General features: G+C 43.2%; 5 protein-coding genes and 1 long non-coding RNA gene across 9 annotated transcripts; 2 read left to right on the forward strand and 4 right to left on the reverse strand.

Moving 5' to 3' along the window:
* Nucleotides 1–6907: 6907 nt before the first annotated feature.
* Nucleotides 6908–16649, reverse strand: LOC127318374 (protein LNK2). Of its 3 annotated transcripts, none has more exons than XM_051348853.2 (9): nt 16392–16646; nt 14752–15079; nt 14498–14615; nt 14279–14384; nt 14086–14181; nt 12667–13338; nt 12400–12557; nt 7238–7380; nt 6908–7149 (listed from the first exon to the last, which is right to left on the reverse strand). In XM_051348853.2, the coding sequence occupies exons 1-9, from the start codon at nt 16422–16424 to the stop codon at nt 7133–7135; spliced, it is 1671 nt and encodes a 556-aa protein (XP_051204813.1). In that variant the 5' UTR covers nt 16425–16646; the 3' UTR covers nt 6908–7132. The 3 variants fall into 3 exon arrangements, with proteins under 3 accessions (XP_051204813.1, XP_051204815.1, XP_051204814.1); XM_051348854.2 differs by lacking the exon at nt 6908–7149 and adding an exon at nt 8070–8164 and having other exon boundaries at nt 7245–7380; nt 16392–16649; XM_051348855.2 differs by lacking the exon at nt 14086–14181.
* Nucleotides 16650–28803: 12154 nt separating this feature from the next.
* Nucleotides 28804–33055, reverse strand: LOC127318372 (uncharacterized). Its single transcript, XM_051348852.2, has 9 exons — nt 32763–33055; nt 32532–32612; nt 31650–31699; nt 30632–30709; nt 30492–30549; nt 30360–30409; nt 29771–29879; nt 29629–29690; nt 28804–29128 (listed from the first exon to the last, which is right to left on the reverse strand). Exons 1-9 carry the CDS (start codon nt 32844–32846, stop codon nt 29086–29088), a joined length of 615 nt encoding a protein of 204 aa, XP_051204812.1. The 5' UTR covers nt 32847–33055; the 3' UTR covers nt 28804–29085.
* A 305-nt stretch (nt 33056–33360) lies between these two features.
* LOC127318370 (zinc protease PQQL-like) lies at nt 33361–43156 on the reverse strand. The gene is made up of 21 exons (XM_051348850.2): nt 42851–43156; nt 42482–42728; nt 42262–42387; nt 41951–42088; nt 41725–41862; nt 41379–41636; nt 40927–41064; nt 40599–40668; nt 40204–40417; nt 39933–40038; nt 35916–36149; nt 35671–35835; nt 35430–35579; nt 35262–35353; nt 35042–35123; nt 34880–34963; nt 34674–34790; nt 34486–34596; nt 34310–34390; nt 33958–34152; nt 33361–33881 (listed from the first exon to the last, which is right to left on the reverse strand). Exons 1-21 carry the CDS (start codon nt 43090–43092, stop codon nt 33804–33806), a joined length of 3066 nt encoding a protein of 1021 aa, XP_051204810.1. The 5' UTR covers nt 43093–43156; the 3' UTR covers nt 33361–33803.
* Nucleotides 37169–38176, forward strand: LOC139838512 (uncharacterized). The gene is made up of 2 exons (XR_011755574.1): nt 37169–37611; nt 37707–38176. It is a non-coding gene; the product is annotated as an uncharacterized lncRNA (long non-coding RNA).
* A 179-nt stretch (nt 43157–43335) lies between the features above and the next one.
* Nucleotides 43336–47049, forward strand: LOC127318371 (uncharacterized). Of its 2 annotated transcripts, XM_071828238.1 has the most exons (8): nt 43336–43845; nt 43960–44045; nt 44174–44252; nt 44374–44433; nt 44648–44772; nt 45330–45401; nt 45999–46127; nt 46450–47049. In XM_071828238.1, exons 1-7 carry the CDS (start codon nt 43531–43533, stop codon nt 46087–46089), a joined length of 828 nt encoding a protein of 275 aa, XP_071684339.1. In that variant the 5' UTR covers nt 43336–43530; the 3' UTR covers nt 46090–46127; nt 46450–47049. The 2 variants fall into 2 exon arrangements, with proteins under 2 accessions (XP_071684339.1, XP_051204811.1); XM_051348851.2 differs by lacking the exon at nt 45999–46127 and having other exon boundaries at nt 43346–43845.
* Nucleotides 47050–48699: 1650 nt separating this feature from the next.
* Nucleotides 48700–49427, reverse strand: LOC127318369 (uncharacterized). Its single transcript, XM_051348848.2, has one exon. It carries the CDS (start codon nt 49313–49315, stop codon nt 48884–48886), a length of 432 nt encoding a protein of 143 aa, XP_051204808.1. The 5' UTR covers nt 49316–49427; the 3' UTR covers nt 48700–48883.
* Between the last annotated feature and the right edge of the window lie 21136 nt (nt 49428–70563).

Genomic DNA, 70563 nt, shown 5'->3' on the forward strand with positions numbered 1-70563 from the left:
AAAACCAGGAAGACAAAAACAGAACTGACCGCGAGTTTGCGGTCGGTGATATGGTATAGATGAATCTACAACCGTATGCACATAAATCAGTGGCAAGAAGGTCGAACCACAAGCTGGCATTCAAGTTCTTTGGCCCATATGAGGTCCTATCCCGTGTGGGTAAGGTTGCGTACAAACTAAAGCTACCAGCGAACAACCCGATTCACCCAGTACTTCATGTCTCGCAATTGAAGAAATCAGTACCTCCAGCTCAGGTTCACTCCCTAGACTTTTCTCTTCATTTCATTACTTATGAAAAAGTTAGAGTGCAACCAGCACATATACATGATCGACGGGAAATCAAGTACGGTCGTGGCTATGTTAAGCAGGCCCTGGTCGAGTGGTCCGGACTTCCATCCACTCTACGCACCTGGGAACTGGAGGTCGAGCTTCGGCGTCGCTTTCCCTTATAAACAGCTGCTTGGGGCAAGCAGTTCTTCAAGGGGAGGGGACTGCTATGGTACTAGGGACGCGCCATCACCGGCAACGTGACATCCGGCAGGCCTTGGGCCGCCAAGAGAAGGCTAAAGTCCAGTACACGGCTCAAGGAGGAAACGGGAGAACGACTTAGTCCACCAAGCGAGACAGTGTGCGGCACCGAAGAACAAAATATTGTATTCCCTTCCCTTACCTGTCTCTCTCTCCTTCTTCTCCTCCACGCAAACTGGGCATGTGAACCTTGTATCCTGAGATTGAGATCCAGCTACCTGTGCGTGACGCGAGGGCAGTGGTCAAGATCATAGCAAGGAACCCTAAGAGAGAGAGTGTTAGACATGTATAGTAGCCTAGCTTGTATACTTGTATTATACGTTGTAACCTGTATACACCTCTTGATATATATATATTGGCCGCTCCCTATTGGAGAAGTGCCGGTTCCCAAACCATCACATATTACGTGTCTTACATGGTACCAGACGACCTCGCGTGCGATCCTTGACCTAGCGTCGCCCTCGCCCTCGCTTCCGCCTCGCCGCCGCCGCCGCTATGACGACCTCGGCTTTCTCCGACCTCACCTCTGCGGGACTGCTTCCGCCGTCGCTCGCTGCCCTTCTCCAGGCACTGATCGACCGCGCGGCCCAGCCCACCCAACAGATCGGAATGACCATGATTGGGTCGCTCTTCTCTCCTCAGCCCTCTGCCACGCCGCCGCCGGACGCGTTTGGGTTGCAGATGCAGCCGTATGTTGCAGCTTCTGACGCCGCCAACTCTTCGACCCCCGCCGCCGCCGCTGCCACCACTCCATCGGCCCCTGAGCCGGTGTCTTCCGTGGCTGCTGCGACGCCCGCGCCGCCCGCACCGGTTCCTGCTGTGGACATCGCCATGGCGTTCCCGTCGCCCTATCACTTCGGGAATCATATTACCCTTAAGCTAACGCCGGACAACTATATTTTCTGGCGTGCGCAGGTCCTTCCGCTGCTTCGAAGCCATTACTTGCTCGGCTACGTCGACGGCACTCTTCCGTGTCTCCCCGCGCTTGTTGATGCTGTGCACGGTCCGGTCGTTAATCCGGCTCATTGCGTCTGGACGGCTCAGGACCAGGCTAACCTCTCCTCCATCCAGGGGTCTCTCTCACCAGGCGTCGCCGGCCTTGTGGTCTTCGCCAAGACCTCTCATGAGGCATGGACCATCCTTGAGACGACGTTCTCGGCTCAGTCCCAGGCTCGTGCCAATGTCCTCCGTCACCAACTTGGCGAGTCTGAGAAGCTCGACAAGACCGCCACGGACTACTACAACCAGGTCCGCGCTATTGCGGATACGCTGGCTTCTATTGGTCAGCCCATCACCGACGCCGAGTTCACCTCCTACATCGTCAACGGCCTTGATGAAGAATATGACGGCTTGGTGGAGGTGGTTAATGAACGTGCCAACACCTCCCCGATGCCGCCACATGAGCTCTACCAACGCCTTCTGCAAACTGAGCAACGTGTGGAGGCTCGTCCTGGGCGCCGGGAGGCTTCTGGCCGTCATGGTGACTCTGTGGCGCATGTCGCAAACAGAGGTGGCTCACGTCCCCCTCCATCAGCGTCGTACTCTCCCTCTGGGAAGACAGCACCCCCGCCTTCTGCACCTGATCACTCCAGAGGTGGCCGCCCCAAGCGCGTATGTCAGCTGTGTGGCCGGGAGGGTCACGTCGCTTCCAAGTGCCATCGGCGTTTTCAGCGCAGTTTTCTCGGTCTTGGCAATGACGGCAAGGGCACTCGTAACAATGCACGTCAAGCTGCCATGGCTGATCGTCTTGCGCCTCCACCATCACACGGGAAAACTTGGACTTATGTTGATCCCCACTGGTACATGGACACCGGGCTACTGATCATCTGACGAGCGAGTTGGGTAAGTTGCACAGCCGCGATGTCTACACCGGCTCCGACAAGGTTCACAACGCCAATGGGGCAGGTATGCGCATCTCTCATATTAGTCAAGCATCACTTCTTACTAGACATGCTGATAGGAATCTCCGTCTCCGTGATGTTCTTAGAGTTCCCTCTGTGACACGTAGTGTTCTTTCAGTTAAGAAACTCACTTATGATAATAATGTGTTTTGTGGATTTCACCCTTTTGAGCTTTTTGTTAAGGATCGAGCCACGAGGGAAATTGTTCTTAGTGGGCGCCTATCTCAAGGTCTTTATCAGTTGGAGTCACCCTGTGTCTCTCAGGTCTTCAGTGAAGTTCGCATTTCGCTGTCACATTGGCATGCTCGCCTTGGTCATCCAGCCACACCCATTGTTCGCCATATTCTCCATCGTCATGAGCTTCCTAGTCTGTCCAGCAATAAAGATATATCAGTGTGTGATGTCTGTCAGCAAGGCAAAAGTGATCAACTATCTTTTTCTTTATCTAGTCGAGTAGTCGATAGTCCTCTAGAACTTGTGTTTTCAGATGTGTGGGGTCCCGCTGAAACTTCTGTCAGTGGTCATAAATATTATGTCAGTTTCATTGATGCTTATAGTCGCTTTACTTGGTTATACCTTATTAAGCGCAAGTGTGATGTGTTTAACGTTTTCATTCAATTCCAAAAGCATGTTGAGCGTCTTCTCAAGCACAAGATCATTCATGTTCAATCTGATTGGGGTGGCGAGTATCGCAACCTTAACACTTTTTTCTAGCAGCTTGGGATTTCACATCGCCTCTCATGTCCTCATACACATCAGCAGAACGGTTCTGCCGAATGTAAGCATCGTCATATTGTTGAAACTGGTCTTACCCTTTTGGCACATGCATCTGTTCCTTTTCGTTTCTGGAGTGATGCTTTTTCGACTGCTTGTTTTCTCATCAATCGCACTCCCACTCGCGTTCTTAACATGAAGACACCTATTGAGTTGCTTTTGCATGAACTTCCGGACTATACCTTTTTCAAGGTGTTCGGCTGTGCATGTTGGCCACACTTACGTCCTTATAATACCTTCTTTCTTGGCTATAGTTCCCTTCACAAGGGCTACAAATGTCTTCATGTTCCCACAAATCGTGTCTACATATCTCGGGATGTCGTGTTTGATGAAAACATGTTTCCTTTTGCTGGCCTTCCATCCACCACTATCGAGTCACCACCATTGCATTCATATCCTATTTCTGGTGACCAATTTGGTGATGTTGCATATTCTCCTCTGTTGTTACCTAACCATGGTGCAGGAACTGGTCGTGGTGCCCGGTTGGAATTGTTGGATGATGCTACGCCTTCCTCACCCTCGCCGAACGTCGATCGCATCGCCTCGCATGGCCTCGACAAGCGTGTCCATGCACGCTCGGCCTCCGACATCGATCACGTCGCCTCGTCGCCTGGCCTCGATGCGCATGCGCATGCACATGCGCCTTCAGTCCACGTCGATCGCCCTTCCTCACCCGTGCATGGCCTCGATGCGAGTGCCCATGCACGGCTCGACCACGACGATCATGTGGCCGCCTCGCCCGGTTCAGTCTCGCCTGCACCGGCGTCTCCTAGGAGGGCACCCTCGACACCACCCGCACCCTCGCCTGCGCCGGTGTCGCCTTGTGTGCTGTCTCCTGTGCCCAGCCCTTCAACGGCTTCTTCGTCAACGACCACTGATACCGTTGCTCCTGTTGTGCTACGCCCACATACTCGAAGCCGCAGTGGTATTGCCTGTCCCAAGAAGCGAACGGATGGCACTGTTGCTTGGTACGCTGCTTGTTTGGCTGCCGCTGTTGCTGATCCGACTGCTGAGCCCCGCAATTATCAGGCTGCGATGAGTATTCCGCATTGGCGAGCAGCTATGAAGTTGGAGTATAATGCCCTGCTTCGCAATGAGACCTGGACTCTTGTTCCTCCGCCGTCTCGTGTGAACGTCATTGACTCCAAGTGGGTGTTCAAAGTAAAGAAGCATGATGATGGGTCTATTGAGCGCTATAAAGCACGTCTTGTTGCTCGAGGATTTCGGCAGCGATATGGTCTTGATTATGAGGACACCTTCAGCCTTGTGATCAAGCCTACTACCATCAGACTTCTTTTATCCCTTGCAGTTACTCGTGGCTGGTCTATGCATCAACTGGATGTGCAGAATGCTTTCCTGCACGGCTTATTGGAGGAGGAGGTTTATATGCGACAGCCTCTGGGTGTGTTGATTCTGATCACCCTGATTATCTATGTCGTCTTACTAAACCACTGTATGGCCTGAAGCAAGCTCCTCGTGCGTGGCATGCTCGTCTTGCCTTGGCTCTCCGTGCTCATGGTTTTGTGCCTTCGACAACAGACTCATCATTATTTCTTCTCCAGAAGCCTGCCGTGACTATGTATTTTTTGGTGTATGTTGACGACATCATACTGATCAGCTCGTCTCCTGCTGCTGCGGACAAGCTTATTCTCTCCTTGGGTACAGATTTTACGGTCAAAGATCTTGGACAGGTTCATTTTTTCCTCGGTTTGGAGGTTACTCATCGCGACCATGGTCTGATTCTGACGCAAAAGAAGTACTCTTTGGATTTGCTTCGTCGTGCCGGGATGCTCAAGTGTAAGCCCACTGCGACTCCTATGTCATCCACTGACAAGATCACTGTTGTTGATGGTGAGCTCTTGTCCTCTGCTGATGTTACTGAGTACCGAAGCATTGTTGGTGGTCTCCAGTACTTGACTATCACGCGCCCTGATATCTCCTATGCTATCAACAGAGTCTACCAGTACCTGCATGAGCCTCGTGACACACATTGTTCCGCTTTCAAACATATCTTGTGTTATGTCAGTCTTACTGTGTCTTATGGTCTTCATATTCGCCCCAACCCCTCTGGGGTGCTCTCAGCGTATTCTGATGCGGACTGGGCAGGTAGTCCTGATGACAGGCGATCTACGGGGGATATGTTGTGTTCTTTGGCTCTAGTCTGATCGCCTGGAATGCGCGCAAACAGGCTACAATATCTCGGAGCAGCACTGAAGCAGAGTACAAGGCTATCGCGTCAACTCATTTGGGTGCAGTCATTGCTTAAGGAGTTGGGCCTTCCCCAACCGAGGCCTCCTATACTTTGGTGTGATAACATTGGGGCTACATACCTTTCAGCAAATCCGGTATTTCATGTTCGGACAAAACACATCGAAGTTGACTATCATTTTGTGAGGGAACATGTTTCACAAAGGCTATTACAAATCAAGTTCATCTCCTCCTAAGGATCAACTTGCAGACATCTTCACGAAGCCGTTACCACTACCACAGTTTGAGGTGTGTCGGCGCAATCTTACCCTTCTTGATTCTCTACGAAGTGGCTAAGATTGAGGGAGGGTGTTAGACATGTATACTAGCCTAGCGTGTATACTTGTATTATACGTTGTAACCTGTATACACCTCTTGATATATATATATTGACTGCTCCCTATTGGAGAAGTGCCGGTTCCCAAACCATCACATATTACGTGTCTTACAGAGAGGAGCTTGAGACAGGGAGTGAGCCTACAGCTTGTTGGTTTATTTTGTCTTTCTTTTTCTTCTAGTAGCATCGCTAAGGTCGGTGGCGTTGGAGAGACGAGGGAAGGGCTTTGCAATGGTTGATACCACCTCTTCTTATCTTAACACGCCATGTAATCTAGATATGACAATAAAACATCGATACACACCTTTTTTCTATAGAGCTTTTGTCGAATCAAAACACCGTTATGTAGATCCAAGAAGGATTGAAATAAACTAGATTAGAGGCAACATTACCTGTACAAAGGGTCCACTTTTGCTCATGCGAGAGCCTGCATAAGTGGAATCGAACGTTCCTGGCAGGTTAACTTTTAGGTTGCTTAAGAAATGTGCTATGCAGGAAAGAATTATTTCGTGGGCAAGCAAACAGGCTAAATTGTTCGATCTATCTGTGAGAAATAGGATTGTTGGGAACTAAACACGCCCTATGCAACATGAAGTGGAGTCTGATGCTTTGGTGCTGATTCAAGCAGTTTCAGCAGATGAGTTTGACCGTGCTCCAAATGGTGTTTTATTTAGGGAGATTAAATCATTTTCTTTAGCAACTTTAATTCCTGTATTTTTAAGTACGGTCCCAGGGCTTGTAATTCGTATGGTTAGAAGTTGGTCCATATGCCCCAAGCCGTATGGCCGGATGATGCTCCAGGCTTCGTTCGTTTGTAGCCAGCGATCTTGCAGTGCTCTCTGGTTGAATGAAAGTTTTGTTCCAGATTAAAAAAAAACACCCTAAAGGAAATATGGGACGACTTTTCTAAGAGAGCATAAGTTGAACAAGAAAGATGTACTAGCCTCTCTCTCTCTCTCTCTCTCTCTCTCTCTCTCTCTCTCTCTCTCTCTCTCTCTCTCTCTCTTAGCGCTCTTCAGATACAAGCTTTCTAGAGTCCCATCTCGACATTAGTCCACTGCATACAGTTCTCGCTGGATGTGATGCGAGGATAAAAGGCCTAAAATGACGAAGTAGCACGGCAGAAGACCAGCAGGACACTGATCGTCATTTATAGAGCTACCAATCAGATTTTGAAAAGTGCGTTGATGTTACACCAAGGGCGTATAAAAAATGCAAATACAGAATACCTATTTACTGTCATTTCAGTGAACTCAAATCTTAACACATCTTACACTACCGCTGAAGGTTGCATTGCCATTGCCAGCGCATTCTATTGACCTGCTGATGGTACCAGAGGAGTGTTTCAAGGCATCTTCGGGTCTGCACAATATTGCAATAAACAAGCCATCATGCTTATTTGTTCTAGACGCAGATCTCGTAGTAGCACATACAGATTTAACATACTCACCAGCTTCAAGTGACACTGGAGTCAAAAGTAAGGTTTCTTCCTTTGCAGATGTTGCAAACGTTGAACATGGTCTATGAAACAGCAAATGGGCCACAATTCGATCGATTGGATTTGTGTCTGTTTCTGCTTCCTTCGACGGAGATCTGAGATCACAAATACAAGGATGAATCACTGAATAGCCGCACAAAAAAGGTACTATGAGCTACAAAATGCACAGAAGGGTATCTTGCTGCTTGGTGCTTAGATGCCACAACTGAAGGTAAATACGAAGAGCCTAGCCTTGCTCCTAGAAGCATGTGAAGTGCAGGCCTCAACTACTCGCTAGGGTTATATCAGAGCATCTCACATGTTTATCGTTGTGGCTGTCCCTTTTGCAAGTCTTTTCTTGTATGATCCTACAAGGATGCATGCTCCAGCTACACTAAATAACTAAAGTTTCCCAATATCAGGGGAATGCTTGCCTGTTGCCTCAAGCGCACCATAGTGCCCTATCGAGATGTCCATGCCAAAGGAATAGAGGTAACCAAAGATTTTCAAGAACTAATTAAGAATTAACTGTTAAGATTTGCAGCTAACTTGTACGTCAAGGATGTATCGTTAGAGGACGTTAAGATCCGTGACAATCTTTTCTGATCTTGTATATCACGATTATGCCATGTGTGCCCTAGTGCACAATATATAAAAGGGATCCTGAAGTCGCCCGACCGAGGTGTGTCAATCCAATCTGTTCTCTATCTATTTTTCATTAACGGAAAGTATTATCTTTACAAAATATAGTTTACTTCAGGAAATAAAGTAATATGATTATGTAGTTTCCTGATTTCTTATTTACCTGGTTTTTTCTTTTCCTTTCATACCCCAGCAAGATACTTTTGGTCATGTCGTAGTTTCCTGATTTCTCTTATTGTCCTTTCCTTTCGGCTTTCCCTTTGAATAACACATATTGTGTATGAACTATATGAAACTGTAACAGGACCGCAAATTTCATAAAGATAGCACAGGATGCCTGCCTAGCTATACAATCCTCAGAGCATATACTTCAGTATAGTAATTGAGTTGGATGTTAGAGCTAGAATCACACTGAACTCACCAATAACCATGGTTTTTATGGCGACCAATCCCCTTCATAACTTTATAACACTAGGCAGAATATCACTTTGTATGGCAAGACATAAATCACTAATTGAGTTGTACATGACTACATGCATAGAAAAGGATTAAAGGATGCACATATATAACAACAACATGAAAGAGTACACCGGCATTCTCAGGAATAAGGAAGGCGGGAACCTACAGGATATGTGCACCTTTAACAACTTCATTAACTCCCATGGGCTTGTAGAAATCCCTATCTTGGGTCGAGCTTTCACTTGGAGCAATATGCAGGAGAGCCCTTTATTGGAACAAGTTGAATGGATTTTCTCGTTGGCACTTTGGACTTTGACATTCCCCAACACTGAAATAAAACCTCTCTCCCGCAACACTTCAGATCATGTTCCTCTCCTAATCTCAGTGGGTACTGATATATATAAGGCTAAAATCTTTCGCTTCGAAATTTTATGGTTGGATTGCCATGGTTTCATGAACATGGTGGAGAATGCTTGGGCAATTCCTTCTCGTGCAAGGGACTGCGCATGGATTATTTCGTCGAAACTCAAAAATACCAGGAAAGCCCTGAAAAACTGGGGTAGAAATACCTCACGTCTCTCGATGTGGATGGATAGATGCAACCTGGTGCTTAATCTTCTCGATGGTTTGGAAGAACAGAGACCCCTCTCTATTCCAGAATTCAATTTTCGTAACATCCTTAAAAATTGCATGGCCAATCTTTTACACTACAAGCGCATCTACTGCAAGAATAGAATTATGCACCATAAGGTGGGTTAAACTTGGAGGGGAGAATACTAAATTCTTTCATGCTTCTGCCACCAAATCATTTAGAAGAAATAAAATTCCCTCGCTTATCTCCAACGACGGTGTTTCCCACAATGATCACGATTCCAAAGCTGCCATAATTTGGAACACTTTATCCAAACGTTTAGTCTCCTCCGACAAACCTTTTATGCACTTTTCCCTTGGAGATTTAATTATCAGGACGGATGGGCTGGATTCTCTTTCCACCCCTTTCACATCTGAGGAGATTGATGATATTGTTAAATCACTACCCAGTGATTGTGCTCCTGGTCCGGATGGCTTCAATGGCCTCTTCCTAAAGAGGTGTTGGCATATTATTAAAAATGAGTTTCATGCTCTTTGCCATGCTTTTTTAAATGGCACCGCCAACAATCTCCAATGCATCGACAACTCACATATAACGCTGATCCCTAAGGTGCTCAATCCTGAAAATCTTGGAGACTACAAGCCCATTTGCCTCTCAACTCTTGCCTTAATCTTCTCACTGAACTCCTAGCCGACCAATATCAGAAGGTGATCCTCAAGATCGTACATCAAAACCAATATGGCTTTATTAAAAATAGGAGCATCGAGGACTGCCTCGCTTAGAGTTTTGAATTTCTTCACCAATGCCATCAATCCAAGAGAGAAATCATCATTCTCAAACTTGACTTTACTAAAGCCTTCGGCGTGATCAAACATGACGTAATCTTGGTCATGCTGAAACACTATGGCTTTGATGATCGTTTCATCGGATGGATAAATTCCATTTTGTCTTCAGGCACATCATCGGTCCTTCTCAATGGGGTTCCAGGGAGATTTCCCCATCCCACCGGTCAATGGAGATTTCCCGATAATCCAATATTTGGACGACACACTCTTAATTATGCAAGCCTGCCCTCGGCAACTTCTCTGCCTTAAGGGTATCCTAGAAACTTTTGTCCAATCCACGGGTCTTAGGGTAAAATTTGACAAGTCCTGCTTACTCCCGATTAGTATCTCTAATGAAAAAGCGACTCTCCTGGCGGGGCTTTTTGGATGCAAACTAGAATCCTTCCCCTTTACTTATCTTGGCCTTGCACTTGGTCTTAGCGGACCTCGCATTCACGTTCTCGCTCCACTATACTCCAGAATCAACCACCGTCTCGCTGTCACTGCCTCCTTCCTTTCCCTTGATGGAAGAATCATGGTGACAAAGGCCATCCTCAGCTCTCTTCCAACTTTCTACCTTTGCACTTTGAAACTTGCGGATGGAGCCATCGAAATCGTGGATAAAGGTACAAGAATTGTCCTGTGGGGTAAATTGGAAAATTCAGGCAGACCAAAATCCTTAGTGGCCTAGTATTTAGTTTGCAGGCCAAAGTACAAAGGCGGTCTGGGCATCACTAATCTAGCTGCCCACAATGAGGCTCTTCTCATCAAGTTCTTGCATAATTTTTTTAATAAAGAGAAAATCCCTTGGGTCCATCCCTAATTTGGAGTAGTTACAACAATTCCACTCCACAAGCCACTAATATCTCTAGCTCTTTTTGGTGGAGAGATCTTATCAAGCTTTGCTCAAAGTTCAAAAGAATTGCCTCCTGCTCATTGCTTCTGGTGACACCGCCCTTATTTGGAGTGAAAAATGGACTTCAGATTTATTCATGACAAAGTTCCCCAGGCTTCACTCTTTCTCTATTGACAAGTTAGCCTCGGTCAAGAATATCCTCGACCTGGATGACCCCATTGATGCTTTTCATCTTCCTTTGTCCACCCAAGCTTTCGAGGAATTTCAGAACTTCAATCTCCTTATGAGCAAAACTAGAGCTAATATCAATGCCGAAGAGGAAGTCGTTTGGTCCTACAGTTGGGGCGCCCGTTTCTCTACCAGCAAAGTCTACAAGTTGAATTTTGAACATATTCAGGCTCCCATTTTCTCCTTGGATCTGGAGATCAAAATGCACACCTAAGATCAAATCTTTTTTCTGGCTTCTCGCTAATGACTGCCTAAATACGAAGGATATGTTACTAAGGAAAAAACTTAACTCTCAACGATAATGGCCTCTGCAGCCTATGCGATGCCGGTTCTGTAGAAACCAGGGATCATCTTTTCTGGAGCTGCACTTTCAGTAGACAATGTTGGCAAGCTATCAATATGACAATTAATGATAGCCTGGATCTCCCTCAGTTGATCACCACTGCAAGATGCAACTTTGGAAGACCTTTCTTCTTCGAAGCGTTTGCCACTGCTTGTTGGCAGATTTGGAAGCATAGGAACTCTCTCATTTTTGATAATGTAACACCTTCCATTAGCGCTTGGCCTTTTTCTTTTAAAAGGGACCTCTTCCTTCTTTCTTACAGAATGAAAGACGGCCTGAAATCTCCCCTTTTGGCCTGGCTAGACGCTCTGTAGTTTGTTTGGGCTATGCCCTGGGCTAACCCCTTCTTTTGTACATCCTTTTCTTCCTTCTTGTACATTTTATCTCTTTTAAAGAAATTTACTGTCGGGGCCTCCCCTACAGTTTTCAGCTCAAAAAAAATGTGAAGCTAATTAACAAATTAGTGGTTAACATTTGTTTTTTTTTTCGCGAAAACGCAAAAGCATTGCGTTTCGATGCATTGATAGAAAAGAAAGCAAGTGATTAATTTTGGTATAAGTCTTCTGTTTTAGAGTAACTTTTACATGCTTTTGTTCAAAAAATCTAGTGATTAATTCATTATTCAAAGTTGAACTTATTAATACAAGTGTATGAGAGCTGAGATCTTGGGTCAAAGTTCAACTTTTGCAATTTAATAAAAAAATCTGCGTGCCCACTTTCTGTCTACGTACATGCCTTATCGAATCATACGTGAGATGCTATTCACATGTTGGCCTCATGGAGTCACACATGAGTGGGTGTGTTACAATATATATGTATTGCCCACCTTGTTTCTATCAGTTCGGACTTTTGGTTAGACTAGTTGGTGCATGAAACTTAACATGTTGCTAGAGCAGAGATCTTTAGTTCATGTCTTGGCTTTTCACAATTTAATAAAAATTGCTCTTGCCCTCCTTCCATACACGTATAGGTCTGACATTATATTCACGTGCAGGCCTCATCAAGTGTCACATGTGAGATGGCGTGTTTTAGTATATGTGGATTGCCTACCTTCTTTCCATTAGTTCGGGCTTTTGGTTCTACTGGTTGGTGCATAGCGATGAGACAGCGAAGCCATAAACACCTTGCCGATAACCCAACATGTCAGTGCCCTAATACTTAATTAACCCACTTTGGCATGAAGCAATGTACCTTTTTCTCTTATTAGATGCGCCATTTTCTGTAATATCATCTTCTCCTCTCTTTGAGTTGTCACTGATAGTTCTGTAACCAGCAATTTGTCTCTGCGAGGAACTATTAGCCAAACGAAGCAAACTGTCTCGAATGCTCAGTCGAGTGTTGGTATCCAACTGTGCAAGGAATATAATTTTAGTCAGTTTCATTTTCACCGTACCAATCCTGCAACAGAAAACAACACAAAACACCAATAACATTTTGGCAAAAGAATAAATGAATGACCTTCCCAAGTGCATCTTTAAGCTCATAATATATTTTTTCCTCCAGAAAGGGATCATCAGGGATTCCAGATTCCCTCTGAATCTCTTCATGGCCAGCTGAAGTCTGCTGTGGTGCATTTTCATCTATGATACCTGAACTGTAATCTGGATTCTTTTTCCTTGGGGAGTATGCTTGAGCTACCAAGGTGCTGCTGCCAGAACCCTCTTGACCAAATTGTTGCTTCTGTTGTTGAATAGCTATCAGGGCTTGCCGTTGTTGCCGGCGCCTAAGCTTTTCAATCTTTTCTTGGGGTGTCATCATCAGTGGCTTTTCTGTTGAACTTGACTGCTTTGGGGAATCTACTGAAGTTCGGCAACTTGCAGCCACTGGATTTGCCTGATGGCCTTCAGCCTGAATATTTGACACCAACGGAATGCTAGGAAATGGCATTGCAGGATATCCATAGCCAGGAAATTTAAACTGATTAGCATGCTGAAATCTCTCCATGTACTTGCTATCGTGGAGCAGTGTATATTGAAGAGTTTGAACATGCTGTGCAGGAGGCCTGGACAATGAATGCAAACTGTCTATTGTGTGTTCTTGGGAAAAGCCACTGGTAGTGTTGGATGTTTTACTTTTGCTTCTTTCTTCTGGTTTTCTCCGTGATTTAGTTGGCCTTTTCTGCACATCTCCCTACAAAAGTAGCACATTTTTTACGGAGTCATAACGAGCCAGGCCGCTCCTTCAAACAAGATGTAATCAAGTATCTATTGAGTTGAGCTATTTTAAACTACACCTAGGTTCTTAGGCTATCAAGATGGCGATTACAGTAGTAAAAAAGGGGTGCGCAGAAAAGGCAACTTCAATAGGAAGGAAAAAAATCGTCATACATGATGAAAAGATCAATTGAATAGATATATAGAGAAGAGCAGCATACATTACGCCTAGGGCATATAACAATCTTGTTGTTGAGATTTAAGATTTCTTCGGTGTTTACTTTACTGGAAAATGTCAACTATTGAGGCCTTATCACCAGTTCCATTCAAAACAATTCAAAAATATCATTGTGCTGAACAATTGACGTTTCTATATGTTAACTTAATGGCTTACAAATGATGGCAACCGTGCAAAGAAATTAGTTTTCCAGCTACAGGTGGAAATGAACCCATTCATAGAAAGAACGTGCATGCATCACATGGCTAACTGCCCCCTTTGACATCTGATTTACTTTTCAATAATAATCACCACTCAGATAATTTTTATAATCAGCATACACTAACATTAGCATCTGCTACCTCCCAAAAATATTGTAGTCCCTCAGTCCATAAAAGGATGTCTTAGATTTGTCAAAATCTGGATGTATGGACGGAGGGAGTAGTAGATAACAAGAGTAGCCACGAGGTGATTGCTGAACATGTCAGAGCATGCATATGCATGTACCTCGTTTTCTTGTTTGGCTATCCCATTGAGAGTATCATTAATAAGAACTGAAGAAGATCCACTATCAGAAGATGGTTGCTTACTAAACGATGCACGCTGTAAAATAATCAAGTACATCATATTGATAAGAAACAACTCGGTGCTATAAAAGAAATGGAAGTTTGCAATGCAAATTAGCACTATATAAACATACCAGAGACGGGATTGATTGTGCAGTACCATCAACCACAGCTGAAGACGTGGAGAGAAAATTACTGCCATTGACAACCACCTCATCACGAAATAAGGCTTCGCTGTTGCTGCAGAAGCACAACATGTCATAAGTCATTAAATCAATAACGGTGTTCAACTGTATCCCAAGCTGATTGTTCCCTGAATTTTCAAGTAAACAGAGTTAGATTTCCAACCTTACCTAAATAAGCGGTCAAAATCATCAAAATCTCCAATATTACCCCAGTTACAATCAAGAAAGTTGTTACTCTTCTCGTCATGCTCACTGCCAAAAACTTCAGGCTCACCATTCAGCTGCACTGTATATGCGTTAACAAAAAAAATTATAACTTTCTTCTGACATATATTGCTTCTTCTTCACCTTTGTTCATGCATGCATGTGTAGAACTTTATTTTAAAAATGCAAAAAAAGCATCACACTAAGATGAAGAAAACCTGATGTGATTCCTGCGACTTTCTGCACAGCAGGTGCAGAACTGAAATCCAAATATGTGGATGCTATGTAATCGTTCCTATCAAGTGTAGAGGTCAAAGAAGGCAGGTCAGGCCAGGATTCCATGTCAAGTGGTGTAGGTTGCTTTTGTAAAGCCGGATGTCCAGTTGGACCATCTGAAGTAGGTTCAGCAAGGGCTGGAACTGTAGCTGCTTCGTTATCATTCTTCTTCTGGTATCCAGCATAAACTAATGTACCATCATTCTTAGTATCATTGGGGACCGCAGGGTCTTCATTCTCATTGAGTTCAGCCCATATTTTGTCTCCTGCCTGCACTTCAAAATCGAACACTTAAGTTTCTGAGCAAAGGGAAGAAAATTAATGAATCTAAGGCAGTGTTTGGTTGCACGGAATTGGGGCTCGGAATTGGAATTGAGGTCCAAAAAGGCCAATTCGGCTGTTTGGTTGCGCTTGGAATTGGGTCGTGGAATTCGGAGGCCAATTCCGAGGTCCAGCCCTGCTAGTGTAATTTTCTGCCCCGCCAATTCAGAGGTCCAGACCTCTGAATTGGCTCGGAATTGACTCGGGCCACCCGCCGCCGCCCGCCGCCGCTAGGCCACCCGCCGCCACCGTCCGCCGCCGCTGGGCCACCCGCCACCCGCTGCCACCCGCCGCCGCCACCGCCGCCGTCGCCCGCCGCCACCCACCACCGCTCGTCGCCGCCGCCCACCGCCATTGCCCGTCGCCACCCACCACCGCCCGCTGCCGCTGGGCCACCCGCTGCCCACCGCCGTCGCCCGCCGCCACCCACCACCGCTCGCCGCCGCCCGCCGCCGTTGGGCCACCCGCCGCCGCCCACCGCCCGCCGCCACCCACCGCCACCGGGCCACCCGCTGCTGCCTGCCGCCACCTGCCACCGCCCGCCGCCACCCGCCGCCGGGCCACCCGCCGACGCCCGGGTCTTTTGATATGTTATTATGTGAAAAATAAATATCATTCTAATATATATGTGTATATTTCATTCATATTACAAATGTTTATATTGTTCAAAGTTAAAAAACATTCAATTCTACACAATGTGCATCCAAACAGGTTTTAGAATTCCATTGGTCTTTTGATTCTGCAAACGAATATCATGCGCATCCAAACAGGTTTTATGGTATTCCATTGAAATCGTTCATTTGGTTTTCCATTGCCAATTGAATTCAGAGTTGAATTCTGTGCAACCAAACACTGCCTAATGGAATTTTCACGACCTGTGAGCAAACAGAGGAACCTTAAGGTTGGAATGGACTATGGTCTATGGGGTGGACCATGTATTTTGGACCTACCGTGATGGTTCTTTGAGCAAGGATAGTAATAAAGTCAACTGATGGGTATATCTTATTGCCATCCCATCTATAGCCATTGGCAGAGTGCGGACATTTGGGTCTCGGGTGACACAGAGCCCCTTCCTTGAACAATTAAAAAATGGTATTTTGGATTTTCAAAAAATTATAAGAAAAGAATTCTGGTAAGCTACAAGTATTTATGCATGCAAACCCTCTTGCTAAAAATCAAACAACTATGGCCAAATGACTAACAGTGTGAGGAAAGCGCAAAACTGAAGAGAACATGGAGGGCTGGTTTCTGGGCGGCGCACCTGCTGCTGGTCTTGGTCGTTCCAGTCAAGCATCCTTGTTCAGGTGGTGAAAGAGAGCAGGATTCGCGCTTCCTCTCGGATCCCAGCGGTCGCATATGCAGCCAGCCAGCCAGCCACGAACGAACAGGGGAGAGGAATTAAATCCTCAAATTCGCCGACGCCGCGCCTCTTCCCCTGTCCCTCTCGCGCTCTCTTTCCACCCACCGAGACGAGAGGAGTAGAGTCCAGAGAGTGGCGGACGCGTGGTCGGGGTGGGACTTGGAAGGGAACGCCACGTATGCAGGATCACATCTGAAGTGGTGGCGGAGAGAGCTCGATCAAATGCCGTGCTGTGATTGGCCAACTCAGGTTGGTGGGTTGCGTTAGCGGGCTGCCAGGCGGAATAATGGGCTGGGCCAATTTGGGAGTGGTATATCAGAGTAAATAAAGTGCACCGCAAGTGCTAAAAAAACAACAACCTAGGAAACTAGGTTTTTAGGCTACTACGGCGTCGATCGAGATCTTCATCACCATCTTCCACCGACAGCCTCCTGTCCCTCTCCCTCCTCCTACTCTGATGATACAAGGATTGGCTGGTCCAGCTGTAGCATAGAAAAAAAAATCCTACCAACACAAACAAAAATAACAATTCAACCTATGAGAGCTAAGATCCAATCAATAAGATGCAAAACAGACGAGAGGGAGAGCGCACATCTACATACCCTTGTAGATCGAAAGTGGAAACGTTTGTTAGAACATGACTGGTGTATTCATACTTTCTCCGCGATCTAATCCAACCAAACATTGCACAAACAACACCTTCGAGATGTGCACACATACGGCTTGATGTCGTCTCCTCATTAATCCGGAGGAAAGGTAGATGAGATAGAGTCCACGGTATGGTGGTGGTGGAGGAGAATTTCTGCAAGACTTCACCTAAGCCGAAGCAGTGGTGGAAAGGGAGGGAAAGAGATGTCCAAGGCCCATGCCCCTCCCCTCTTTATGTAGGGGCAAGGGGTGGGTTGTGGTTCGTGCCCCTCCTACAAGGTCCTAGGACAATGGCTAAAGGGGGGAGAAAACTCCCCCAAGTTTGGTGGCCCTTAGGGTTTCCCTTTCATGGGCTGGCTAGCTGGCCCACCCTTGCTTGTGGGAAGTGACATATGAATTTGCATGGAAAAGAAAAGGCACCGATTTCACTCCCTTCGGTCGGGGTACGCCCGAGCCAGTGAAAAACGAAGTGCACTTTTGGAAATGACGAAATTGCTCAGTCAACTACGGAATTGTGAGTGAAACAAGAGAGCGGCGCCTAAGGTGGATACCTAGGAAAGTCGCAGTCAGAGACAAGGCAAGCAAGAACCCCGGTATCTGCTGCTTCATCGTTCGTACTAACCAAAAGATGGGCACAACTTTAGAGGTACGCCAATACCATAGCTCCTAGGGGGCTGGTTCTCCTAGCGCCCTGGCCACACTCCCTTGGTTCATGTGGCCCTCCCCAGGATAGTGAGCCCACTAGGGATCTCTTCAGAACCATCTAGAAACCCTCCGAAACAATACTGGTGAACTTCCGAACTTTTCTAAAACCCTAAAAAATAACTTTTCTTATATGAATCTTCAAACCATTCCAAACCTCCTCGTGATGCCCCCGATCCCATCAAGAATCCGAACAAAACTCGGTCTTCACCATAATCTGTTTCTCATTACTACCATAATCCAGTGTAGGGAATACACGCATATTTTTAGTTTGTCCAGCCTACCTTCAACTTCAATGGCATATTCTGGGAGCCACGTAGGCTGTTAACCCCAACACACAGCATCTTCTATCTCTAAATAGAAGATGTAGGATAACGTTGCATAGAAAACAAAAATTTTCCTACGGCGAACACGCAATCCAAGCCAAGATGCAATCTAGAAGACGGTAGCAACGAGGGGGTATCGAGTCTCACCCTTGAAGAGATTCCAAAGCCTACAAGATGAGGCTCTTGTTGCTGCGGTAGACGATCACTTGCCGCTTGCAAAAGCGCGTAGAAGATCTTGATCACGATCGGTTCCGGCGCCACGAACGGGCAGCACCTCCGTACTCGGTCACACGTTCGGTTGTTGATGAAGACGACGTCCACCTCCCCGTTCCAGCGGGCAGCGGAAGTAGTAGCTCCTCTTGAATCCGACAGCACGACGGCGTGGTGTCGGTGGCGGTGTAGAAGTCCGGCGGAGCTTCGCTAAGCAATGCGGGCAATATGGAGTGGAGGAGCTTGGCTAGGGTTTGGGAGGGGGTGGCCGGCCACTCTATGGGGGGCGGCCAGCTTATGGTCTTGGGGTGGCCGGCCCCCTCCCTTGGCCCCTCATTATATAGGTGGATCCCAAGTGTTGGTGTCCAAGTCTTCGAATAAGACCCGAAACCAAAACCTTCCATAGGAGGGGGAAACCTAGCCCAACTAGGACTCCCACCCAAAGGTGGGATTCCCACCTCCCATGTGGGGGGTGGCCGGCCCCCTATGGTGGAGTCCACTTGGGACTCCACCCCATCTAGGGCTGGCCGGCCATGGAGGTGGAGTCCCTTGTGGACTCCACCTTCCTTGGTGGTTTCTTCCGGACTTTTCTAGAACCTTCCATAGAACCTTCCGCGACATTTTATTTCACATAAAATGACATCCTATATATGAATCTTATTCTCCGGACCATTAGGAACTCCTCGTGATGTCCGGGATCTCATTCGGGACTCCGAACAAATATTCGAACTCCATTCCATAATTCAAGTGCTACCATTTCAACATCCAACTTTAAGTGTGTCACCCTACGGTTCGAGAACTATGCGGACATGGTTGAGTACTCACTCCGACCAATAACCAATAGCGGGATCTGGAGATCCATAATGGCTCCCACATATTCAACGATGACTTTAGTGATCGAATGAACCATACACATATATTACCAATTCCCTTTGTCTCGCGATATTTTACTTGTCCGAGGTTTGATCTTCGGTATCACTCTATACCTTGTTCAACCTCGTCTTCTGACAAGTACTCTTTACTCGTACCGTGGTATGTGGTCTCTTATGAACTCATTCATATGCTTGCAAGACATTAGACGACATTCCACCGAGAGGGCCCAGTATATCTATCCGTCATCGGGATGGACAAATCCCACTTGTTGATCCATATGCCTCAACTCATACTTTAGGATACTTAATCCCACCTTTATAGCCACCCATTTACGCAGTGGTGTTTGGTGTAATCAAAGTACCTTTCCGGTATAAGTGATTTACATGATCTCATGGTCATAAGGACTAGGTAACTATGTATCGAAAGCTTATAGCAAATAACTTAATGACGAGATCTTATGCTACGCTTAATTGGGTGTGTCCATTATATCATTCACACAATGACATAACCTTGTTATTAATAACATCCAATGTTCATGATTATGAAACTAATCATCCATTAATCAACAAGCTAGTTTAAGAGGCATACTAGGGACTTCTTGTTTGTCTACATATCACACATGTACTAATGTTTCGGTTAATACAATTCTAGCATGATATATAAACATTTATCATAAACATAAAGATATAAATAATAACCACTTTATTATTGCCTCTAGGGCATATCTCCTTGAGTCTCCCACTTGCACTAGAGTCAATAATCTAGATTACATTGTAATATACCTAACACCCATGGCATTACGGTGTTGGTCATGCTTTGCCCTAGGGAGAGCTTTAGTCAACGGATCTGCTACATTCAGATCGGTGTGTACTTTGCAAATCTTTACTTCTCCATCTTCGATGTACTCGCGAATCGAGTGGTAACGCAGCTTGATATGCTTCACCTCTTGTGTGACCTTGGCTCTTGTGCATTGGCGATGGCACCCATGTTATCACGGTAAATGATTAATGGGTCCAATGCACTAGGAACCACACCGAGCTCTACAATGAACCTCTTCATCCATACCGCTTCGATGAAGCCTCTGAAGCCGCTATGTACTACGATTCTCGTTGAAGACTTCGCCACCGTGCACCGCTTCGAGCTTGCCCGACTTCTTTGCAGCACCATTCAATATAAACACGTACCCAGATTGTGACTTAGAGTCATCGGGATCAGTGTTCCAACTTGCATCGGTGTAACCGTTTACAACGAGCTCTTGGTCACCTCCATAACAAAGAAACATATCCTTAGTTCTTTTCAAGTACTTCAGGATATTCTTGACCGCTGTCCAGTGTTCCATTCCTGGATCACTTTGATATCTGCTAGTCAAACTAACAACATGTGCTATATCCGGTCTAGTACATAGCATGGCATACATGATAGATCCTATCGCGAGGCATAGGGGATGTTACACATCCTTTCTCTTTCTTCTGCCGTAGCCGGTCCTTGAGTTTTACTCAATACCTTGCCTGGTAACATAGGTAAGAACCCTTTCTTACTTTCGTCCATTCTAAACTTCTTTAGAATCTTGTCCAGATATGTACTCTGTGATAGCCCTATTAGGCGTCTTGATCTATCTCTATAAATCTTGATGCCTAATATATACGATGCTTCACCAAGGTCTTTCATTGAAAAACTATTATTCAAATAACCCATAACACTGCTTAATAGTTCTATATCATTCCCGATCAATAATATGTCATCTACATATAATATCGGGAATGCTCTGAGCTCCCACTCACTTTCTTGTAAATACAGGCCTCTCCATGACACTTTGTATAAACCCGAAGTCTTTGATCACCTTATCAAAGCGTCGGTTCCAACTTCTTGATGCTTGCTTCGGTCCATAGATTGAACTCTGAAGTTTGCATACTTTGTCAGCATTTTTAGGATCGACAAAACCTTTGGGTTGTACCATATACAACTCTTCCTCAATATCTCCATTAAGGAACGCCGTTTTGACATCCATCTGCCAAATCTCATAATCGAAAAATGCAGCTATTGCTAACAAAATCCTCACAGATTTTAGCTTCGCTACGTGTGAGAAAGTCTCATCGTAGTCAACTCCTTGAATTTGTCGGAAACCCTTTGCGACAAGTCGAGCTTTATAGACAGTAATATTACCATCAGCATCTGTTTTTCTCTTGAAGATCCATTTATTCTCGACAGCCTTTCGGCTATCAGGTAAGTCTACCAAAGTCCATACTTTGTTATCATATATGGATCCCATTTCGGATTTCATGGCTTCTTGCCATTTGTTGGAATCTGGGCTCATCATCGCTTCTTCATACGTCGCAGGGTCCTCATCATTGTTATCTACAATCATGACATTTAGACAAGGATCATACCAATCAGGAGTGGCACGTTCCCTTGTCGATCTGCGAGGTTCGATAGTTTCCTCGTTCGAAGTTTCATGATCATTATCATTAGCTTCCTCTCGTTGCGGTGTAGGCGGTGGGTACAACTTCCAGATCGCGCTACTCTGATCAACGAGTATAGATTCATCAATCTCATCGAGTTCTACTTTTCTTCCAGTCACTTCTTTAGTGAGAAATTCTTTCTCAACAAAGGTTCCGTTCTTAGCAACAAAGATTTTGCCTTCGGATTTGTGATAGAAAGTGTACCCTATAGTTTCCTTAGGGTATCCTATGAAGACGCATTTCTCCGCTTTGGGTTCTAGCTTGTCCGGTTGTAACTTCTTTACATAGGCTTCGCAACCCCAAACTTTCAGCAACGACAGCTTAGGTTTCTTATTAAACCATAATTCATACGGTGTCGTTTCTACGGATTTTGATGGTGCTCTATTTAAAGTGAATGCGGCTGTCTCTAATGCATAACTCCAAAATGATAACGGCAAATCAGTAAGAGACATCATACTACGAACCATATCTAAGAGAGTTCGATTACGACGTTCGGACACACCGTTTCGTTGAGGTGTTCCCGGCGGTGTCAATTGTGAAAGTATTCCGCATTTCTTTAAATGCATGCCAAACTCATAACTCAGATATTCACCTCCACGATCAGATCGTAGAAATTTGATCTTCTTGTTACGTTGATTTTCTACTTCACTTTGAAATTCCTTAAACTTCTCGAAAGTTTCGGATTTATGTTTCATGAAATAGATATACCCATATCTACTCAGATCATCTGTGAAGGTTAGAACATAACGATAACCACCGCGCGATGCTACGCTCATTGGTCCACATACATCTGTATGTATGATTTCCAATAAGTCGCAGCTCGCTCCATCATACCAGAAAATGGAGTCTTTGTCATTTTACCCATTAGACATGCTTCGCATCTATCAAGTGACTCAAAGTCAAGTGATTCAAGTAATCCATCAGTATGGAGTTTCTTCATGCGTTTCACTCCAATATGACCAAGACGACAGTGCCACATATAAGTAGAATTATCATTAAGTTTAATTCGCTTAGCATCAATGTTATGTATATGCGTATCACTACTATCGAGATCTAATAGAAATAAGCCATTCTTTTGTGGTGCTCGACCATAAAAGATATTATTCATAAAAATAGAACAACCATTATTCTCAGACTTGAATGAATAACCGTCTTGCATTAAACAAGATCCAGATATAATGTTCATGCTCAACGCAGGTACATAATAGCAATTATTTAGGCTTAAAACTAATCCCGAAGGTAGATGTAGAGGAAGTGTGCCGACTGCGATCACATTGACCTTGGATCCATTTCCAACGCGCATCGTCACTTCATCTTTCAAATAGCTTGTCGTTTATTCTTTAGTTCCTGTTTCGAGTTACAAATATGAGCAACCGAACCGGTATCAAATACCAGGTACTAGAACGAGAACCAGTGAAATGAACATCTATAACATGTATATCAAATATACCTTCTTTCTTCTTCTTGACAAGGCCGCTCTTCAGATCAGCCGGATACTTGGAGCAATTACGCTTCCAGGTGTCCCTTCTCCTTGCGATAATAGCACTCGGCATCGGGCTTAGGGCCGTTCTTAGGTTTCATAGGAGGCGTGGCAGCTTTCTTGCCACCCTTCTTGAATTTTCCTTAGACTTGCCTGTTTCTTGAAACCGGTGGTCTTGTTGACCATCAACACTTGGTGCTCTTTCTTGATCTCAATCTCAGCAGCTTTTAGCATGCCAAAAAGTTCAGGTAACTCCTTGTTCATGTTACGCATATTGTAGTTCATCACAAAGTTCTTGTAACTTGGTGGCGGTGATTGAAGGACACGATTAATCCCCGATCTGTTAGGAATCACTATTCCCAAGTCAACGAGTTTCTTCGCATGCCCGGTCATGGCGAGCATGTGCTCACTAACGGAGCTGCCTTCTTCCATCATACAGTGAAGAAATGTTTCGATGCTTCATAGCATTCCATCGCCGCATGAGTCTCGAATATAGCTTTCAGCTCATTCATCAACTCATGAGGATCATGGTGCTCAAAACGTTTTTGAAGATCGGATTCCATCGCACAGGATGGCACACCGAACTTGAGAGTACCGAGTTTTCCGAGTCGCGTAAACAGCTTTTACTTCATCGGATTCATCTTCTGCGGGAGGGTCACCTAGCGGTGCATCAAGCACAAATTGCAGATTTCCGCGAGAGAGGAAGATCCTCACATGACGGAACCAGTCGGTGAAGTTGCTACCGTTGCTCTTAAGTTTCTCTTTCTCTAGGAACCGATTAAAATTGATTGGGGACGCCATCTCTACAACATATATTTGCAATAGTTTAGACTAAGTTTATGACAAATTGAGTTCAAATTTTAATTCAACATAATTAAAAACCTAAGTGAACTCCCACTCAAAACAATATCCCTCGCATTGTCTTAGTGATCACACGAACCAAAACCACCGCACCTAAACCCGATCATCACGAGAAAAGGTGTGATTTCAATGGCGAACACTCAAAGTGTTCATCATATCAACCATATGATTCATGCTCTACCTTTCGGTATCACGTGTTCCGAGACCATGTACGTACATGCTAGGCTCGTCAAGGCCACCTTAGTATCCGCATGTGCAAAACTGTCTTGCACCCGTTATATGTACTTATTGAATCTATCACACCCGATCATCACGAGGTGCTTCAAACGACAAGACTTGGCAACGGTGCTACTAAGGATGAACACTTTATTATCTTGAGATTTTAGTGAGGGATCATCTTATAATGCTACCGTCGCGATCTAAGCAAAATAAGATGCATAAAAAGGATTAACATCACATGCAGTTCATATGTGATATGATATGGCCCTTTTGTTCTTGCGCCTTTGATCTTCATCTCCAAAGCACGGATATGATCTCCATCATCTTCGGGCATGATCTCCATCATCGTCGGCGTAGCGTCAAGGTCAATGGCGCCGTCTTCATGATTGTCCTCCATGTAGCAACTATTACAACTACTTTGAAATACTACTCAACATGAAATTTAAAGACAACCATAAGGCTCCTGCCGGTTGCCACAATACAATAATGATCATCTCATACATATTCATCATCACATTATGGCCATATCACATCACCAAACCCTGCAAAAACAAGTTAGACGTCTCTAATTTGGTTTGCATATTTTACGTGGTTTAGGGTTTTCGAGAGAGATCTAATCTACCTACGAACATGAACCACAACGTTGATACTAATGTTTTCAATAGAAGAGTAAATTGAATCTTTACTATAGTAGGAGAGACAGACACCCGCAAAGCCTCTTATGCAATACAAGTTGCATGTCGAACGAGGAACAAGTCTCATGAACGCGGTCATGTAAAGTTAGTCCGAGCCGCTTCATCCCACTATGCCATAAAGATGCAAAGTACTCAAACTAAAGATAACAAGAGCATCAACGCCCACAAACCATTGTGTTCTACTCGTGCAACCATCTATGCATAGACACGGCTCGATACCACTGTAGGATAACGTTGCATAGAAAACAAAAATTTTCCTACGGCGAACACGCAATCCAAGCCAAGATGCAATCTAGAAGACGGTAGCAACGAGGGGGGTATCGAGTCTTACCCTTGAAGAGATTCCAAAGCCTACAAGATGAGGCTCTTGTTGCTGCGGTAGACGATCACTTGCCGCTTGCAAAAGCGCGTAGAAGATCTTGATCACGATCGGTTCCGGCGCCACGAACGGGCAGCACCTCCGTACTCGGTCACACGTTCGGTTGTTGATGAAGACGACGTCCACCTCCCCGTGCCAGCGGGCAGCGGAAGTAGTAGCTCCTCGTGAATCCGCCCGCACGACGGCGTGGTGTCGGTGGCGGTGTAGAAGTCCGGCGGAGCTTCGCTAAGCAATGCGGGCAATATGGAGTGGAGGAGCTTGGCTAGGGTTTGGGAGGGTGGCCGGCCACTCTATGGGGGCGGCCAGCTTATGGTCTTGGGGTGGCCGGCCCCCTCCCTTGGCCCCTCATTATATAGGTGGATCCCAAGTGTTGGTGTCCAAGTCTTCGAATAAGACCCGAAACCAAAACCTTCCATAGGAGGGAAACCTAGCCCAACTAGGACTCCCACCCAAAGGTGGGATTCCCACCTCCCATGTGGGGGTGGCCGGCCCCTATGGTGGAGTCCACTTGGGACTCCACCCCATCTAGGGCTGGCCGGCCATGGAGGTGGAGTCCCTTGTGGACTCCACCTTCCTTGGTGGTTTCTTCGGACTTTTCTAGAACCTTCCATAGAACCTTCCGCGACATTTTATTTCACATAAAATGACATCCTATATATGAATCTTATTCTCCGGACCATTCCGGAACTCCTCGTGATGTCCGGGATCTCATCCGGGACTCCGAACAAATATTCGAACTCCATTCCATAATTCAAGTGCTACCATTTCAACATCCAACTTTAAGTGTGTCACCCTACGGTTCGAGAACTATGCGGACATGGTTGAGTACTCACTCCGACCAATAACCAATAGCGGGATCTGGAGATCCATAATGGCTCCCACATATTCAACGATGACTTTAGTGATCGAATGAACCATACACATATATTACCAATTCCCTTTGTCTCGCGATATTTTACTTGTCCGAGGTTTGATCTTCGGTATCACTCTATACCTTGTTCAACCTCGTCTCCTGACAAGTACTCTTTACTCGTACCGTGGTATGTGGTCTCTTATGAACTCATTCATATGCTTGCAAGACATTAGACGACATTCCACCGAGAGGGCCCAGAGTATATCTATCCGTCATCGGGATGGACAAATCCCACTGTTGATCCATATGCCTCAACTCATACTTTCCGGATACTTAATCCCACCTTTATAGCCACCCATTTACGCAGTGGTGTTTGGTGTAATCAAAGTACCTTTCCGGTATAAGTGATTTACATGATCTCATGGTCATAAGGACTAGGTAACTATGTATCGAAAGCTTATAGCAAATAACTTAATGACGAGATCTTATGCTACGCTTAATTGGGTGTGTCCATTATATCATTCACACAATGACATAACCTTGTTATTAATAACATCCAATGTTCATGATTATGAAACTAATCATCCATTAATCAACAAGCTAGTTTAAGAGGCATACTAGGGACTTCTTGTTTGTCTACATATCACACATGTACTAATGTTTCGGTTAATACAATTCTAGCATGATATATAAACATTTATCATAAACATAAAGATATAAATAATAACCACTTTATTATTGCCTCTAGGGCATATCTCCTTCAGAAGACCCCCACTACTATATTTTACTAGGCTCTCGTGAGGCCACGTCATCTCTTTTTCATTGACACAGTTGCGCGGCCGCGTCTCTCCCCGACTCCCCGTTCCCTATTTCATACGTGGGCTGACCATGGCTTCGTGGGCCTCCCTCCCGGTTGATTTCTTGCCGGTCTGTTCTGCTTCATCTTCTCCATGATCAATGAATTCCTCTTTTCCCTTTTCATCTTCCCCACTGAGAAAATGCAGGAAGTAACCGATGGAGCCACTCCTCTTTTTAAGCAATCCATTTCCGTCATCTGCAATTGGGTATCCAAGTTCCTGCTTCAGAGCCGCCATCGACGGCCCTTGCCTGCTGATACTGCCCACCACTACTTTACCACCAACGCGCCGGCCGCCGGAGAGTGAGAATTTGGTGGAGTCGGCACGAATCTCCCTGAGCACCGGGCAAGTGCTTGATGACATGATGCTTCCGGGTCATCGTGGATGTGCTCTGCGGCTGCCGTTAATATCGCAGCCCACGTGGTCTGTTTGTACCCGTACGCTGATGCCTCCCTGACGGTATTGGATGAAGTCTTTGATTCAGCACATGTTCCTGATTCCTCCATTAATGGATGTCCCTATTCTCATCCTCCCTCTACATGCTACTTTACGTTGAGATTATCTTGCAGGATTATTGGTTGTCTTCCATGCGTCCTGTAACTATTATCCCATAGATGAGTGAGTATTCATATTACTGTATTTACCACCTGATGGTGCATGTTTATTGGTTGGTCTTCTGAATTGTCGTCGATTTCTGCTATCTAATTTTCCATATTAGATGTTATTAGAGCAAAATGAACCACATGTAGTCTGATTTCTCAGGGTCGCAGCCTCGGCTTCTCCTGAAGATCTTGCAGCACCCTCCAACCCATCGGACATCTTGATGGAGAGGTTATGAACTGAAATATTGTGCATAACTATGAAGAGACCAACCTCCAAAGTTTGTTCTTATTTTATTTCCCAAATTTATGTCTCTAAACTACGAAGCACAACCAGGCAAGTAACAAATTATTATGTTTCATTTTCTATAACCTGAAAATACTAGCTGCCTGTTATCATGAAAATTGAGCATAATATATTATAGCTAGCTACACGGATCATCTAAAATTTACATCTCATTTTGTAAACAATTCAATACCACTTGCTGCTTCAATTTTGAATTGTTACTTTATTTGGAATTAAAAAGAGAATAAGTATGCACATTTTGTAAACAATGTATTCCTTTTAGAAGGAGTAAACCTCAACTCTCATGCCATAATAAATACTTCAGATTAATTTACTTCTGTTTCTTTTTGTTTATATATCAGCTTCGTTGTCAATTCCAAGATCCAAACATATGTTATTCATCGTGGTACCTTCTGTCTTTTTTAGGTAGCAGATGTTCACAATGTATATATCAATTGGCTGCACACCTCTTGCTTGGTGACTCGATAAAAGATGTTTGAATGCCCTTACAGAGTTACAAGCCACTACGTGAATATCTAGGACATGAATGCCAGGAGAGGGCCTATTCTTTGTAATAAAACGAACACAAATATCAGTATTCTATTGACATCTACTTTTCATATTTCATTTATATTTCTGTATTATTAACATTTTCCTTCAAGTTGCTCCATATTATGTTGTATCTTTGATTACAATATTTACTTTTTATGTGTACTTTTTGATGAAGCTATTTTTAGAAGTTAAAAATTTCCGCAGCAACGCGCGGGGTGTCATCTAGTTATACAAGAAGAAACAACCAACAACTGGAGATCGACAGGTGGAGATTACTCGAATCATACATATCAATAACTGATGACACCATCATCGAGCCACTGACCACAAGTACACTGGTATTATACTCAAGAGGCAACGCTACAAGTGACTCCAGAGACAAACCTACAAGTGTAACAGCAGGACTGTTTATTAATACAGAACTTAACAGACGTCACAGTTCCTCCAGTCGGGAGCAGCACCAGACTTGGATCTGCCTAGGCATGGCATTACAGAGAACGAGATAATTGATAGCCGCCCAAACAGAAACATTATGAGATTCTTTGTGCGCTTTTTGCTCCAGATGCTGTCCTATCGCACCTGACATGTCCACGTGACTACTCAACATGTGAGAACCCACCTCCAGTCTCAGATTTTGTTCTGCACGGGAAAGAACGAGGGTGTTAGGTTGCCCTCAGGTACAAGAAACAGAAGCTAAAACATTAACATGAAACGACAGCGATGTGTGGAACTAATCAACTGCATGGGGAAACTGGTATCTGCTGTACATTTCCTAAAACTCAACCAAGTTAACATGCTAAGTTAGAAGAGAGGAACCACCAAATGTGGCACAGGAAGATGCAACGGTTCATTTGTCACTCAAGCAACATATGACAAAATAGGTTACTCCTATGTCTTGAAACGGCGGGCACGTAAATTCTTATTATCATGATCTACCTATGATCAAAACCTTTTGCATTCAGTAAAAAATAAAAAAGGGGGCAAGTGAAAAGAACATCTTAAGCACTGCAGAGGAACTACTGAAGTGAAGCATACTGAAGCAATATAACATTTTCCTTATATAGTGTAACTGTTCAGCTCTAATTCAGAAATGATGCATAACAATAACAAGGAGTGGCTCAATAGTTAGGAAAGCTTACTTGTGATCAGAAGGATTGGGCATTACTTCATACACAATTGTGGCCACGACATCCCTTTTGTTCTGCAATAGGTGGCATGGCGTGGATCAGTCACATATCAGCATTCAATGTGATTCCAGACCACGCAAGCAAACATCCATACCTGAGTGGCTTCACCACGCAACCCGATGTAATATATCTTAGTTGTATCGCCACCAAAGTTATCAGGGAAATGCAGTGTTAGGTTGGCCACACCTTGGAACCTTGAATATCTGACAACCGAAAAATCATGAAATACGCAGAAAAACAAGGTAAGGAACGCTAACAAGGAAGAACACAAGTTACTCTGAGCAGAGTCAAAACATAACTTACAAACATAGCAATTACAAGGAATTTAGCGAACAACAAGAAAAAAAAACTATTGCTGAAATGAAATAACTAACTAGCAAACTAAGTACTGCTGATTTATACAGCACTGGCGCATGGATCTATTGGAGTTCAGCCTATTGAGCAGCAGAGACGTACAAAAGTAGGTCAAATTTCTCAGTACTATTGCAAAGATCGTCACATGAACGTTCTCAGGCCCAACACATCATCCTTGGATTGGATGATTGTATTCTCCAGCTTATACATGAGTTAAAAGGTAATTTATCTAGTGGAGCATGTCATCTAAATAAAGTTAAGATTTATAAAAGGCTTACTTTTGAGGCTAAAAGTCAGTATAACTGAACAGTGTAGGCACAAGCAAATACCTTGTTTGGTACTCAAGAACTCCCCGCAAATTCTCTGCCAGCTCCCATTCCTAGCACAAGCAATACATCTCAAGTTAGAGCCGGAGTTTATTGTCGTGGTATGACAAGAAACGAAACTAATTAAAATCACACCTGCATGGGCTGCATGTTTTGAGCATCAGAAAAGTCGATACCTTCTCTATTGATAAACCTGTAAGATATCAATGCGCTCTTATTAGGATGAGTCGAGAAAAAGAAAAGCAAAAACGAAAAGCGAAAATCCTAAAATTTACGCTCTCATTCTTGAAGGGCTTGTCCCGTCAGCACCACCGACAACAGCAATGCTCTTGATCTTAACATCTGATGTAAATCTACAAGTAAACATGTAAGTATTAGGATAAGAATTCAAGCAAAAACGAAAAGAAGAAAACATGTTCCTTAACATCTGATATATCACAGTATTTCAGTATAAGGCAGCATGAACACAATGTATGCATATTGATCATGAGTAGTGCACAATAGAATGCAGTCAAATTGCTGTTTGTATTACAAGAATAACTTTATGGAAGGGGACACATGTTGTGTACTAGCCTATGATGTCCATTTCACATATTGCCCACTACGTTGAGGAGGTTATTAATGCATAACTAACATAAGGGCCCTAATTCCATTCCAACTCTTCAGGATACTTCAAATAGCTGATGCAAAGGCTAGGGAAAAAAGATATAATTCAATGACTAAAAAGTGCACTCATGTCATCAGACAAATTATTACTGAATGATTGCTCGGTATTGAACCAAATAAAATTGTATGCTCCCTCCGTCCATAAATAGATGCCAAAGATTTATCTAAATTCGGATGTATCTATACACTAAATTGTGGCTAGATACATTTAAATTTAGACAAACTTTTGGCATCTATTTATGGACAGAGGTAGTATTTGATATCGCCGGAGATAAGGAGTGAATAAATTGATTAGTACAACGTTCAGAAAAAATTAAGCACAGCCACATCGCCCAATGATCAAAACTGAAAAACGACAATAAATGTTTTGACTTAAAAGTTCATCCTGATTTATGTACCCTGAACACGATCGCACGTATATTGACTTATCTAACCGAGAGACCACAGATTTATGTACCCTAAACACTATAGCAGTCAAAAAAAATGTTCAACATGTGATTATGGTCTGTTTCCGTGTTTTTAAAATTTACACCAAATGAAGCACATATAGTAGAATGAATATAAGAAGAGAAGGGAACAGGTACATCCGCATAAATATCAAGTTACGAAGTGATGTGAGCTACTTACGGGATGAAAACAAGCAACTCGGGGTCACCCTCATTACTCTCCAGAAAACCCTGGTGCAGCAAGGATGCCAATATAAGTGAAGGCGACAGGTATAGGAGAAACTCAAGTAATGGCATATGTGCTGAGAATTGATTCATTCTGTAATGAACACTGTAAACTACAGCATCAGGATTTCATCTTAATTCAAGGTACCTTAGAGGATCAGGTGGTGGAGAATGAAAGCACAAATAATACGGTAGCTAACATCTCATGGGGATTTTTTATACGATACAATAAAAGGTACAAAGACATGCACTTCAAAACTTCTGCGTACCCAAACCTGCTGGCCTACTGTGTTCCTGCTTCCTACGAGTATTTCAGAAGTGTCAACAGGTTCATCTTTTCTATTAGATATGTCTTGTGTGGCTACTCCGAATCTTTACAGACATCTTGTTAAGATAGAACTGGAGTCATTGGCATGTCAGCAATGGTATAATCTGATCTCCATAAAATAATTGTCATACCAAGGATGACCTTCTATAGGCAAGATGTGCAGGATTAATTAGTACCTACTAGCCAGTAATACAGTATAAGAGCAGTTAAATGCTTATTCGCTATAATAATCTAATAATATCAAAAGAGGCGAGGATCATCGAACAACATGATTGGGAATGACAGGTAATCTACAAACGCCCGACCCATGGCATATTTGGCTGGAAACAAAGCAGCCACAATCATGAGAACAGGGGCATGGTGGCTAGAGGTTACTGAACTACTACTACAGTACTAGATTGTAATCTGAAGTCCCGCTGCTGATGTCTCTTAAGGGGAACTCCAGGCGTGCCTAAATCAACGCGACATGGACGCTGTTGGTACATACATATGATAGGGATACGGACATACCCCAGAAGTCTCGAGGCGCTGCTCCCACGGCTTGAAGACCGATTTGACGCTCCCAGCCACAGATTCGTTCAGAGCCACCACCTGTATGCCGTGGAACAAGGGGGGAAATAACCGTAAGTACAGTAAATGCAACAAGAAGGACAAGCCCTAATCGATCGCTGAAGAGATGCTAGCCCAATCTGATTACTGAGACAGGAGAGGGAGATGGAGGGGGGGATTGGGAGGAAAAACCTTGGGGATGTCGACGTGGTTGTAGAGCGACCAATCTGCGGCGCAGTTGTGAGACTCGCACTCGTGGTCGTGCAGGCACGCCATGCTCGCCCTCTTCCTCGCTCGCCGCGAATGCAGTAGTGGTGTTCTTGTTTGGTTTGCTCTTCCTCTGCCGCCTTCTGGTCGGCGGCCTGCCTAATAATACTGCTAGGGCAAAGGCTTTCCCCGTGGAGCAAGAGTCTTTTCACGGCGTCGTGCAGAGAAATCCAGAGACTCGGGATTCTTCTTCCCTCTCCTTGCAGCAGGGTTTTTTCTTTTTCTTTTTCTCTGCGGCGACCAAATCACCAATTTGGTCGGTGTTTGGTGGGGCCGCTAGGCCGTACGCCCATCTATCATATTTATCCAAACAATAATGCTACACTTACGGGCACATCTTACGGAAATAAATCTACGGGATTAGGTGTAGAAAATTTTACGTAAGTGTAGCATTGTTGTTATCCAAATCGCGTCCAGGGACAATCACAATGAGGCTTTCTCAAAGAATAACCGCATTCCATATTCGACTTACGCATATGATCCTTCTGTACAAACTACTAGGGCTGTCAACACAAGGAGCAAAAATTTGCAATCCACATTTATTCCTATTCAAGCCAGTAATCGGGTAGCAAGTCACGAGACAAAAGTGCAAAATGAGGAGTCAGACATAATAAGGGTACATCTATTATTCCTGCCGTCATCCTGGGTATAAAAAACAAATGCAAAAGATCTCGCTGACAAAACTGGATATCTGGTGTCCGCACTCTACCTTGCGTGCCTAATTTCAATCTGGAGAATCAACTTTGTGGGCGGCTGTTACAGGCACGCATGCGGCAATATAACCAATGCTGTTACAAACTTACACGCGAGGAACGAATCTATTCTACCAATTGCTGTATATCTTCTTCCATGACGACCAAGAATCACCGCACCCGCCAACAGGTTGGTTGATGGTCAGGTGGGTATGGTAACAAAATCCTTCTACCAACTGGATCTTAACTAAAACATGCTGGAATGTGCCGTGCGCTACGATCTCAGTGCGCCTCGTGAGTATCTCCATAAACTGGCTGCTAAGACCAGTGTGGCGGCCATGCCAGCCAAAATCTGCACAGGTAGATGAATTTTCAAACACTGACATGGTCACTAGGTGAAGAGTAAACAATGGCATTGAATATCTAACCTTGGCATCTCTGCTAAATCCACCAGAACTCCAACTCACAACCGATATCAACGAATTCCAGCGAGATGGCTTTGGCATAAGAATTACTACGGTGTACTGTTTTTTACAAGGGAAAGATATGACCCTTTGCAAGGCCATTTGCATCGACTCTGGTTTTAAAGCCTCTCTAACTTTTAGACGTCCCTCATTTTGGACCTGCAGAGAGGGGAAAATGGTCGAGTACGCAACACTTTTAGACTGGAAAAAAGAAAGACGTGATACATCAAAAAAGCATATATGCCTCTGATGATAATATGTTCTGCAAGCCAACAAACAAAAGGAGAAAGAAGAATTCGGTGACATAAGACACTACCTTGAAGGTGGATCCAACATCTCCAGAATAAATTCTTGATTGGTAGCTCCGCAGAATTCTATCCAACCAATAGTAATTTTCCTACAATATGTCAAAAAAATATGAAATCATCCGTAAACATTGAAGTGCCAAACTATATCACCACTAATAATTGAATAATGAAAATGGACTAAAACCTGCAATCCATTTTCATGCGCTCTTTGTTCAATTTCTAGGATAGCTGATACATCTTCTTCAGAAGGGCCTTCTGTCTGTAGATATGATATCTCTTCCAGAACAAATTCAGCCTGAAGAAATTGTGGGTGTGTCAAAAGACAAAACTGAAGCTGCTTATAACCTTAACCAGAAAGTCAATAAATCGTACAAGTTTAGATGGCATGTCCGGATCACATGAGAAATTCACACTTATGTCTCCACGAACATCTCCGCTTCTCGATGGTTTGTTGCCACCTAAGAAGACACCTACATTAACTGAGTATACCTGCGAAACAAGAATAATATATTCACTAAACACCAAGTTGAAACGAATTATCAAATCCAGATGATATTTGGGTGCCCAGGATATTTTACCTGCCCATATTTGAAGCGAAGTACTTGCATGATTTTTGTTTCGAGAAGTTTACTCAGAAATCCCACGTAGTGAATATCCTCCGTCTTCACGTGTAGCAGAATACATGTTTAGCTTTTGCAACAAACTATTATAATTACTATATTATTTCAAGGTATGCATACCATCATTGTGCTCTTCAAAACCACCGGAAATCCTAGTTGGACAAAGCACTGAGCTTCAACCATAGGGCTGCGGACAACCTCTCTGCAAGAAATGAACACACTTCAGGGTAAGATTACTAGTGTTCAGAAGGCAGATTTAGAAAAGGAAAGAAACTGGGTGGTTGCAACACCCTGCATCCGTGAAAAAGTTAATTAATGCAAGAAAAGAACATCAGCAAACCTAATTATGGTTTCAGGAAACTTGAAGGGCAATCCCTTTAGATCCTCACGACTAAGTCGCTCAACTGTATCCCCTACCTTAGGTATCCCACCCTGCAAAACAACGTCCACCAGCATTACAAGGCATTGTTCTTTGCTTTGTAACAGTCAAAGAGAGGAACAAACATACCAGGTACTGCAAAATCAGTGGAATTGAGATGGCTGGGTCGATGTTTCCAACTACTACAACAGTAAAAGCTGATGGATCCTTGAAACAATTGTTGAAATATTCGCATGCTCTGATTGGATTCACTTTCTTCAAATCACTTATTCTTATTGGCTGCATAATGAATCTCTAGTAAATTTTAAGCAATAATAAGAAAGCACTGGGAACTTATCATTTTATCAATATCCAGTCTGTTAAGGTTTACCTTAAAGAAGTATGAGTTCCCGTAATTTATTTCCCTTGCACGATTTGCATATGCAGTGTAAGGATCTCTTTCCTGAGCATATATAGCTTCCTCTGCCATTTGCATCACTATTTTTACTTCTTCGTCCCTTGGCTCCACCTTTGTTGTAAATAGTTGGTAGACAAGCTATATTTCAGAAGGCAGTCAAGCGTAAGCACAGGTCCACTTTTCAGTTACAAATGATAAGGTCACTATGTATAACAAACCTGCAAACCAGTCTCAAGATCTGAAGGTGAACAATCGCCAGAAAATGATCTCATGTACGCCCCAACTTTTGTACCAACTTCAGCTCTCTTGCCAGCAAGCATGTCCATCAAGACAGAAGGCCTGTATCCAAAAATACCAATTTCTCCTGCTATTGTCGAGCCCATTGAGCATGATGTATATTCATCTTCAGATAATTCAGACAAACCACCATATGCAAATCCAGTAAAAACAACCTTCAAATAGTTCAACATACAAACAAAAAGTTGAAACATGCCCTTGTCACAAAGTAACCAATGGTAAATGATAACTGTACATAAACAATCTGTGGTTGAAACTTCCAATTAACACGATCAATTAATAACTTTGGAATCCACAGTTGGTTCATAACAATATGCAACAAGATACACACCAAAGAGTTAAAGTGGCAATCCAGATGCAGTTTACTTTAATTAAGACACAATAACTGGATTGAGATTGAAAAACAAATGTCACTACTTTCTTACTTTGTTTCTACTGCAGTACCATTCTAAAAAATATATGCATCACATCTCTGGAGTTCATGCGCTTGCCTGGTAATTGGCAATAATTCATCTACTTATTTTCTCCAAAGGTATACTGAATGCTGACTAATTACTTATAGACCTTCTATATATGACATGGCATTAGTATCTTCTATTTGTATCAAAGCATGAAACAGCGAACATACTAAGTGGCATACTTGTCTCTACTGGCAAGACAACACCACCTCAAAACATCCCAGGACAGAAATTTATCCTTGTATCTTTACTATTATATTCGAGTTGGTACGTCGTCAAAAATGTTTGATGTCAAAGATTGGAGGCATCTTGACCATCCAATCTTACTAAACGTCTCCCGCTTGCCTTACAGCCATCCGTGCGATCTACCTTCTCAAAATCTTCTAAACACCGATCACTTTCCAAAATCAAGGTCGGGAACATTTATAACGGGATCGCCACAATCAAGCTGGAGATAGCAATTGGTAATACTCAAGAATACATGGAAAGCAATACTGATCACCGTAATTGTAATCGTTAGTATTACATGGAAAGCAACGATGACTTATTCGCAAAAAAAAGTGCAATCATGACCATTAGTGGTGCACAGACTTGCCACCAATCAAACTTCCATTTCCTGGCTAGAGGCGTTCCGATCCTTCTTTAGTCGCGTCTTAATTTCATATGAATTCTGAGCATCCTTCAGAATGGGAGAATCAATGAAACAAAGCATCATTTTCCCATTGCCACACAAGGGGAAGAAATATAGGCGAGCGGCAGCCGGCAGCGATAGGGTTTGTCGCCTCCCCTTTCCTGTTATCCTCTAGCGCCGTCGCCGCAGAAACGGAACTTCCGCCTCAACCCGCGCCGGTGCCGGCCTGGGCCGCATCAGCTACGACGGGACGGAGGTAGGCAAGTCACGGAAGGATCGAGTTCAATCGATATCGCTATCGCCGGTCAATTCCCCCGCTTACCCAGCTTCACGGCTACGATCATATGGTGGGGGAGGGGATCCGTAGGAGCAAGACGTACGGGTCCCAACGGCGAGGACGGATGGTCTACACGTCTCCGTGAGCAGGTACACGGCCTGACCGCTCCCTTCTCCATTCTCTCTCATGGCGTTGGCGAAGACGGCCACATCGAGCACGACCCTAGCAGCGACACAAACAACAGTGTGCAGGTACAGGTACGCCCAATTTCCCACTTCCTCCTCCACCCATGTGCTCTTCCTCACGTCTCACCTCCTCCACTTCTCTCTCTCTCTCTCTCATGCAGCAGCGATGTTAGATCTTGGAGCACAACATTTCTACCGGGATTGTTCCTTGATGTTAGGTATGTTTTAGGTTTCAGTTTGATCTCCTGAAGTCGCAAACAAGTGATGATGGCAGGTTGGTAGGAATGGAGCAACTGCCATGGCAAGCTGAGGCCGTGTGAGCAATAGCAACAGTCAGGAAGGCCACTATCTCGTCGTGCTCGGCCTCCTTGAGTCCCAAAGCAGAAGCAAGTGGCTGGAGCAGAGAACTGTGGTGGTTTCGTTGGTGGACGCGACTAGGTTCGTTCTCTTTGGTCCTTCTCTGAACTTTTGGCCCGAAGGTTCAGGTTTTGCTTGACATGAAGTCATGAACTGATGTCCCCTATATTTTCTGATGTGTAGCTTTAAGTAGTAATTCAAAACCTCTACTGCAACCATCCATCTACGCTCTATAAAAAGCTTCATTTTTGCCTTATTTTATTGACCTCTGGAAGTGACATTCAACGTTGGTGACATTGGAGGCGAGTCCCCGGTAGCATGGACAGAGGCCCATGAAATTCAGAGATGGTCATCATGCCATGATAATGAACACGATATGTACTCTCCTTCTCTCCTACTATTGCTTGTTTTGGATTGTATATAACATCGTTGGGTTACATGAAGAACTACAAGTACATTTTCATGATTCGTTTTCACTTAGATGTACGTTATGAACATTCTAGATTCATAGTGCAAGGTGAACTTTTGCAACTTTTTTTACCTGTATCAAATATTAAGAAAATGCAATTATGTTCTGTTTTATCAAATCATCTTTAGTGTCAGGTTTGCTTCTTATTCTATTTGGATCTAACCCCTTAGTTGGGTTAAGCTAGATATTAATTTTTGTGTTGCTTTTCAAGTTGAAGGAAGCAACCAACTTTTTTGGGTATTGTACATTCTTGCAACAAATGGCCAAACAAGTTCAGTGATGCATGCGCTTTGTACATGGATGCGGATTCGATAGGGAGGTCCTTCTTATTTATTCATCATTACCACAATATGTGTTGAATTAGGTGTTAAACTAAGAGGAAACCGATGATGCATGCTTGTTACAAGGTGTTGATCTTGTAATGTATGAAAGTTTGAATCACGTAACATATTAAGCAAAATTTACCTAAATATTTGGAAATTTCTATACTGGTACCATGTTCGAGTGAATTGATTTATTTAGATAACATGGCAAAAAGCAATATTTGATGCCGCTCCAGGCCACGAGTGCATGGCTCTACCAAGGAAAACTTACTTTGTGAACCTCCGTGATGCAAATTTCTCTCTCTTAATTTATTTGTGTTTCATTGTGTCGGGGGATTTTTCTTGCTATATTGTGCTACGAGCTGTCCAAGTTGGCTTGGAAGTGTAATTATATCCTTGCTGGGATTCAGTTATTCTGGGAGTCCTTGTATTGCTTGATTACTTATTTTTTCATATCATTTGTTTACATTGCGCTCTCTAGATTTGTTCGCCACACACTATTGTTAGCCAATGTCTAATTCATATTTTCATGTTCGATGCTATGTGTGGTATAAACATCTGACTGTTTATTTAATTGGCATTTAACTGCATTCCAATTATTCATTATATCTGATCCATAGTGTACAAATACTTCTGCTATAAGAATAAATAATACCATTGCTGATTTTAGGATGAAAGGAGATGGCCATTTTCATTTCTAAGTAAAAAAATTACGTATCTGGTTCTGTTGAAGTACTATCTTCATCGTAATGCCATCAAAAGAATCTTTTGCGATCCCATCAAAACAAGCCACCTTTCGGACGATACATCAGGAAAAATTTCTTGACAACATTGTAATACCTAATGCATCTTTTAATAAAACAAATTAGTTGAAGCGGCCTGGTTTGCATAGTACCGTAGGCAGAATACAATGGTGATGCTTTTTTTTTTTTGCTTGGGGTGAAGATGACTAGAAAATATATTGGCGACGATGAAGAAAAAATATAAACCGTAGCAACGCACGGGCATTCAACTAGTTCCTCATAATAATCCTATAATATGTAGATGTTAGACCCCATCTCTATTCAATCTACTATCTTGTATGTGGTCTAACCTAGCAAACTTGGGAAAAAAACTGATATGAAGAGGTATGCAAATATTTATGGTAAATTTCAGAAAGTAACGTTTTCTTCAAAAGGAGGGGGGGAACTGATGGAGAAAAGGTTAACAAAAAGTTCAGATATGTGGATACTACTAACCTGATCATCAAGAAAGTCGGTGCACTTATAGCAAACCCGCATCCCATTAGATAGTACCATCTCAGTAGCACCTATGCCTGGGTGCTCCACTTTATCAATGATATTTCTGTGAATTTTTTTGGATAGTAAGAATGGGCAGAATACAAAAATGTTCGTACGGGCAGAAAAATATAACCAAAATCATTTCAAATAGTCCATTAAAAAAGATAGTTTATCCTAAGCAAAAGGTCAACTCCATTAGTATAACAAGAAAATGATTGTGAAGTAATACCCTGGCTCTGGACTTTGGCTAACAATTTCTTCAGGGATCTGCTCTTCATCCCAGGGAGGAATAGTCTTGTTTTCTTCCAGAGTGTTAACTTTCAATACAACTGCTTTCAGATCCTCTAAAGAAGCATGAGCTCGGGGCTCAACAATCTTGATAACACAGCTACTGATTGTTGAAAAGTTTTCTGCAAACTTAACCACTTCCGCAGAAGAAATGTCTGGTTGAATGTAAACAAAGAAGTATTAGCAATTAAAAACCATGGTCACAACTCTCATAAATAATATAAAAATGATAATCTAAATTGTAAAGAAACGGAGTATTTTAAAGAAAACTAAAATGACATGTGAAGAATTTTATACATGAGCTCTTACACTAAGGTAGCAGGCAATTGTACTTACAAGGAAGAAGAGTCTTTTGCAACTGTGCTTCATATTCAATTCCGACAACAGGCTCCTCACGAAGAAAATGCTGCAATGAACAATGCAGATGGCATATGTATGCTTAGAAAATTGTGGATGATGGACATTAATTGACTCAATTGATATACTAAACGGAAAAATATAGGAGCAAAGATATTAAGAACTACATTAAGATCTGAAGACTAAATGCATAGAGCACATGACACTTGGCTGAACCTAGTTAAAAAAAATAGGATGCCTGGCATGCAACAAAATAAATTCTACAAACATAAACTGGAGTAGTGTTAAGAGATAGAATTGTGAGAACCTGCAGAAACTCGTCCCGCAAGTTGGTGGACTGCATTTGATCACGCTCCAAATATGCAGACTCAATCTCCGACATCATTAAAGAGCGCACAATGGATATCTCACGTTCAGAAAACCCATGAAGCCGTGCCCTAGCAACCTTAAGAAAACATATTGTTGAAGAGATCACTTTGAAGTCAATTTTTTCCATCTCAAGATTGGAGAAACTACTTAGTTTCCAGCATAAAATGTAATTCTCTATGTTAATAAATTATTGTTAGTGTGCCAATGATTGGCCTCGCGAGGAGCATACATTCATATAAAAATCAAGTAAGGGTGGTATCTTTTTTTCCTGTAACTGGCTCACAGGAACTTGCCTTGATACTCTGTTATATCTACTCAGTTGATTAATGGTGCCATAGAAAGAAATCGATCTATTTTTCTTCACACAGAGAAAATGTTCTATAAAAGTACCTCAAGTAACATAGACTCAAGAGCCTCCACGGTGCCGCTTTCGCGGCAACTGGATGTCATAATATATGCCTTCACTGGACGGACAAGAGCATCTGCGGCTGAAGAGCAAGAGAAGTATGGAGGATCCCTTCTACGAGATAGTTTGAAGAGCCTCTGATTCAGAGCACAATGAAACATGGATTCTGCCAATGAATCTCTGTAATCCTTGACTGTTTTGATTTCACCAGCAGGCATCTTGCAGCTAATAACAACGGCTGACTGATTTTGGTACAACAAAACAGATAAAGGTGTGTTATTAGAAACACTCACATTCGCTTGCAAAATAAATCAAGACTATAGTACTGACCCCTGCAGCTTCGGATTCGACAAAGCATGAAAATCGAGGTTCAATATGCGATGGAACTGGAAAGTCCGGTATAACTGGTGGAGGGCAAGGAGCTGGGGCTTTCTGGCCAAAATGTTCCTTTATCAACTCAACGACAGCCTGCATTAAGTCAAGAATTCTTACACGCAAAAGTAGGGTAAATATATGGATAAATGACGATTTTATAAAAGTGTGCTTCATGACAGACCTGTGTATCTGGGAAGTCTCCCACAGCAAAGACAGCCATATTGCTTAGATTGTACCACTTATGGTAAAACTGCCTAACAGTCTCATGTGTAACAGTCCGTATCACCTTCTCCAAACCTATCGGCAAGCGTTCTGCATACTGAACCAAAGGACATTAACAGGCCATGTCTTTTAAATATAACTGCAGCTCCAAATGCAACTCCATCGGATCACATTAGGAATAAGTTGATCAAACGGCTCTACTGTGCAGCACATGGATATGATGGAATAAGCGATCATACTTCCGTATATACCAGGACAGAGAGTAATTACCTTGGAACCCTGAAACAACAATGTCCAGTGGGAGTCCTGCATCCGCCCAGTGGCATTGCGCCCACCCCTGTACTCCTCCAGCACAGCGCCTCTTTCTTTATCCAGGTCCTCGGCCGAAATCCGAATCTTCTCGGCACCATTTACGAGCATCAGTTCACTGATTTTCAAGCTACCTACTAGTAATAAAAGGCAATAGGCAACAATAGAAGGCCATTCTCACCTCGGAGCTGAACTCGGCGAGCACGGAGATGGCCTGGGAGAGCAGGCCGGGCTTGTCGACGGGCACGAGCAGCTCGTAGATGGTTTCGTCGGATGAGGTGAGCGCGTTCTGGCAGGCGCCGAACTCGGCCCCGATGCTCTCGAGGAACTTGACGATGTCGTGGTTGGTGTATCGCGACGTGGCGCTGAAGGCGAGGTGCTCGACGATGTGCGCCACCCCGCGCTCGTCCTCCTCCTCCACCACCGACCTGAGTTTGCGAGCCAGAGCGACCATCAAGCACATGGTAGAAACACGCCCAAAATCAAACGACACCGGAACAGAACTAGGGAGCGAGGCGGAGCAGCTTAAGGAGAGGGAGTGAGTACTGACCCGACCTTGACGGCGAGGGAGAGGGCGGCGCGCATGCGGGGCTTGGGGTTGGAGCGGACGTAGTAGGTGAGGCCGTTGGGGAGGCGGCCGTAGGCGACGCCGACGGGCTCGGCGGGGAGGGCCTCCTCCATGGCCACGTTCACCAGCTTGAGCGACCGGAACCCGACCCCGCGCCGCAGCCCCCGCCCTGCCACCGCGCCGCCGCCAGCCGGCGCCTCCGACGCCGGCGGGAGCAGATCCATGGCTGCTGCTGCTGCTGCTGCTGCTGCGCGGGCGAGAGATGGAGGGAGGGGTCGGATGTGACGGGTACGTCGGGGTCGGGATGTGCGTGCGCTGAAATTGAGATACGTGACGAACCGGCCGCGCGGTGACGTCGGATCAAGTGGTGCGGTACACGGAGCCCAGATACCAGATTTGCTCGGGCTATATGGACCAATTGTAAAGCGCCAAGGTGGGCTTCCCTTGGGCCTAGTCCCTGGGCCGCCGCAGCAGCCCATACTGCGCTCTCTCTTCTCCGTTCCTCATCCACTCCACTGGTACACTCCCCCGCTGTTCAGTGCTCAACCTCCGGCGTCCCGCCCATTCGTCCCGGCGGCGCAGCGGCAGAAGGCGCGCGCCTCTCAATTTCGTCAGTACCGCAACGGTATCAGCAGCAAGGAGCCGAACCCGGCCACACCGGGATGCTCCCCGCCCTCCTCGGCGGCTACCTCACCGCCTCCGCACCACCGCTCCCAACCCCAGCCGCGACAGCTACCCCAACCACACGCCTGCCCCCTGGCCTCAGGCGCTCCATCCGCCTCGTCGCCCGCCGGAGGGCTGGGGAAACTGTACACGCAACGGCAGCAGAAGAGGAGGAGCAGGAGTGGAAGGAGCTCCAGGAGGAGGGGCTCCCGAGGCGGGGGCAGTACGGCCAACAGGATGACCACGACCGTGACCCCGAGATCGGAGACATTATGGGGGACTACTTCGACGACCCCAAGAAGGCCCAGTCACGCGTGAGCACTTGTTTCCTTTCTCCTTCCCACCCACCACCCCCCCCCCCCCCCCCCCCCCCCCCTTCTTCTATGCCTTGTCCTTCTAATGTTGTTGGTGCTTCTTTGGCCGGGTAGATGGAGGAGAGGATAAAGAAGAAGCGACACAAGATCGTGCAGGCCAAGACCGGCTCCGCTAATCCCATGAAGGTCGTCTTCAACAAGTAATTCTACCTTGCACGCTCCCATTCTGTACAAGATGTATCAAGTTAATATCTAGTAATAACTGATAATTCAGTCTTTGGGACGTGTTTTACTCGTGCAATTAACTTGTGTTTCTTGCCTGTGCCAGGTTTGATTTCTCCAATTCGTTCATATGGTTCGAGTTCTACAATGCTCTGTTGCCAAAAGATGTGAAATTAATTTGTGATGTAAGTTCTTCTCCCTTTCTCCTGCAAAATGAAGTACTACTAGTGATGCTTACAAGAATTATTATGTAGCGGATAATATATTCACAGGATGTTGCAATTCTCCCTCTTCTTATGCTTGCAGACTCTGCGATCATGGCATATAGTTGGACGCCTTGGTGGGTGCAATTCTATGAATATGCAGGTAAAACTTATCTCTGCTAACCTTGCGTGCCTTGCCAGTAAATTCATTTGAGCTCTTCACTTTCACTATCATATGGTGTGTACCGAAATAGCACACACAAACAGAAGAGGGCAACTAAACAATGCTACTATGTTGTATATTGTGGCAACTTAAGTTCTTTGATTGAGCTTCATTACTTTCAGTACGCTTCTGTAAAATATATTTTTCTTTACAGTTATCACAGTTGGATCTAGATTGTAAAAGACCAACTTATGATGCTCTTGAAGCAGCAAATGCTACTCCGACATCCTTTTACAACATTGGCGATCTTGAGATTCAAGATAATCTAGCACGTGTCTGGTGTGTACTCTTTCTCTAGCCCTTTTTACAAACTTTTATTGTAATCTTTTCGTGTTGACATACAAGTTATGATAGGGTAGTTGATTGAACAAGGGTATTGTTTCACAGTCATGTTTCATCATTTGTACTATCTGTTTTACGAATGATATTATCAGCTGGTTATTTGTGTAAGCAAAATATGCAAGCAAGTTGGTCACAAACTAAAGACTAATCAATCTGGGTTTATTTGCGGAGACAAGTTAATGTGACATGTAACCAAATTTGGTGGTGCTAAGCCTGCTGCAGCATTTTGACTGTAAAATTAATTACTATTGTAGCATTTAAGATAGGCATCTGAATTATAGGGTGTTCAAGTATTAAACCTTTACATAACATCCACGCGTCTATGGGTGCTTGAGTGGGAAATATCTTGTTCTTTCAGTCAATATACACCTTACACAGAGAAAGTATTGCACATCTTATACTTCTTCAAGTTGTAATTACATTTTTTTGCGATTACTAGTTGTATTTACATTGGCATCAACCATGACTCTATGCTTTGATGTTGATCTCCACAGGGTGGACATTGGTATTCAAGATCCATTGCTTCTGGATATCCTTCTTAACTCCTTAACCACCATAAATTCAGAGTAAGAATCTGAACGCTCAACTCAAGTTGTTGCTACTAGTGTAAACTCAATTCATCAGGATCTGGTCATTAGGGTCTAGGGATGTTACAGTTGGACACGTAGATACACTTTACATTTTTGTCTATTCCCTCCGCTTTTTTATTTTTGCATGCCTTGTAAAAGGGAAGAGAAATATTATTTGGAATCATATGGTTTGGCATCAGTTGAACAAATTGAACAGGAACAGAAGGCCATAGTTCTCAGATAGTCACCTGTGTAGGGTCCTCAACTCCTTATAGCCTGCCATACAGTAACAGTGCATTCTCTTACACTACACATTTACAATCGTCTGCTACGACAAATTGTTTTCTTTTCTTTTCATTTAAATTGAAAGTGAGGAATTGCAGTTCCTGCTTTGGAGGGAAGTGTTTAGCCATGGTTCCATTTTCATTTTTCTCTCTCCAGAAAACACATGTAACTGGAAGTTCTGTTAGTTTCATAACTTTTGAAATGCTTACTTTTAGTTCCATAAGTAGTTAAAATGTTCACTAGTGCGGCAAAGTTTAATCAAGTTAATTGTTATTCTTTTCTTCATTCTGTTCTTTGATTATTGTGTAGTGCACTGCCTGCAAGCAATCTATGTGAGTACCATGCTGAATTGCAGTGGTGCATCTTACAACACCAGCAATTGATGATTTTGTCTGACTAAGAGCAGCAGGTGTCCAAATTCTTGTTTGTCTTCATATGGTAATATTAATTTAGTCAGGCACATCATAAGTGACAAATATTTTTATTAACAATCATGGCATTAATAATATTACTGGAGTACCTCCATTCCAAAATATAAGCCTTTTGAGGTAGTAGTAGTATTTTAGGAAACAGTGGTTTAAATCGCAGAGAAAATCCATCCAGGATTCTCTTTTTTCTTATGGTTCAGTTTGAGGGTTCTGCTGCCAGAATGTCACTACTCAGTTGCATCTATTTCAAACGTATTGAGTGCTTATTAATGTATTCATGTATAAAGAAAAAAAAAACACAATCTTATCAAGGTTTGTTTCATTCTCTGCAGTCATCTGGGCATTAAACAAGTTCGATTTGGTGGGTCGGAGTTTGAGAGCTGGAACGACAGCTTGAATACTGAAGAAGCTGGATACAGTGTTCACAAGATCTAGAAAATCAGAGTCCTGCGATTGTAGAAGCGGCTACCTTTATTTTTGACTCAAGTGGGAATTCAACGAATCACGAATCATGCCTCTGTATCACACCACTGCCTAACATGAAAGATGATGCCCACTTTTGTACGGACACTATGCCTGGATGGGGTCGCCACTTGAGCGATTATTCTACAGGACACCAAGAACTCGAGCTGGACATCTACAAAATGTTTGCATGGTTACGCTCCACTGCCCCTCGTCGAACGTAGCCTAGCTTTGCAGTCAGCTACATGTATTTCTTCCAGTTGGCTGGAGCTTGATTTCCACCTATGCAAATTTAGGTTATTCACTAGGAATGGTTAATTTGGTCTTCAGTTTCTTACTAGAGGCTTGCTTTGGTAACTTAACTTTCAAACGGTCTGTAGGTATCATCAAACTTGTAACTTTGGGCAAAACAGGTCGTCCGGACAGCTTGGTGTCACACATATAGAATAAAATCCATTTTGTGGCGCAAATTTGTGTAATGTCTGTTTTGCCCTTAGTTTTAATTCCAGTTTGATTGCATTCTAAACTTTAACTGATATGAGGTTAAATGTTTAGTGCTAACTATGCACAATGCATGCTCTAATCTATTCTGACCGTCAATCATTGAGACAGCCTAAAAAAATCGAACTTCGTTGACGTGGTTGCTTTGGTGTGGTTATTTCGGTTACCTACGCTCCACGTGACTTATCGATGTCATCATTGTTCCGTAATCCCAAAGTTAACATGTCTAAGTCAGAAACTGTTATGCATATATATAAAGGGTTATTTTGATGAAATTAGACGGGTGTGTTTGGTTTTAGCCCAATCTTGACATACTCCGATGGCATCAAATTTCACATGCCTTTCTTTAGGCAATTTTAATTCTCTAGATAAGGTTAAAAGGCACCGATGGCATCAAACTTCGCATGCCTTTCTTTAGCCATCTTTTTTTTTTTGAACAAAGGAGGACCCGAAGGTCCAGAGACTGCTTCATTTATAAGACGGTGGGTTACAAGTACGGGGCCCCTAACAATTTGGGGGAGAACAGATAAGGCCGCATTTTTACAGAAAAGACCCTAGGACTAAAAATGAAAAGGCAATCGAGTCCTTGGTCTTCTCCACCGCTGTCAGGAGATCTCGCCGCCCGGGAATCGACGCCACCTCCGGGGAACATGCCACTTGGGGTGGTGCCAACTATGGGGCCCGAGCTGAGATCAGAGAAGAACTTCCACAAGAGCACTGGCACGCAGAAGTGGCGCCTTGGCGAAGTGGAAGAAGATGACCTCATGGTGAACTCGGCACCAGAGTAGCAGGTGGCATATGAGGCCACAGATAGCGGCGGCGACAGACGCCATCGCTTGGGGAGCTCAGTTGTAGCAGCCAGACGAGCCCGACGCGTCGATGGAGCATCACCCACCCCACCTTCTCCATCACCACCAGAGTGACCAGTTCGAGCAAGAGGGAGAACTCCAACGCGCCATGTACAGCACCCACCTACAGAAAGCCAAGACGGGGGTGTCACCCTACTCCGCTCTTCCTCCTTGCCTCCACGGCTGGCCAAGACAAGCAGAGCAGCATGACGCACACCACCCCATCTCTTCTCTCCCTCGCCACCATGGCCGGCCAAGAGAAGCAACGCGAAAACATGCCCAAACTTCAGAGGAGGGCTCCTAGGGAAGGCCTTATTTTCGGAGACACCGGCTGTGAATCTGCCCGACCCATGCGGCTCCGCCCACCGGAGCACCACGAGAAGGCCCAAAACCGGCAAAATGCCGCAAACCCTACTAAAACTATCTACTCCGGCGCCTTCTCGTCTCCATCTCCGACCGGCTATTCCGGCGGAGAGGAGGAAGGAGTGGCCCGATGAGGAGAAAGAGGAGAACAGGAACTGTAGATAGGTGAGAGCGAGATGGGGGGAAATTTTCTTTAGCCATCCTATGGCCAAGAAAATGTAAGGAAGCAGAATTGCTCACATTATAATACCCATGAAGAGATTATCCGTGAAGAGATTCTCCAAAGAATTTGAAGTTGCACACTTTGAACTAAGTATACTCCGTATATAGGATGTGCTATCTAACCTTGTCAACTGAGCATTCGTAGCAAATATGAGCCGGGCAGCGGATGCATCCAGTAACCCAATATTTGGACACGAAGACCTAGATCAGACATTTTATTGAACAGAAAGAGATGATCAAGCCATGAAAAAATTGCAACTGTAATTTGTTCTGTCAAAAGAAGAGGAAAGAAAGAAGAAGCCGAATAGCTCTACATATTTACACGCTACCGATCGAGGAGGGGACTCTGTTAAGCTTAGCTAGTTTTAGTTCACGGTGGCGGCTGTGCTTGGGGAGCATCGTCACCCCTGACGCTGCCGAGGGCGGACTTGGACCTGGACTTGGAACGGAAGGTCGCCGACCTGGGCGTAGCGCCGTCGCCTGACATGCGAGGGGAGGATCTCGGCGAGCCGAAGCTGAGCTGGCGCGCGTAGGTGACGACGGCCCTGGCCCACTTCCTGATCTGGCCCTTGAGCTTGCCGGCTTCGGCGTCCTTGAGCGGCCCTGGGCCGATGCTGAGCTCCAGCCCCAAGAAGCACCGGCTGTACCGCCGCTGATCAGCCGCCTTCTTCTTTCCTCCGTTGCTCTCCGCCTTCTGCTGAACCACGGCGCCGTCGCCGCCGTTCTGTCCTCCCTCTACCACCTCCTCCTCGACCTTGTCCGCTTCCCGCCGCGACGGCGACGTATTCTTGCCTACGGACATGGACGTTGCCGAATTCTCAACCGGGGCGGGAGCAAAACTGCGGTTTGGTGTCTGGCTTGGCTGCTGAGGTGCATATATGGCAGCGCAGCATGCGTGCGGGCGCGATAAGGAGTGGTACCAGGTCGTTACTCGGTGCTGTGACGTGCGAGGTTACTTCTATCGGCTGATCGCCGTGTTTTTTATATGTTTACGTGTGCGTACGATTAATATTCCGCGGGGTTGAACGAAGGTGAGAAGGAGAAAAACGGAATGGAATGAGCACCATCCCATGCAGACTGTTCAAGCTGAGCAGGGAAGTGCGCCGATCGATCGGCCATGATCTTTCTCTAGCAAAGAATCGAAGAAAATGATACGCTAATACACATCACCGAGTTCTGGTCGAAAGGAAGATTACAGGCATGATCCTCCGATTTCAGCTTCAGGCGTCGGGGTTGGGGAAGAGGTAGTCCGCACGAAATGATTAACTGGCGTCTCCAGAAATGCCAGCTTAGATGGAATTTGATCTGGTCAGCACTCGTACGTACTTTGGAGAAAAGTCTTAAGCGCACTCAATACATTTACGTTTCCTTCCGTTAGAGTATTTGATTTGAAGAAACGTGATGGGTGGGTGTTGTCAATCATAAATGTCCGATGATAGCTCCATACTTCTCCAAATGCCGATCGATGATGCGGCTGTTTTGCAGCCCCCTGCACGTCAAGGAAGATATCTAGTTCCTCGTGGCCACTCTCGCATCCTTTGGTGAGGTGACCGGTTTGATCCCCTCGATGAGTCACCGTCAAGGAAGAACATCACCATGCCTGGCCGATGGTTCGAATCTTGGTCCGAGCCGTCCTAATGTCGCAAGCAATCTACTACTTCAATTCCATTGATCTGCCAAAATAAGCTATTAAATTTATCACAACATCTAGGGTTTAGGGAGCTAGAATAATGTCACTTTTTTTTTGAATTCAGAATAATGTCACTATGTTCGGCGGTTAGTATTATTTTTCTTTGCAAAAAAAAAAAATGGTTGCCACATTTCTTCATTTGTATCTATGGGAAGGATGTGATATGGTCACAAGAGTAAAATGCGAAGTGAACTGAGAGACGGTTTCCCTCCCATTGAACATAACCCTAGGTGGCATTTGCATCTTGCATCCCAAAAACTATGCATCCACCTTAAGAATTAGATGGATGTGCCTTGAATGGGTTGATGAATCTAAAGCTTGGATTGGTTTGGGAACCCTTGCCTTGGTCAAGACATAGATCACTTGGCAGGGGCACCTTTGTCACGGTTGGAGATGGTGAGAAGGATAAATTTTTGGCCTCACCGAGAACCATAGGAAATACATAGGTTTGAAAATATTATGTTGGCAAAAATGAATAATTGTTAGGTTTCAGACTTCGATTTGAGAATAATTCTGAATGAAATTAGCACCCAGCAACCCTTTGAAATTGAGCACATCCAACAATTTTTCAAGCTTTAGGAAATGATCTCTATGTCCATCTTTTTTTTGACCTGGGCTACGGCGGGCTTACGCCAGCCTGAACAACTTTATTACCAAAACCGGAATTACATATGGATCCAATTCATTACAAGGTTATAGAGGACAGCCGGAGGGGAACAAAACATCGCGCTCAAGGAGGCTCAAAGCTAAAACACCAATTAGTGATCATAGAAGAAGAAGTAGGAGAAGTGCATCGGTGAGCCCACAGCCGAAGATCGGCGAGGCAACATCGGGTGACCAGCACGAGGGGCTCATCTTGATTATTGAAAACAAGAGAGTTCCTCCGCTTCCAAATGTTCCAGAGAATGGCGGTGATAACTGTAGTTTCTTCAATGTTGTGGCAGCAGCTAGTGAAGAGGTCGGGGAAGCCGGCGATGCCACGTGCATCGAGGTCGAAGTTGAAGAAGTGCCAAATTTCGCGCGCCCGAGGGCAAGTCAGGAGCAGGTGGTCGACGTCCTTCTCAAACGGGCATGAAGCGCATAGGCCCGAATCAGCAAGCCGATGCCGGAACCTCCTCTCATTGGTTGGGAGACGACGCTTCCAAGCAAGCCAGCTGAAAATCTTGCACTTCAGAGGGGCAGCGCTCCTCCAAACCTTAGCCGCCAGATCCTGAGTGTGTAGATGCCTGAAAGCATTGGAATAGAAATCCTTGTTTGAAAGCATTTTGTTAGTGAGGCGGCAAACACGATTGTCCGGAGTGTCATGGCGAAGAACAACGAAACTAAGCTCAGTGGTAAGCTCAGCAAGCTCCTCCTGAGTGTAGAGAGAGATGCAATGCTCGATGTATTGATCGGATGCATATGGCGGTACATATATATAGGCCACGTCCTCGACTATACAAGGAAGGAGGCGGGCCCAATAGTAAATACAAAGATATGTATCGCTATACAATAACTACAGAGGATACACATCCGGATATACAAGATATGTATCTCAACACCCCCATGATCGAAGCGTCGCACAGTCGAACGCATAGACTGGATCGGAACTCCTCAAAAGATGCCGTAGGAAGACCCTTTGTCATGATATCCGCAAATTGTTGGGAGGTGGGCACATGAAGAACTCGAATGTGTCCAAGAGCCACCTGTTCCCGAACAAAATGGATGTCCAGCTCAATATGCTTGGTGCGGCGATGGTGGACCGGGTTGGCGGAGAGGTAGACGGCGGAGACGTTGTCGCAGTAGACCACGGTGGCTTTGGCGACAGGACATGAGAGCTCAACGAGGAGTTGCCGCAGCCAGGAGACCTCAGCAACCGCGTTAGCAACAGCCCGGTACTCCGCTTCGGCGCTGGAGCGAGAGACCGTGGGCTGTCGCTTGATGTCTACGGGAGCTTCTATTCTTGTAGACAGTGTTGGGCCTCCAAGAGCAGAGGGTTGTAGAACAGCAGCAAGTTTCCCTTAAGTGGATCACCCAAGGTTTATCGATCTCAGTGAGGAAGAGGTCAAAGATATCCCTCTCAAGCAACCCTGCAACCACAAAGCAAGAAGTCTCTTGTGTCCCCAACACACCTAATACACTTGTCAGATGTATAGGTGCATGATACGTCCAATTTGCATCACTATTTTGTATCATAATTTGCTGTTATTCATTGATATATTTCATATTTGGACACAATACTTATGTTATTTCATCTATTTTGCATGTTTCATCATTATTGGAGGATCAAGCACCGGAGCCAGGATTCTGCTGGAAAAAGCACCGTCAGAACGCAATATTTCGGAAGATCAACTGTGGAAGGAAATTATACCAAAAATCCTATTTTTCAAGATGACGAAGGAAGCCAGAAGGAGGAGCTGAGAAGGCCCAAGGTGGGGCCAGACCACAGGCCGACGCGGCCCATGGCCTGGCCGCGCCACCCTGTGGTGTGGGGGCCCCACAACCCCTTTCGCCTCCTTTTCTTCGCGAAACCCTTCGCCCCGAAAACCTAAGCTACAGAGGGTACCTCGCGAAGAGCCACAGCCGCCTCTGCGGGGTGGAGAACACCAGAGAGAAAAGAGCTCTCCGGCGGGCAGGAATCCGCCGGGGAAATTCCCTCCCGGAGGGGGAAATCGACGCCATCGTCACCGTCATCGAGCTGGACATCATCTCCATCACCATCATCATCATCTCCACCATCATCACCGCCGTCTCCACCACTGGACACCGTCACCGCCGTAGCAATTTGGGTTTGATCTTGATTGTTTGATAGGGGAAATTCTCCCGGTATCGATTTCTACTTGTTGTTGATGCTATTGAGTGAAACCATTGAACCAAGGTTTATGTTCAGATTGTTATTCATCATCATATCACCTCTGATCATGTTCCATATGATGTCTCGTGAGTAGTTCGTTTAGTTCTTGAGGACATGGGTGAAGTCTAAATGCTAGTAGTGAATTATGGTTGAGTAATATTCAATGTTATGATATTTAAGTTGTGGTGTCATTCTTCTAGTGGTGTCATGTGAACGTCGACTACATGACACTTCACCTTTATGGGCCTAGGGGAATGCATCTTGTACTCGTTTGCCGATTGCGGGGTTGCCGGAGTGACAGAAACCTAAACCCCCGTTGGTATATCGATGCAGGAGGGATAGCAGGATCTCAGAGTTTAAGGCTGTGGTTAGATTTATTCTTAATTACTTTCTTGTAGTTGCGAATGCTTGCAAGGGGTATAATCACAAGTATGTATTAGTCCTAGGAAGGGCGGTACATTAGCATAGGTTCACCCACACAACACTTATCATAACAATGAAGATTATTTAGCCGTATGTAGCGAAAGCACTAGACTAAAATCCCGTGTGTCCTCGAGAACGTTTGGTCATTATAAATAAACAAACCGGCTTGTCCTTTGTGCTAAAAAGGATTGGGCCACTCGCTGCAATTGTTACTCTCGCACTTTACTTACTCGTACTTTATTATTTGTTACATCAAAACCCCACGAATACTTGTCTGTGAGCATTTACAGGGAATCCTTCATCGAAACTGCTTGTCAACACCTTCTGCTCCTCGTTGGGATCGACATTCTTACTTATCGAAAATACTACGATACACCCCCTATACTTGTGGGTCATCAAGACTATTTTCTGGCGCCGTTGCCGGGGAGTGAAGCGCTATTGGTAAGTGGAATTGGTAAGGAAAACTTTCTTGTTTGTGCTGATTTTATTTACTTTCTGCTATAAGTCATTATGGAGAGATCTTCTCTTCAATTTCTATTTGGGAAATCTACTACTACTGCAACGGTAGTGGATGAGGCGCCAGGTGAGGAAGTAATACCATATAAAATACCTATGAAAATTATTGAACGTGTTATGGATAACCGCTATGAAGGGGATGGAACTGTCCATCCCGGTGATCATTTACAGTTTTTGCATGAATTATGCGGGCTATTCAAATGTGCAGGTATTGCCATGAATGAAGTTAGAAAGAAACTATTCTCTATATCGCTGTTTGGTAAAGCGGCGCATTGGTATAAATTGCTGAAGAATGGTGATTCTCTTGATTGGGAGGACATAGTGCCTTTATTTTATTCTAAATTCTATCCTCCAAGTGAAATTCACAAAGATCGTAACCGCATATATAATTTCTGGCCTCATGATGGAGAAAGTATTGCCCAAGCTTGGGGGAGATTGAAGTCTTTAATGCTCAAATGCCCCATTCATGAGCTTCCTGGTAATGTTATTATTGATAATTTCTATGCAAGACTTTCTTTTCAAGACAAGACCTTGCTGGATACTTCTTGTTCTGGATCATTTACACGCAACAAAGAAGAGTTTAAAAGGGACCTTCTTGATCGGATCCAAGAAAATACTGAAGGTTGGGAGAATGACAAGGATAGAGAATCAGGTATAATTTATGATTATAAATGCATTGAAGCTTTTATGGATACTGATAAATTTCGTAATATGAGTGCTACATATGGTCTTGATTCTCAAGTTGCTGCAAATCTTTATAAAGCTTTTGCCTCTCATTATGAATTGCCTAAGAAGAATTTTGATAAGTATCATGAACCGTATAAAGATAAGATTGATTCATCTATTAATAAATGCGTTGTAGTTGAAACTGCTGATCATGTTATTCCTGAAGCTTATATTGAAAAAACTCCTTTCCCTGCTAAAATGAAGGAGTACTCTGTTATAAAAAGTGCGGTTCATAAAAGTGAAAAGAAACCTGTAGAACCTGAAGAACAAATAAAAGTTGAACTGCTTTGTTGCAATAGTTAAAGATCTTGTGACTGAAAATGTGGAGGATGGTCATATTATTTTCTGTGAAGATGCTTCTAATATTGTTTCACATCCTAATAAACCCAAACAAGTTAGTGTTCCTATGTTATCTGTTAGAATTGGTGATCATTGCTATTATGGTTTATGTGATATTGGTGCAAGTGTTAGTGCTATTCCTTATGAGCTTTATACGAAGATTATGCACGAAATTGGTTCTTGTGAACTTGAAGATATTGATGTGGTTATTCAGCTGGCTAATAGAGAAACTATTTCTCCAATTGGTATTGTTCGAGATGTGGAAGTTCTATGTGGTAAGATTAAATATCCTGCTGACTTTTTGGTACTTGGTTCTGCTGCTAGTGATTATTGTCCTATTATTTTTGGTAGACCTTTTCTAAATACTTGTGGAGCTATTATAGATTGCAAGAAAGAGAAAATTTTGACTAAATTTGCTGGTGAATCATATGAGTTTAACTTCTCTAAATTTACCAAAGCTCCTTATAAAGCTGATTTGCCTAATAATGATTTTAAAATGGAGCAGTGTGCATCTATTGTTCTTGTTCCTAATAATCCTTTGCAGCAACATTTGGAGGATAGCGAGAGTGAAGTTTTTAGGAAAGAAAGAGATGAGCTTGAGGAAATTTTTCTTCGCCAACCTATTCTCAAGCATGATTTACCGGTGGAAGATTTGGGTACAACACCGCCACCAAAGGAAGATCCTGTTTTTGATTTAAAGCCTTTGCCTGATAATCTTAAATATGCTCATATTGATGATAAGAAAATATATCCTGTTATTATTAGTTCTAAGCTTTCAGAGATTGAGGAAGAAAGGTTATTGGAAATATTGAAGAAACACCGAGGAGCTATTGGCTACACTCTTGATGATTTGAAGGGGATTTCTCCCTCTATTTGCCAACACGCCATCAATATGGAAGAAGATGCGAAGCCTGTTGTTGAACCTCAGCGTCGTCTAATTCCTAAGATGAAGGATGTGGTAAGAAATGAGGTATTACGACTTCTTGAAGCTGGTATCATATATCCTATTGCTGATAGTAGATGGGTTAGTCCTGTGCATTGTGTTCCTAAGAAAGGAGGAATGACTGTTGTGCCTAATGATAATGATGAACTCATCCCTCAAAGAGTAGTTGTAGGGTATAGAATGTGCATTGATTTTCGAAAAGTTAATAAAGTTACTAAGAAAGATCATTACCCTTTACCATTTATTGATCAAATGCTAGAAAGATTGTCTAAAAATACTCATTTTTGCTTTCTTGATGGTTATTACGGGTTTTCACAAATTCTTTGTTAAAACTAAAGATCAAGAGAAAACCACTTTTACTTGTCCCTATGGAACTTATGCTTATAGGCGTATGCCTTTTGGTTTATGTAATGCTCCTGCTACTTTTCAAAGATGCATGTCTGCTATTTTTCATGGCTTTTGCGAGAGTATTGTGGAAGTATTCATGGATGATTTTTCCGTCTATGGGAATTCTTTTGATAGTTGCTTGCGAAACCTTGATAAAGTTTTGCAGAGATGTGAAGAAACTAACCTTGTTCTTAATTGGGAGAAATGCCACTTTATGGTTAATGAAGGAATTGTATTGGGACATAAAATTTCTAAGAGAGGTATTGAAGTTGATAGAGCTAAAGTTGAAGCAATTGAGAAGATGCCCTATCCGAGGGATGTTAAAGGTATTCGTAGTGTTCTTGGTCATGCTGGGTTTTATAGGAGATTTATTAAAGATTTCTCCAAGATTTCAAAGCCTCTTACTAATCTTCTTCAAAAAGACGTACCTTTTGTTTTTGATGATGATTGTAAGGAAGCTTTTGAAACTCTAAAGAAAGCCTTAACAACTGCTCCTGTAGTTGAACCTTCTGATTGGAACTTACCATTTGAAATTATGTGTGATGCTAGTGATTTTGCTGTAGGCGCTGTTCTTGGACAGCGGGTAAATAAAAAACTGAATGTTATTCATTATGCTAGTCAAAACTCTTGATGCTGCTCAAAGAAATTATGCTACAACTGAAAAAGAATTATTAGCTGTAGTCTTTGCTTGTGATAAATTTAGATCTTATATTGTTGATTCAAAAGTTACGATTCATACTGATCATGCTGCAATTAGATACCTTATGACAAAGAAAGATGCTAAGCGGAGGCTTATTAGATGGGTACTTCTTCTGCAAGAATTTGATTTACATATTGTAGATAGGAAAGGTGCTGATAATCCTGTTGCTGATAATTTGTCTAGATTGGAAAATATTGCTTATGATCTTGTTCCTGTTAATGATAGTTTTCCAAATGAACAATTGGCTGTAATAAAGGTGAGCTCGCGAGACAGTCCTTGGTATGCTGATTATGCTAACTTTATTGTTTCCAAGTACTTGCCTCCAACCTTTTCAGCTCAGCAAAGGAGGAAATTCTTTTATGACTTGAGGCATTATTTCTGGGATGACCCACACTTATATAAAGAAGGAGTGGATGGTATTCTGCGAAGGTGTGTTCCCGAATATGAACAACAAGAGATATTGAGTAAATGTCATGGTAGTGCTTATGGAGGACATCACGCCGGAGAAAGAACCGCGCAAAAGGTTCTACAATCAGTTTTTTATTGGCCAACTCTCTTCAAGGATGCGAGAAAGTTTATTTTATCTTGTGATGAATGCCAAAGGGTTGGTAATATCTCCAGACGTAATGAAATGCCTATGAATTATACTCTTGTTATTGAACCATTTGATTGTTGGGGATTTGACTTCATGGGACCTTTTCCGTCTTCAGAAGGTAACACTCATATACTTGTTGCTGTTGATTATGTTACTAAATGGGTGGAAGCCATACCTACAAAAAGTGCTGATGGTGAGACCTCTTTAAGAATGCTTTTAGACATTATTTTTCCTAGATTTGGAGTGCCTAGATATATTATGACTGATGGAGGTTCTCATTTTATTCACGGTGGTTTTAGAAAAACTCTTGCTAGATATGGTATTAATCATAGAATTGCTTCCGCTTATCATCCTCAAACTAGTGGGCAAGTAGAATTATCAAATAGAGAGATTAAATCTATCTTGCAAAAGACTGTTAATAAAACTAGAAAGAATTGGGCTAGTAAATTGAAGGATGCACTATGGGCTTATAGAACTGCTTATAAAAATCCCATGGGAATGTCACCTTATAAAATGGTTTACGGAAAAGCTTGTCATTTACCTTTAGAACTAGAGCACAAAGCTTATTGGGCTGTTAGAGAATTAAATAAAGATCCTAAACTTGCCGGTAATAAGAGGTTGTTGCAATTGAGTTCTCTAGATGAATGGAGAAGTGAAGCTTATGAAAATGCTAAACTCTTTAAAGAAAATGTTAAAAAATGGCATGATAGAAGGATTATCAAAAGAGAATTTAATATTGGGGATAAAGTCCTATTGTATCGGTCTCGTCTCAGATTCTTTGCAGGGAAATTACTCTCAAAATGGGAAGGACCATATGTTGTCGAGGAGGTGTATCGTTCAGGAGCAATCAAAATTAGCTCTCTCCAAGGCAATGCCACGCAAGTGGTGAATGGACAAAGACTCAAGCATTATATCTCAGGTGATTCCTATAATGTTGATGTTGATATTATTCGAGTGGAAACACCGGAGGCTTTCATCAAAGGGCAAATTGACAGTCCGCCAGAACTCGACTTTGAATAGGTAACAGTACTGGTAATGAAAAGTACGCAATTTACTTTCCGAACAATATTTTTGCTGTTTTTGGAAAATATGAAAAATTACGAGATCGAAACGGAGTGGAAAAGACGCACGAGGGCGTGCCACCATAGGCCGGCGCGGCCTGACCTGGGCCCGCGCCGACCTATGGTCTGGCCGCCTCGTCGCCCCTTTCCGACCCTGGTTCGATCTGGTACTTTCCTTTTGTCGTAAAAATTTTTGCTATATAATCCCCCGGACCCCTGGAGGCCCGTATATCGTTTTCTCGACGTGTTTTGTTTCGAGCTGTTTCTGCCAGGATCTGTTTTCAGTTTAGAAGCACCATGGTCTCCAAGAACAAGGGCAAGGAGTTTCCGGATGAAGATAATCGAGATCTTGGGTGGACAAGGACGTCAAGGAAGAGGATGAAGAAGAGGTGGAGGAAGATTCGCGCGCACACCCGCGTGCTACCATCGCAAGCATCAAGGTGGTGGACAACCCTTTTAGTGCAAACAAGAGCGCAAGAATTCGCACTGGAGGAGCGGTTCCACGTCATTACCTAGCTCCGAAAACATCTTTATCAGGCATTCACCATCCCTTCCACAATCTAATTTTCAATAATCAAATTGAAGGGACTCCCAAGGCAGCATTGCCTAGCAATTGGGATATAGATCGCTCTAACACTGCAGGAAGGAGGAAGCTGAGGGTGAAGAGTGGAAATAACTCCAAGAGTTGGGTCTCGCCGTCGGACATACTTCTTTAACTCGTCGAGCACAATTCGGAGATGATTCGCAATCTCACATACAAGATTGATGAGCTTCGGGAGCTTATTGAGAAGCTCGTCGAGAATTCATCACCACCATCGCCGAAGGAGTAATTCATCATCGGTATTGGCATCCCCTTGGTTTGTTCCAAGCTTGGGGAGTGCCGCGGTATCACATCATCACTATCTTTTACTTTTCTTGTCAAGTAGTGTCATATCATGAGTAGGGAAGTTATCATATAAGATGGGTTGCAGTTTGGAAGTATCTCTCCTTTAGTTGGTTATCTATGTATCCCTTGGTGTGAGTTATCGTTATGGAATATTAATGAGAAGTCTTATCATTTACATATTGCACATCTTATTTTAGTTTGCAATCTCTATTATATGATTTACCTTGTTGTTAGTATTGGTATCACTTTGGGAGCATTGAATAAATCTATTTGGTTTTGGCAAACTTAGCATTGGTCAATAGCAACAACACTTTGAGGTTTAAGTAGAAAAGAGAAATACATGTAGTTGTTTCATTGTCTTTCTTTCTTGTTAGCTCATAGCTTATTATTCTGAAGTTAAAATTGTTTGTGCTTACAAGGAAGATGCATGATGGTTTCTATCACATGTATATTTGTTTGTTTCCCTCAACTCTTATGCTTGCTAATTAACATTGCTAGCCAAAAACCTGTACTGAGAGGGAATACTTCTCGTGCATCCAAACCTTAGTCCAAACCTATGTCATTTGTGTCCACCATACCTACCTACTACATGGTATTTTCTGCCATTCCAAGTAAGTACTTCATGTGCTACCTTTAAACAATTCAAAACTTAGTATCTCTTATTTGTGTCAATGTTTTATAGCTCATGAGGAAGTATGTGGTGTTTTATCTTTCAATCTTGTTGGGCAACTTTCACCAATGGACTAGTGGCTTCATCCGCTTATCCAATAATTTTGCAAAAAGAGCTGGCAATGGGATTCCCAGTCCCAAACTAATTAAACTAATTAGACACTCCTCCATGTTATGTGATTGATGGACGGCACCCGAAGGATTCGGTTAGCCATGGCTTGTGTAAGCAAAGGTTGGGGGGAGTGTCATCATCATAATAAAACTAAAATAAAAAGGCATTCCTTCATGGTATGAGATTGTTGGCAGGCACCCGAGGATTCGGTTAGCCATGGTTTGTGAAAGAAAGGTTGGAAGGAGTGCCACACAAAATAAAAATAAAATGGGAGCCGCTCTTTGAAGGTTGTCTGGCAAGGGGGTTAGAGTACCCGCTACCAGTCGTTGACAACAACAAACACCTCTCGGAATGTTACTTTTATTATCTCTATATGATTTCAAAACTGAAAAGCTCTAGCACATGATTTAATCACTGCTTCCCTCTGCGAAGGGCCTGTCTTTTACTTTATGTTGAGTCAGTAAACCTATTTCCCTCCATCTCAAGCAAGCATTTGAGTGGTTGTGATCAAACCATTATATTGTGATTTGCTTTATCATGTCTTTTATTCTTCCTTGTTTAGTACAAGTTTTATCTGAATGAATATAGCTTTGCAAGTTATCAATGATCATGAGGAGACCATTATGATTGAGTATGCAAGTTGTGCCTTATAAACTTTAACATGAGAGCGCTGCTCAATGAGATAAGTATAATCTGTTAATTGTTCTCTGACCAAGAACGAAGTTTGCCATCACCAACTATGATTTCTTATGCACCTTTATTTGTGATTACTTTATACTTGTTTCAAGTTGAGTTATATGAGGAAGTTGTTTACTAGAATGTCTTGTGTGAATGAATATGATGCTTTGATACGTCTCCGACGTATCGATAATTTCTTATGTTCCATGCCACATTATTGATGTTATCTACATGTTTTATGCACACTTTATGTCATATTCGTGCATTTTCTGGAACTAACCTATTAACAAGATGCCGAAGTGCCGATTCTTGTTTTCTGCTGTTTTTGGTTTCAGAAATCCTAGTAACGAAATATTCTCGGAATTGGACGAAATCAACGCCCAGGGTCCTATTTTGCCACGAAGCTTCCAGAAGTCCGAAGGAGAGACGAAGAGGGGCCACGAGGGGGCCACACCCTAGGGCGGCGCGGCCCCCCCTTGGCCGCGCGGCCCTGTGGTGTGGGGCCCTCGTGCCGCCTCTTGACCTGCCCTTCCGCCTACAAATAGCCTCCGTCGCGAAACCCCCTGTACCGAGAGCCACGATACGGAAAACCTTCCAGAGACGCCGCCGCCGCCGATCCCATCTCGGGGGATCCAGGAGATCGCCTCCGGCACCCTGCCGGAGAGGGGAATCATCTCCCGGAGGACTCTACGCCGCCATGGTTGCCTCCGGAGTGATATGTGAGTAGTCTACCCCTGGACTATGGGTCCATAGCAGTAGCTAGATGGTTGTCTTCTCCCCATTGTGCTATCATTGTCGGATCTTGTGAGCTGCCTAACATGATCAAGATCATCTATCTGTAATTCTATATGTTGCGTTTGTTGGGATCCGATGAATAGAGAATACTTGTTATGTTGATTATCAAAGCTATGTCTATGTGTTGTTTATGATCTTGCATGCTCTCCGTTATTAGTAGATGCTCTGGCCAAGTTGATGCTAGTAACTCCAAGAGGGAGTATTTATGCTCGATAGTGGGTTCATGTCTCCGTGAATCTGGAGGAGTGACAAGAACCACTAAGGTTACGGATGTGCTGTTGCCACTAGGGATAAAACATTGGTGCTATGTTCAAGGATGTAGACACTAGTTACATTACGCGCAATACTTAATGCAATTGTCTGTTGTTAGCAACTTAATACTGGAGGGGGTTCGGATGATAACCTGAAGGTGGACTTTTTAGGCATAGATGCATGCTGGATGGCGGTCTATGTACTTTGTCGTAATGCCCAATTAAATCTCACTATACTCATCATAATATGTATGTGCATGGTCATGCCCTCTTTATTTGTCAATTGCCCAACTGTAATTTGTTCACCCAACATGCTGTTTATCTTATGGGAGAGACACCTCTAGTGAACTGTGGACCCCGGTCCAATTCTCTATACTGAAATACAATCTACTGCAATACTTGTTCTACTGTTTTCTGCAAACAATCATCTTCCACACAATACGGTTAATCCTTTGTTACAGCAAGCCGGTGAGATTGACAACCTCACTGTTTCGTTGGGGCAAAGTACTTTGGTTGTGTTGTGCAGGTTCCACGTTGGCGCCGGAATCCCTGGTGTTGCGCCGCACTACATCCCGCCGCCATCAACCTTCAACGTGCTTCTTGGCTCCTCCTTGTTCGATAAACCTTGGTTTCTTTCTGAGGGAAAACTTGCTGCTGTGCGCATCATACCTTCCTCTTGGGGTTCCCAACGAACGTGTGAGTTACACGCCATCAAGCTCTTTTTCTGGCGCCGTTGCCGGGGAGATCAAGACACGCTGCAAGGGGAGTCTCCACTTCCCAATCTCTTTACTTTGTTTTTGTCTTGCTTAGTTTTATTTACTACTTTGTTTGCTGCACTAAATCAAAATACAAAAAAAATTAGTTGCTAGTTTTACTTTATTTACTGTCTTGCACTCTATATCAAAAACACAAAAAATTAGTTACTTGTTTTACTTTATAATAGCATGCATGTTTTTATTACACTAGTTTGGCATAATGGACAAGAATGATCTTCTTATTCTATTTCCTGATTTAAAACATGGATTGTTTGATGCGAAAATTAAAAAACCTATGGAATCTTATTTGCGTGCTGGTAGTAATATTAGTATGAACGCTTTGAACACCATTGTTGATAATAATATAGAAAGTTCTAAGCTTGGGGAAGCTGGTTTTCATGATCTTTTTATTCCCCCAAGCATTGAGGAGAAAATTTACTTTGATGATACTTTGCCTCCTATTTATGATAATGATATTGGTCTTTTAGTACCACCTGTTATGGAGGATAAATTTGATTATGATTACAATATGCCTCCTATATTTGATAATGAGAATAATAATGATAGCTACTTTGTTGAATTTGCTCCCACTAAAACTAATAAAATTGATTATGCTTATGTGGAGAGTAATGATACTTTTATGCATGTGAATAAGAATGCTTTATGTGATACTTATATTGTTGAGTTTGTTCATGATGCCTCTGAAAATTATTATGAGAGAGGAAAATATGGTTGTAGAAATTTTCATGTTACTAAAATGCCTCTCTATGTGCTGAAATTTTTGAAGCTACACTTGTTTTATCTTCCTGATCTTGTCATTTTGCTCTTCATGAATTTATTTGTGTACAAGGTTCCTTTTCATAGGAAGCATGTTAGACTTAAATGTGTTTTGGATTTGCTTCTTGATGCTCTCTTTTGCTTCAAATACTATTTCTTGCGAGTGCATCATTAAAACTGCTGAGCCCATCTTAATGGCTATAAAGAAAGAACTTCTTGGGAGATAACCCATGTGTTATTTTGCTACAGTACTTTGTTTTTATTTTGTGTCTTGGAAGTTGTTTACTACTGTCGCAACCTCTCCTTATCTTAGTTTTGTGTTTTGTTGTGCCAAGTAAAGTCGTTGATAGAAAAGTGCATACTAGATTTGGATTACTGCACAGAAACAGATTTCTTTGCTGTCACGAATCTGGGCAAAATTCTCTGTAGGTAACTCAGAAAATTATGCCAATTTACGTGAGTGATCCTCAGATATGTACGCAACTTTCATTCAATTTGAGCATTTTCATTTGAGCAAGTCTGGTGCCTCGATAAAATTCGTCAATACGAACTGTTCTGTTTTGACAGATTCTGCCTTTTATTTCGCATTGCCTCTTTTGCTATGTTGGATGAATTTCTTTGATCCATTAATGTCCAGTAGCTTTATGCAATGTCCAGAAGTGTTAAGAATGATTGTGTCACCTCTGAATATGTTAATTTTTATTGTGCACTAACCCTCTAATGAGTTGTTTCGAGTTTGGTGTGGAGGAAGTTTTCAAGGATCAAGAGAGGAGTATGATGCAACATGATCAAGGAGAGTGAAAGCTCTAAGCTTGGGGATGCCCCGGTGGTTCACCCCTGCATATTCTAATAAGACTCAAGCGTCTAAGCTTGGGGATGCCCAAGGCATCCCCTTCTTCATCGACAACATTATCAGGTTCCTCCCCTGAAACTATATTTTTATTCCATCACATCTTATGTGCTTTGCTTGGAGCGTCGGTTTGTTTTTTGTTTTTTGTTTTGTTTGAATAAAATGGATCCTAGCATTCACTTTATGGGAGAGAGACACGCTCCGCTGTAGCATATGGACAAGTATGTCCTTAGTTTCTACTCATAGTATTCATGGCGAAGTTTCTCCTTCGTTAAATTGTTATATGGTTGGAATTGGAAAATGATACATGTAGTAATTGCTATAAATATCTTGGGTAATGTGATACTTGGCAATTGTTGTGCTCATGTTTAAGCTCTTGCATCATATGCTTTGCACCCATTAATGAAGAAATACATAGAGCATGCTAAAATTTGGTTTGCATATTTGGTTTCTCTAAGGTCTAGATAATTTCTAGTATTGAGTTTGAACAACAAGGAAGATGGTGTAGAGTCTTATAATGTTTTCAATATGTCTTTTATGTGAGTTTTGCTGCACCGGTTCATCCTTGTGTTTGTTTCAAATAAGCCTTGCTAGCCTAAACCTTGTATCGAGAGGGAATACTTCTCATGCATCCAAAATACTTGAGCCAACCACTATGCCATTTGTGTCCACCATACCTACCTACTACATGGTATTTTCCGCCATTCCAAAGTAAATTGCTTGAGTGCTACCTTTAAAATTCCATCATTCACCTTTGCAATACATAGCTCATGGGACAAATAGCTTAAAAACTATTGTGGTATTGAATATGTAATTATGCACTTTATCTCTTATTAAGTTGCTTGTTGTGCGATAACCATGTTCACTGGGGACGCCATCAACTATTCATTGTTGAATTTCATGTGAGTTGCTATGCATGTTCGTCTTGTCTGAAGTAAGAGCGATCTACCACCTTATGGTTAAGCATGCATATTGTTAGAGAAGAACATTGGGCCGCTAACTAAAGCCATGATCCATGGTGGAAGTTTCAGTTTTGGACAAATATCCTCAATCTCAAATGAGAAAATTATTAATTGTTGTTACATGCTTATGCATAAAAGAGGAGTCCATTATCTGTTGTCTATGTTGTCCCGGTATGGATGTCTAAGTTGAAGAATAATCAATAGCGAGAAATCCAATGCGAGCTTTCTCCTTAGACCTTTGTACAGGCGGCATAGAGGTACCCCTTTGTGACACTTGGTTAAAACATGTGCATTGTGATGATCCGGTAGTCCAAGCTAATTAGGACAAGGTGCGGGCACTATTAGTATACTATGCATGAGGCTTGCAACTTGTAAGATATAATTTACATGATACATATGCTTTATTACTACCGTTGACAAAATTGTTTCATGTTTTCAAAATCAAAGCTCTAGCACAAATATAGCAATCGATGCTTTTCCTCTATGGAGGACCATTCTTTTACTTTCAATGTTGAGTCAGTTCACCTATTTCTCTCCACCTCAAGAAGCAAACACTTGTGTGAACTGTGCATTGATTCCTACATACTTGTCCGTATTTTATTTACCTTCCTCTTGGGGTTCCCAACGAACGTGTGAGTTACACGCCATCATGCTTCTTGTCCGTATTTTATTTATCGACTCTTCACTCCATAAACATGTGGTCCTGTTTACTGAGTTCAGTTTCGCTTGGGGACAAGCGAAGTCTAAGCTTGGGGGGAGTTGATACGTCCAATTTGCATCACTATTTTGTATCATAATTTGCTGTTATTCATTGATACATTTCATATTTGGACACAATACTTATATTATTTCATCTATTTTGCATGTTTCATCATTATTGGAGGATCAAGCACCGGAGCCAGGATTCTGCTGGAAAAAGCACCGTCAGAACGCAATATTTCGGAAGATCAACTGTGGAAGGAAGTTATACCAAAAATCCTATTTTTCAAGATGACGAAGGAAGCCAGAAGGAGGAGCTGAGAAGGCCCAAGGTGGGGCCAGACCACAGGCCGGCGCTGCCCATGGCCTGGCCGCGCCACCCTGTGGTGTGATACGTCCAATTTGCATCACTATTTTATATCATAATTTGCTGTTATTCATTGATATATTTCATATTGGGACACAATACTTATGTTATTTCATCTATTTTGCATGTTTCATCATTATTGGAGGATCAAGCACCGGAGCCAGGATTCTGCTGGAAAAAGCACCGTCAGAACGCAATATTTCGGAAGATCAACTGTGGAAGGAAATTATACCAAAAATCCTATTTTTCAAGATGACGAAGGAAGCGGAAGGAGGAGCTGAGAAGGCCCAAGGTGGGGCCAGACCACAGGCCGGCGCGGCCCATGGCCTGGCCGCGCCACCATGTGGTGTGGGGGCCCCACAGCCCCTTTCGCCTCCTTTTCTTCGCGAAACCCTTCGTCCCGAAAACCTAAGCCACAGAGGGTACCTCACGAAGAGTTACAGCCGCCTCTGCGGGGCGGAGAACACCAGAGAGAAAAGAGCTCTCCGGCGGGCAGGAATCCGCCGGGGAAATTCCCTCCCGGAGGGGGAAATCGACGCCATCGTCACCGTCATCGAGCTGGACATCATCTCCATCACCATCATCATCATCTCCACCATCATCACCGCTGTCTCCACCGCTGGACACCGTCACCGCCGTAGCAATTTGGGTTTGATCTTGATTGTTTGATAGGGGAAACTCTCCCGGTATCGATTTCTACTTGTTGTTGATGCTATTGAGTGAAACCATTGAACCAAGGTTTATGTTCAGATTGTTATTCATCATCATATCACCTCTGATCATGTTCCATATGATGTCTCGTGAGTAGTTCGTTTAGTTCTTGAGGACATGGGTGAAGTCTAAATGTTAGTAGTGAACTATGGTTGAGTAATATTCAATGTTATGATATTTAATTTGTGGTGTTATTCTTCTAGTGGTGTCATGTGAACGTCGACTACATGACACTTCACCTTTATGGGCCTAGGGGAATGCATCTTGTACTCGTTTGCCGATTGCGGGGTTGCCGGAGTGACAGAAACCTAAACCCCCGTTGGTATATCGATGCAGGAGGGACAGCAGGATCTCAGAGTTTAAGGCTGTGGTTAGATTTATTCTTAATTACTTTCTTGTAGTTGCGGATGCTTGCAAGGGGTATAATCACAAGTATGTATTAGTCCTAGGAAGGACGGTACATTAGCATAGGTTCACCCACACAACACTTATCATAACAATGAAGATTATTTAGCCGTATGTAGCGAAAGCACTAGACTAAAATCCCGTGTGTCCTCGAGAACGTTTGGTAATTATAAGTAAACAACCCAGCTTGTCCTTTACGCTAAAAAGGATTGGGCCACTCGCTGCAATTGTTACTCTCGCACTTTACTTACTCGTACTTTATTCATCTATTACATCAAAACCCCCTGAATACTTGTCTGTGAGCATTTACAGTGAATCCTTCATCGAAACTGCTTGTCAACACCTTCTGCTCCTCGTTGGGATCAACATTCTTACTTATCGAAAATACTACGATACACCCCCTATACTTGTGGGTCATCAAGACTATTTTCTGGCGCCGTTGCCGGGGAGTGAAGCGCTATTGGTAAGTGGAATTGGTAAGGAAAACCTTTACTGTTTGTGCTGATTTTATTTACGCCTTGCTATAAGTCATTATGGAGAGATCTTCTCTTCAATTTCTATTTGGGAAATCTACTACTACTGCAACGGTAGTGGATGAGGCGCCAGGTGAGGAAGTGATACCATATAAAATACCTATGAAAATTATTGAACGTGTTATGGATAACCGCTATGAAGGGGATGGAACTGTCCACCCTGGAGATCATTTATTGTTCTTGCATGAATTATGCGGTTTATTCAAGTGTGCATGTATTGCTATAGATGAAGTGAGGAAGAAACTATTCTCTATCGCTGTCTGGTAAGGCGGCGCATTGGTATAAATTACTGGATAATGGGGATTCTCTTGAATGGAATGATATTGTGCCCCGGTTTTATTCTAAGTTCTATCCTCCAAGTGAAATTCACAAGGATCGGAATCGCATATATAATTTTTGGCCTCATGATGGAGAGAGTATTGCCCAAGCTTGGGGGAGATTGAAGTCTTTAATGCTCAAATGCCCCATTCATGAGCTTCCTGGTAATGTTATTATTGATAATTTCTATGCAAGACTTTCTTTTCAAGACAAGACCTTACTGGATACTTCTTGTTCTGGATCATTTACACGCAACAAAGAAGAGTTTAAAAGGGACCTTCTTGATCGGATCCAAGAAAATACTGAAGGTTGGGAGAACGACAAGGATAGAGAATCAGGTATAATTTATGATTATAAATGCATTGAAGCTTTTATGGATACTGATAAATTTCGTAATATGAGTGCTATATATGGTCTTGATTCTCAAGTTGCTGCAAATCTTTATAAAGCTTTTGCCTCTCATTATGAATTGCCAAAGAAGAATTTTGATAAGTATCATGAGCCGTATAAAGATAAAATTGATTCATCTATTAATAAATGCGTTGTAGTTGAAACTGCTGATCATGTTATTCCTGAAGCTTATATTGAAAAAACTCCTTTCCCTGCTAAAATGAAGGAGTACTCTATTATAAATAGTGCGGTTCATAAAAGTGAAAAGAAACATGTAGAACCTGAAGAACAAATAAAAGTTGAACCTGCTGTTGCAATAGTTAAAGATCTTGTGACTGAAAATGTGGAGGATGGTCATATTATTTTCTGTGAAGATGCTTCTAATATTGTTTCACATCCTAATAAACCCAAACAAGTTAGTGTTCCTATGCTATCTGTTAGAATTGGTGATCATTGCTATTATGGTTTATGTGATATTGGTGCAAGTGTTAGTGCTATTCCTTATGAGCTTTACACGGAGATTATGCACGAAATTGATTCTTGTGAACTTGAGGATATTGATGTGGTTATTCAGCTGGCTAATAGAGAAACTATTTCTCCAATTGGTATTGTTCGAGATGTGGAAGTTCTATGTGGTAAGATTAAATATCTTGCTGACTTTTTGGTACTTGGTTCTGCTGCTAGTGATTATTGTCCTATTATTTTTGGTAGACCTTTTCTAAATACTTGTGGAGCTATTATAGATTGCAAGAAAGAGAAAATTTTGACTAAATTTGCTGGTGAATCTTATGAGTTTAACTTCTCTAAATTTACCAAAACTCCTTATAAAGCTGATTTGCCTAGTGATGATTTTAAAATGGAGCAGTGTGCATCTATTGTTCTTGTTCCTAATAATCCTTTGCAGCAACATTTGGAGAATAGCGAGAGTGAAGTTTTTAGGAAAGAAAGAGATGAGCTTGAGGAAATTTTTCTTCGCCAACCTATTCTCAAGCATGATTTACCGGTGGAAGATTTGGGTACAACACCGCCACCAAAGGAAGATCCTGTCTTTGATTTAAAACCATTGCCTGATAATCTTAAATATGCTCATATTGATGATAAGAAAATATATCCTGTTATTATTAGTTCTAAGCTTACAGAGTTTGAAGAAGAAAGGCTATTGGAAATATTGAAGAAACACCGAGGCGCTATTGGCTACACTCTTGATGATTTGAAGGGGATTTCTCCTTCTATTTGCCAACATGCTATTAATATGGAAGATGATGCAAAGCCTGTTGTTGAACATCAGCGTCGTCTAATTCCGAAGATGAAGGAGGTGGTAAGGAATGAGGTATTAAAACTTCTTGAAGCTGGTATTATATATCCTATTGCTGATAGTAGATGGGTTAGTCCTGTGCATTGCGTTCCCAAGAAAGGAGGAATGACTGTTGTGCCTAATGATAATGATGAGCTCATCCCTCAAAGAGTAGTTGTAGGGTATAGAATGTGCATTGATTTTCGAAAAGTTAATAAAGTTACTAAGAAAGATCATTACCCTTTACCATTTATTGATCAAATGCTAGAAAGATTGTCTAAAAATACTCATTTTTGCTTTCTTGATGGTTATTCTGGGTTTTCACAAATTTCTGTTAAAACTAAAGATCAAGAGAAAACCACTTTTACTTGTCCCTATGGAACTT

The sequence above is a fragment of the Lolium perenne genome, chromosome 3, assembly GCF_019359855.2.
Source record: "Lolium perenne isolate Kyuss_39 chromosome 3, Kyuss_2.0, whole genome shotgun sequence".
NCBI lineage: Eukaryota > Viridiplantae > Streptophyta > Magnoliopsida > Poales > Poaceae > Lolium > Lolium perenne.

Excerpts from the sequence above, each read along its gene's own strand:
- LOC127318369 (XM_051348848.2), bottom strand. The coding sequence starts at position 49,315 with ATGTCCGTAGGCAAGAATACGTCGCCGTCGCGGCGGGAAGCGGACAAG.
- LOC127318370 (XM_051348850.2), bottom strand. The coding sequence starts at position 43,092 with ATGGATCTGCTCCCGCCGGCGTCGGAGGCGCCGGCTGGCGGCGGCGCG. Across the intron at positions 41,065-41,378 it reads TTGAGTCTATGTTACTTGAG|GTTGCTAGGGCACGGCTTCA; the intron begins GTACTTTTATAG and ends TGTTTTCTTAAG. Across the intron at positions 35,354-35,429 it reads CACTGATTTTGCAGTACCTG|GGTGGGATACCTAAGGTAGG; the intron begins GTATGTTTGTTC and ends GTTGTTTTGCAG.
- LOC127318374 (XM_051348853.2), bottom strand. The coding sequence starts at position 16,424 with ATGCTTGACTGGAACGACCAAGACCAGCAGCAG. Across the intron at positions 14,182-14,278 it reads CACAATCAATCCCGTCTCTG|CGTGCATCGTTTAGTAAGCA; the intron begins GTATGTTTATAT and ends ATTATTTTACAG. Across the intron at positions 7,381-12,399 it reads GCATCTAATAAGAGAAAAAG|ATCTCCGTCGAAGGAAGCAG; the intron begins GTACATTGCTTC and ends TTGTGATCTCAG.
- LOC127318371 (XM_051348851.2), top strand. The coding sequence starts at position 43,531 with ATGCTCCCCGCCCTCCTCGGCGGCTACCTCACCGCCTCCGCACCACCG. Across the intron at positions 44,046-44,173 it reads ATGAAGGTCGTCTTCAACAA|GTTTGATTTCTCCAATTCGT; the intron begins GTAATTCTACCT and ends TGCCTGTGCCAG. Across the intron at positions 44,253-44,373 it reads ATGTGAAATTAATTTGTGAT|ACTCTGCGATCATGGCATAT; the intron begins GTAAGTTCTTCT and ends TTATGCTTGCAG.
- LOC127318372 (XM_051348852.2), bottom strand. The coding sequence starts at position 32,846 with ATGGCGTGCCTGCACGACCACGAGTGCGAGTCTCACAACTGCGCCGCA. Across the intron at positions 30,710-31,649 it reads GAGTTGCTTGTTTTCATCCC|ATTTACATCAGATGTTAAGA; the intron begins GTAAGTAGCTCA and ends GTTTACTTGTAG. Across the intron at positions 29,691-29,770 it reads TGCGTGGTGAAGCCACTCAG|AACAAAAGGGATGTCGTGGC; the intron begins GTATGGATGTTT and ends CACCTATTGCAG.